Source organism: Anomaloglossus baeobatrachus, chromosome 10 (assembly GCF_048569485.1).
Source record: "Anomaloglossus baeobatrachus isolate aAnoBae1 chromosome 10, aAnoBae1.hap1, whole genome shotgun sequence".
In the NCBI taxonomy this organism is placed as follows: Eukaryota; Metazoa; Chordata; class Amphibia; order Anura; family Aromobatidae; genus Anomaloglossus; species Anomaloglossus baeobatrachus.
In genome coordinates this window covers 153,640,144-153,712,232 of record NC_134362.1, presented here as the reverse complement: position 1 = coordinate 153,712,232, position 72,089 = coordinate 153,640,144, and the positions used below count along the sequence as shown (strand labels likewise).

At 43.5% G+C, this 72,089-nt stretch overlaps 1 pseudogene; it reads left to right on the top strand.

The window, feature by feature from the left end:
* Nucleotides 1–20,506: 20,506 nt before the first annotated feature.
* On the top strand, nt 20,507–54,305 carry LOC142254382 (RNA-binding protein FXR1-like; annotated as a pseudogene).
* Nucleotides 54,306–72,089: the final 17,784 nt, after the last annotated feature.

The following is a 72,089-nucleotide window of genomic DNA, read 5'->3' as shown; positions in this document are numbered from 1 at the left end:
AGAGAGGCAAACCGCTCACCTGGTCAGGTTAGGTGACCCACAACCAGTATAAACGGCATATACAGCTGCAAGGACCATGCGTTAGAAGGGCTAAGGTGCAAAATTCAGGGGAAACAGGAATAAAAATGCTGTTAATCCTGCGCTGCTGTCGGTGTAATACAAAATTATATTGAAAGCAAAGTTGCAAATAAAAGGTGGCTTATGCAACGCGTTTCGAATTGAAGAGCAATAACAGAATCATGGTATATATATATATATATATATATATATATATATTTACAGTACAAACCAAAAGTTTGGACACATCCTCTCATTTGAAGATTTTTCTTTATTTTCATGACTCTGAAAATTGTAGATTCACATTAAAGGCATCAAAACTATGAATTAAAACATGTGGAATGAGATACTTAAAAAAGTGTGAAAGAACTGAAAATATGTCATATTCTAGGTTCTTCAAAGTAGCCACCTTTTGCTTTCATTACTACTTTGCACACTCTTGGCATTCTTTTGATGAGCTTCAAGAGGTAGTCACCGGAAATGGTTTTCCAACAGTCTTGAAGGAGTTCCCAGAGATGCTTAGCACTTGTTGGCCCTTTTACTTTCACTTTGCGGTCCAGCTCACCCTAAACCATCTCTATTGGGTTCAGGTCTGGTGACTGTGGAGGCCAGGTCATCTGGTGTAGCATCCTACCACTCTCCTTCTTAGTCAAATAGCCCTTACACAGCCTTGAGGTGCGTTTGGAGTCATTGTCCTGTTGAAAAATAAATCATGGTCCAACTAAACGCAAACCGGATGGAATATCACACTGCTGTAAGATGCTGTGGTAGCCATGCTGGTTCAGTATGCCTTCAATTTTGAATAATTCCCCAACAGTGTCATCAGCAAAGCACCCCGACACCATCACACCTCCTCCTCCATGCTTCTCGGTGGGAACCAGGCATGTAGAGTCCATCCGTTCACCTTTCCTACAAAGACACGGTGGTTGGATCCAAAGATCTCAAATTTGGACTCATCAGACCAAAGCACAGATTTCCACTGGTCTCATGTCCATTCCTTGTGTTCTTTAGCCCAAACAAGTCTCTTCTGCTTGTTGCCTGTCCTTAGCAGTGGTTTTCTAGCAGCTATTTTACCATGAAGGCCTGCTGCACAAAGTTTTCTCTTAACAATTCTTCTAGAGATGAGAAGGTGTGTCCAAACTTTTGGTCTGTACTGTATATATATATATATATATATATATATATATATATATATATATATATATATAAAACTAGTAAAACACAAGATAGGATACTTAGGATCACCTTCATTATCATATTTAAAGGTCTGTCCCAGCACTATAATTATTTAGACAGGAGGACATATAGGGAAACTCATGACCCATATAATCAATTAGAGTATAACAAAACTCCAAAAAATATCCACTTTTTGGTAAAATATCAAAAAAGTTTCCAGCAACACACATCATACACATTAGTTATATAGCAAGTGCTTACCCATTTTACAGATAACAAACGCGCCCCAAACGCGCATTTGTTATCTGTATCTTGCGGTCAAAATGGGTAAGCACTTGCTATATACCTAATGTGTATGATGTGTGTTGCTGGAAACTGTCACTCCATGCATATATATATACAGTATATCAGCATATGATTGGGGCTCTTGGTTGGTATCCCACTGCTTTATAAATTATTTTCATTAAAGCTGCATGCAGTGATCTCTCCAGCACCCACCTTAAGTACCTTCTGCACTTTGTGCAGTGTACCCCTGTCTTGACTTGCATTGAACAGATATCTTTATCTGGAACACCCTGCTCCCTAATTTATACTAATATTACTTCATATTGTCCTGTGTTTTTTGGTGTACGATTTTAATCTTTGTGTATAATAAAATTTTTTTGATATTTTACCAAAAAGTGGATATTTTTTGGAGTTTTGTTATACTCTAATTGATTATATGGGTCATGAGTTTCCCTATATGTCCTCCTGTCTAAATAAAAAAAATAAATAAAATATATATATATATATATTTCTAAATACAACAAATGCTTTAAAAAAAAATGCCAAACAGGCAAATGATGTTTCAGGAAAGGTTCAAAGGATTACTACCACCAGGGCCGGATTATAGGCGGGGCAGACGGGGCTTCAGCCCAGGGGCCCCCACCACAAGAGCCTCTGAGGGGGCCCCCACCACCATCTGTGTGTCCGCCATTTTATTAAAGTTGCAGTGGTTCAAGACTGCACTGTACCTTTAAGGTATTTCAATCCCGGCCATCACTATACTGCAGACACGCCCACTGCACGCTGTGTGGGCTGCGTCTGCCAGGATGACGTCACCGCGCTGCTGTTTCTTCCTGCCGTAGAGGAGCTTGTGGGAGGACCGGAGGTCTCAGTGGATCCCGGTAAGTATGAGGTCATTAATCATGGTGCCGGCCGGGCAGGAGGCTGCAGTGAGGAGGGAGCAGGACGCCGCTTATAACTCCAGACCGGTTCCATAGTGTCAGCGGCCACTCTGCTATCAGTGTGAGTTATTGCAGGAGTCTGAACTGCAGCAGATCAGGTCGGGCTGTCAGTGCCGGGTCATCAGCTGCAGCCTCATCCCTCCCCTGCAATAACACACACTGATCTCCAGCACAAACATCACTACACAGAATCCTGCACTGATCACATCTGAGCCTGCAGCACACATTACACTATGTGGCCCATATTACATATAGAATATGTTACATCCTGTCCTGTAGGCCCAGGTGTGATCAGTGCAGGGCATGGTATATCTGTGCACATGGTATACCGCATCCAGTGTACAGAGTAGTGTGATATACTGTGCACACACATCAGATGGTATATAATAATGTGTATATTGTATAGCATCTGGTGTCTGTGTCACAGTATATGGTGTACCAGTCATGTATTCTCCTGTACACTGTACAGGGGCGTACCTTTGGGGGGCATGCGGCATATTTGTCCCTGCACAGTAATCAGGGGGCACCATTGGAAAGTGTGAGGCAGCAGTATGGTGGGAGAATATTGTAAGTGGAGAGTATTGGTGGAGAAAAGTGTGAGGGGCATAGAATAGAGATTGGGTAGTGGGGGGGGGGTTAGCAGTATAGAGAAGGGGCAGCATGGTGGGCAGTGTGAGGGCACAGTATGGAGGGCACAGTATGCTGAGGAGGGGGAATGTGAGACTGAGGTGCAGTATAGTGACTGTATAGTGAAGGAGATAGGCGGTATAGAGAAGGGGCAGAATGGTGGGCAGTGTGAGGGCACAGTATGGAGGGCACAGTATGCTGAGGAGGGGGAATGTGAGACTGAGGTGCACTATAGTGACTGTATAGTGAAGGAGGTAGTATAGAGAAGGGGCAGCATGGTGGGCAGTGTGAGGGCACAGTATGGAGGGCACAGTATGCTGAGGAGGAGGAATGTGAGACTGAGGTGCACTATAGTGACTGTATAGTGAAGGAGGTAGTATAGAGAAGGGGCAGCATGGTGGCCAGTGTGAGGGCACAGTATGGAGGGCACAGTATGCTGAGGAGGGGGAATGTGAGACTGAGGTGCAGTATAGTGACTGTATAGTGAAGGAGATAGGCGGTATAGAGAAGGGGCAGAATGGTGGGCAGTGTGAGGGCACAGTATGGAGGCACAGTATGCTGAGGAGGGGAATGTGAGACTGAGGTGCACTATAGTGACTGTATAGTGAAGGAGGTAGTATAGAGAAGGGGCAGCATGGTGGGCAGTGTGAGGGCACAGTATGGAGGGCACAGTATGCTGAGGAGGAGGAATGTGAGACTGAGGTGCACTATAGTGATTTTGGTACTGAGGGTGAGGGGAGTATAGAGAGGGGATAGCATGGGGAACAGTGTGAGGGTACAGCTCAGGAGGGGGAGTGTGAGGAGGGGGCACGGTATAGACATTTGGAGGTATAGTGGGTACACAATGTAGAGGACTGTGTGAAGAGGGGGCCCAGAACTGAAAGAAGAGGCCATGTACCATAAGAATGACATTGTGTGGGTCATTTTGTGCAGGGAGCACAGTGAGGGGCAATTATTTATTCAGACGCACAGTGTAGGTCATATATTTATATTTAGGAGCATTATAATCATTCTGCTATTTATTTTAAGGGCATAATGTTGAGATGTGCTGCAGAAGACCCGGGAGGTCTGCAGAGAGGAGCTGTAGAAGACCCGGGAGGTCTGCAGAGGGGAGCTGTGGATGAGAATAGTCATCATGACGTCTGGACAAGATGGAGAAGAAAGAATAAGATGACTCCGATCAGGGAAGATGTCACCTACAAGGTCCCTGGATGTGACTGTATGTGTGTGATACTCAATGCTTCTCATCAGGACTGTGGTTCCTGTATGGTCCAAAGTCTGATAAATACTGATAATAATTCCCAGCATTTTCTTACAATTGTTAAGGACATACTGGGAGTTGTTAATTCATGTGATACAAATGTATATGGGGATGTGACATTACAATATATTGTTGTAGTAAATTTGGTACTGTAGTCATGTATTGGTGGCTCTGGTGATATATTTGTTTACTGATGAGGGTGCTAGTGATGTATTTTGGTATTGCTTTTGGTTCTGGTGCTGTACACCGTGTGCAGAATTATTAGGCAAGTTGTATTTTAGAGGATTTTTTTTTATTATTGATCAACAGCAATGTTCTCAATTAGCCCAAAAGACTCATAAATATCAAATCTTAATATTTTTGGCAGTTGGAGTGGGTTTTTTTTAGATTTGGCTATCTTAGGAGGATCTGTTTGTGCAGGTAACTATTACTGTGCAGAATTATTAGGCAACTTAATAAAAAGCAAATCTATTCCCATCTCACTTGTTTATTTTCACCAGGTAAACCAATATAACTGCACAAAATTTAGAAATAAACATTTCTGACATGCAAACACAAAACCCAAAAAATTAGTGACCAATATAGCCCCCTTTCTTTCTGATGACACTCAGCAGCGACCATCCATAGATTCTGTCATTGCTTGATCTGTTTACGATCAACATTGCGTGCAGCAGCCACCACAGCCTCCAGACACTGCTCCCAGAGGTGAACTGTTTTCCCTCCCTGTAGATCTCACATTTTATGAGGGACCACAGGTTCTCTATGGGGTTCAGATCAGGTAAACAAGGGAGCCATGTCATTATTTTTTCATCTTTTAGACCTTTACTGGCCGGCCACGCTGTGGAGTGGTTGGATGCATGTGATGGAGCATTGTCCTGCATGAAAATCATGTTCTTCTTGAACGATACCGACTTTTTCCTGTACCACTGCATGAAGAAGTTGTCTTCCAGAAACTGGCAGTAGGTCTGGGAGTTGAGCTTCACTCCATCCTCAACGCGAAAAGGTCCCACAAGTTGATCTTTGATGATCCCAGCCCATACCAGTGCCCACCTCCACCTTGCTGGCGTCTGAGTCGGAGCAGAGCTCTCTGCCCTTTACTGATCCAGCCTCTGGCCCATCCATCTGGCCCATCAAGAGTCACTCTCATTTCATCAGTCCATAAAACCTTTGAAAAATCAGTCTTAAGATATTTCTTGGCCCAGTCTTGACGTTTTATCTTCTGTGTCTTGGTCAAAGGTGGTGGTTTTTCAGCCTTCCTTACCTTGGCCATGTCCCTGAGTATGGCACACCTTGTGCTTTTTGATACTCCAGTAACGTTGCAGCTCTGAAATATGGACAAACTGGTGGCAAATGGCATCTTGGCAGCGTCACGCTTGATTTTTCTCAATTCATGGGCAGTTATTTTGCGCCTTTTTTGCCCAACACGCTTCTTGCGACCCTGTTGGCTATTTGCCATGAAACGCTTGATTGTTCGGTGATCACACTTCAAAAGTTTGGCAATTTCAAGCCTGCTGCATCCCTCTGCAAGACATCTCACAATATGGACTTTTCAGAGCCCGTCACATCTCTCTTCTGACCCATTCTGCCAAAGGAAAGGACGTTGCCTAATAATTAAGCACACCTTATATAGGGTGTTGATGTCATTACACCGCACCCCTCCTCATTACAGAGATGCACATCACCGGATTTACTTAATTGGTAGTTGGCTCTCAGCCTATACAGCTTGGAGTAGGACGACATGTATAACAAGTATCATGTGATCACAATACTCATTTGTCTAATAATTCTACACACAGTGTATTTATGTACATTTTACTGATTCTGATCCTGTACACACGTAGCAAGCCATAATTTGTAAAATTACATGACCGCAAGGGTTTCTACATTATGTTAGTAGCATTAAAGGGGTTGTCCAGGTTTGTGATGAAAGTTTCTATGTGACTGCAGACTTCTGAATCCTCAGTCTGCACACTGTCAGGACTCTCCGATGCCAGCAGTGAGAGCTTGAGGGCATGTAACTATTGAGTGAGGCTGCAGACGTCTAATTTGAATGTGGCCGGAAGTAAGCAAATCGCATACTTGCAGTCCCATGACTACTTGCTCATGGCTCGGGAAAATCATGACAATGTGCAGTCCGCAAGCTGTGAGAATTCAGAAGTCTGCAGTCATATAGGAGAACAACAAATTTTCCTTGTCGACCTGGACAACCCCTTTAATAATAAAAGTAAGCCCCGTAGCATGCCCAATCCAACAACCTGTAATATACTCAATGTAAGGATTCAGCTCTGCTTGCTAATTCTAGAAGTGGTCACATGACCACTTGCAGGTCATTTTAATACTTTGAGTCACAATTAGCTTCTCTTCCTGCTTCTCTTTATGGGCTGTAGTATTTCACTGAACATTGAGAAAATTCGGAAGAGCAGCTCATCGGCACGTGTGAAAATGGCGTATGAGCGGTCACATGACAACTACTCAAACCGCATAAGCCGTGTATAGAAGGGGGCGCCAAACTGACCTCCTACTCCATGGACAGGAAAACCTAGATCCACCTCTGATACTGTGTATGGCATACCGTGTACAGACATCAGCTGCTATGTACTACTCCGGAGATAATACAATAGAGAGCACATTGTTATTTTTAGCAACCATTGCTGCCAGTGAGAACTTTCCCTTTCTTTATTTTTACTATTCCTTCGCTGTCTTAACATTGGGATCAATAAAAAAATGTGAGTAACTTTCTGTTTATAAGTGTAAATGTGAATGTGGCAGAACAGGATAAGATCCATGCTCAGTGGATTTATTTCTAAATGCTTCAGTTCGTGCTCTACTGTTATGGCTAAAAATGTTAACGTTATGGGGCCCCCACCAGATTTTCTGCCCAGGGGCCCCCACCAACCTTAATCTGGCCCTGACTACCACTGTAGCCGTTGCTGCTGTATACATAGATATAGAACATGAAACATAAAACATCACCTTTATTAGAAATAAGGAAAATATCACAGAAGTGAAAAGAAAAAGAGAATTTAAAGGGAACCTGTCACCAGGTTTTTCCCTTATAAGCTGCGGCCATCACTAATGAGCTCTGTATCATGGCCGTCACTTGGAATTTCAGGGCCCCATACTGGCAAAATTTTGTGGCCCCCATGAGAGTCCGCTCAGGCTCCACCACAGCTCCACCTCCACCCCTCAAACCTTCCCACCACCATTCTTGGAAAAACGTGTGTGTGTATGGCCAAAAGTGTTAGTTCCTTTGAAGTTGTTCCAGAAAATGAAGTGTTAGAAAATTAATAATACACCCCTTACACCTACCCGCTCCATAATATACCATCTATACCTCCCCTCTCCATAATACACCCTCTACACCGCTACTCTTCCTAATATCTCTCCCACACTATCCTATGTATAATATCCCCCACACACACTGCCTCTCTGTATAATATACACACAATGCCCCTGTGTATAATATCCCCACACACACGCTGCTCCTCTTTATAATATCCCCCACATAAACATTGCTCCTCTGTGTAATATTCCCACAAACTGCTCCTCTGTATAATATTCCCACGCACACACTGCTCCTCGGTATGATATCCCCCACACACTGCCCCTGTCAGTGTTCCGGGGTTTCCAGGTTACTTCTGAATGATTTTGCCCTTGGTTAAAATGGAGTTTCTGTGCTGTGTGACCTACTTCTGGTTCATCTGTATAAAAGCCCGCCCATAAGATTAGTCTAGTTGCTTGAGTATACTGCTTCCTGTCTGCTCTTGCTCAGCTGCTCTCGTTACCTGGTTGCCTTTCTGGATCCTTGTGATTTACCCATGGCTTCCTTGTCAGGCTGGTCTAAGGTGAACTTCTGGCAGTATTGCATCTACCAGTGGCTGGACGTCCCAAGTGTATGTAAGCGATACTACTGGATAACTATACTGTATTGTGACTGTCTTTCCGTAACTTTACCTGTATCTACTCTTTCTGCTAAAGATATGTTTGGACTTATTGAACTTTTCCAGGACTAATTGATACCTTGTTCATGTGGACTAAAACCAGGGACTTATTACCCGGTCACACCGGTGTGAGGATTTGTGCCATGAACTTTGTTCATTTGGATCTACGTTACCTGGAGTGCTCATTTTCTGGACTATGTTCGTAAGGACTGTGCTCAGTGACATATACCGTGTTTGTGTTTTGTTTCTGTGTGTTATATACTGGGTACATATTGTTGGCTGTGTATTATATAAATTCTTTGCACCAAGAACACGCTTCTGCTCTTCATTGCCCTAAGCAATAAGAATCCTCAAGTTCATACAATAGTATTACAGCCCCTCTGTATAATATACCCACACACTGCCCCTCTGTATAATATCCCTCAAGTACGCTGCCCCTTTATATACTGCCCCCTACATAAGTTGCCCCCAATTTCCCTCTCCCACTCTCTGACCACAACCATCTATATTTTTCCATCACAAACTGTCTTCAAACCCGGGATGCCCCCACCTATCACCCATACAGAAATCTAAGAGCCATCAATACCCAGCTACTAATCAACAATTTGCAGTCATCCTTGGCTCCCATCTCCTCCCTCTCCTATGCAGACTCTGCAGTGTCACATTATAATAAGACATTGCAGAGGGCCCTGGATGAAGCTGCACCAGCTACATGCAGAAAAAAACACACAGGCAGCGGCAGCCCTGGCACACGCTTCAAACACGTTTCCTACAGCACTGTTCTAGGTGTGCTGAGCGTCTGTGGAGAAAATCCTTTTCAGCTGACGACTTCATCCACTATAAGTTCATGCTCAAAACTTATAACTCTGCTCTCCATCTGGCTAAACAAGTATACTTTACCACTCTCATCACTTCACTAGCCAACAATCCTAAACGACTCTTTGAGACCTTTTACTCCCTCCTGAGCCCTAAAGCACAGACCCTGGTCACCAACCTAAGCTCTGATGATCTGGCCACTTTCTTCTTACAAAAGATCAACGACATCCGCAAAGAAATCTTTGAAAAATCCCCTCAGAGCCTGGATCCGCTCCTCTTCCACACCTCAAGCTCACTATCAATATTCGAGCCTATCACAGAAGAAGAAGTGACGCGTCTCCTTGCCTCTTCCCGCACAACAACATGCACCAGTGACCCTCTTCCCTCACATCTCCTTCAGGCTCTATCCCCAGTTGTCACTACCTATCTAATCAAAATGTTTAACCTCTCTCTTTCATCAGGTATCTTTCGTTCATCATTTAAACATGTCATCATAACCCCTCTACTTAAAAAACCTTCCCTCAATCAGAACTGTGCCGCTAACTACAGACCAGTCTCTAACCTTCCCTTTATCTCTAAGCTCCTGGAACGCTTGATCCACTCTCGGCTAATCTGCTATTTATCTGAAAACTCACTTCTTGATCCCTCTCAATCTGGTTTCCGCTCCATACACTCCACCGAAACGGCCCTCACCAAAGTCTCAAATGATCTATTAACAGCAAAATCTAAAGGACACTATTCCTTATTTTTTCTCTTGGATCTCTCAGCTGCTTTTGACACTGTGGATCACCAACTTCTCCTCACCATGCTCCACTCTATTGGCCTCAAGGATACTGCTCTCGCCTGGTTCTCCTCCTATCTCTCCGACTGCTCCTTCACTGTTTCCTTTGCTGGCTCTTACTCCACTCCTCTCCCCGTCACCTTCGGGGTTCCTCAAGGCTCAGTCTTGGGCCCTCTCCTTTTCTCTCTATATACCGCCCCTATTGGACAAAATATCAGCAGATTCGGTTTCCAATACCATTTCTATGCTGATGACACCCAATTATATACATCATCTGCAATCATCACCCCTGCTTTATTACAAAATACCAGAGATTGTCTGTCTGCTGTCTCTCAAAGCATGTCCTCCCTCTATCTGAAACTGAATCTCTCCAAAACTGAGTTTCTTGTGTTTCCTCCCTCTACCAACCAACCTACACCAGACATCTCAATTTTCTTCGATGATTTAATCATTATTTCCAAGCAGCATGCTCACTGTCTTGGGGTCATATTTGACTCAGAACTCTCTTTTATTCCCCATATACAATCACTCACTCGCACATGTCACCTGCATCTCAAAAACATCTCCAGAATCCAACCATTTCTTACTTTCGAAACTGCAAAAACCCTTACTGTCGCTCTTATTCATTCCCGCCTGGATTACTGCAACTCTTTATTGATTGGTCTCCCTCGGACCAAACTCTCCCCTCTCCAATCCATCTTGAATGCAGCAGCCAGGGTCATATTCCTGTCCAGCCGCTTCCCCGATGCCTCCACCTTGTGCCAGTCATTACACTGGCTACCTATCAGCTACAGAATACAATACAAACTCTTATCCCTCACCTACAAAGCTCTTCACAGCTCTGCACCACCATATATCTCATCCCTCATCTCTATCTATCATCCTACCCGCCCCCTTCATTCCGCAAATGATCTTAGACTAACCTCTTCCATAATACGAACCTCACACCTCCGTCTCCAAGATTTTTCTCGTGCCGCGCCAGTTTTCTGCAATGCACTACCCCAAAGAATGCGACTAATATCCAGCCCCCAAGTTTTTAAGCGTAAAACACATTAAAAACACATCTCTTTAGATAACCTTATCATAATAACTTACTAACCTAACTCTCCCCCGTCCCATCTTCTAAATGCTACTCGTAACCTTCTTTTTCCTATTTCTGTCCTCACATCCTACATACAACCAATAGCACGTAAGGGCACCCAAAAGGTTACTGTCTAAAGACCAGATCATTCATCTTTATATGTAACCAATACACTAGCATAACAATGGCCGGCCAGATCTACAATTGTCCTTCACCTTTTGTGTCCCCCTTTTTCCCCATAGATTGTAAGCTTTCGAGCAGGGCCCTCATTCCTATTGTAGCTGTTAAATTTTGTACTATTTTGTTTTGTTTTTGTCTATACAACCCCCCACCGGATTGTAAAGTGCTGCAGAATATGTTGGCGCTATATAAATAAACTTTATTATTATTATTATATATATTCTCACACACAGTGAACCTCTGTATACTATCCCCCGCACACACACACACATTTTCCCTCTGTATAATATGCCCCTAGTATATATGTCCTTCTCCCAGTATATATCCCCTTCCTGGAATATATAGCCCCACCCTGGTATATATGTCCCCATCCTGGGCCCTTCCTGACATGTATGTGCAGCACCCTGGGATATGCTACCCCAGTAATCTGCAGGATCCTAAGGCTTTCTGGAACACCCTCTGCTGACAACCCACACCTCACACTCAGGTAGGGGCACATTACTTGAGACCTGGGCGCAGCACGTAGAGGGTTAACAGGTTAACAGTGGTCAGATGTGAGAACCAATCCCTTAGCTGTTAGCCTGGGAAAGGAGTGTGGCTAGTGGAAAGCAACAGGGGTAGCTAGGCAGAGTAGGCAGAGGAAAAACGACAGTTGAAGGAGTGTCAGTTGAAAGGAGCCAGTGAGTGAGAGGGGTGTGAGGATTGTGAGCAGACCCCGAAAGTCGACTAGGAGGTAATAGCTTGAGGGTAGACAGATTCCAGGTACTAAACACAACGGGGTACTGGACCCCAGAGTAGACAACAGCTCCAGGCGGTCTGCTGATCTAGTCGTGTGTGGTAACTTCCAGGGTACCACACCACCCATAGGCTCAGGGACACAGCCTCATATATAGGATCCGGGAGAGGGCACTGAGAAGTAGCCTACCCCACAAGGGACCGTGAGGCCTGTCATACTGGGCCCGGAAAAACAAAGGAGCGGAGTGCAGGTCACCAAAAGCTTCAGGCAAGGGGACCATCAGCTCTCCATGTGCACTGAGGGCTCAACAGGGTCTCAAGTCAGCACCGGGACAAAGGAAAGTTGACCAGCCATACCAAACTGCACTTGCACCATCCAGTGAGTAAATAGCAGTTAATCGGCAAGAACTGTGTTGTGTCTATTACTGGCGCACCACAAGGCGCAGCACACCTACATGAGACTTAATCCTCTACTGGTGGAGGGCGCAAACACACTTGCTGCTATACCATCTGTCCCTAAAACCACAGCAGCATCAGGAAATCTTATTACCGCAACCCGTCAGTGGCATCACGAGTGACATACAAAATAACCGTTACCGAGCGCCCCCCAGGTCACGGAACCGGGCACGGCCACCTGTGACAGTGATCCCCGTTATCCACCGCACGGAACTGAGTATCGCAAGGGTCTGGGGCGTGGCAGTGCTCTACATATGTCCTAATCCTGGTTTATTGTCCCCTTACTAGCATATATGTCATTCCCCTAGTATATATGTCCCCATCCTGAGACCCTCCTGGTATATATATATTCCCATGTTGGTGTATTTATACCCATCCTGGTATATATATATATATATATATATATATATATATATATATATATATATCCCATCCTGGTATGTACATGCCCCTTCTGGGCACATTCTGGTATATTTGTGCTCATCCTGGTATTTTGTCCCTATCTGGTATATATGTCCTCCTTCTTGTATATATGTTCCCTTCCAGGGCCCCTCCTGGTATGTGTGTGTGTGTGTGTGTGTGTGTGTGTGTGTGTGAGTGTCTGTATATATATATATATATATATATATATAAATATATAATATATATATATATATATATATACAATCACCCTCCTTGGCACATTCCGGTATAATGCCCTCATCCTGGATATATATGTCCTCCTTCTTGTATATATCCCCTTCCGGGGACTCTCCTTGTATGTTTGTCTGCCGCAAAAAAAACAAAACATTTTACTCACCCTTCCTGGCTCCCACGTCATGCGGAGTCCTCTCTGAGCAGCGATGCATTTCAGCTGAATGGGCCCCCCCACCATGCCTGGTGATTTTCAGTTCTTGGAGTGCCTACCTTTCCATGCCGGATGCCGCGTCCTCACTATCCTCGCATTGCCCACAGCACTGTGATGAGGTCGCAGAGTGATGACCTCATCATTACGGTGGGTAGCTGGATGATGCGCCGCCTCTCTGCTCTGCTCCACTTGCCTTGCTTCCAGCCACGTGGCTAATTTGAATGCAATGCCCTAGAAGGGCTTTGAATGCAAATCAGCCATGTGTGCAGTGGCTGAAGCGACACCGCTGGGCCCCTCTGCTGTGGCTGTGACTTGGGCTCGGTGAAGAAGGGGGCCCAGAAGAAGGGGGCTTAATAAAGCTAAGTAATTACCCCATGTTCCCCACTTTACCAGGCCCGGTACACCAGTCATGGTTGTAATGCTCTGATGGCGGCCATGTACAGTATTCCAGAATACTGAAAATAAGAGCCCAGGCCACTGTATAACTTAAAAAAGACCTTCATTTACTCACCTGCGGGGCGGTCCGGTCTGATGGGCAATGCTGCTCAAGCTCTGATGCCTCCTCCATCTTGAGCTGTTATGGTCCTCATACCCAGCTCAGTGTGGATGATGCATCTTATGTCATCCACACCGAAGCCGACATTGCACTCAAGCACACTTCTCTTTGCCCTGCTGGGGGCAGATCAAAGTACTATAGCGTGCATGTGCGGGTGATCTTTCATGTTTCCCTGCACCCGCGCATTACAGTTACCGGCCCTCAGCCAGGTAGATCAAACTGCACATGCAGGAGCGCAATGGAGGCCTCTGTGCGGATGACTTAGGATGCATCATCCACATGGAGCTATGAAGGTGGACAGCGATTGCACAAGATGGAGGAGGCACCGGACTCATGAGCAGCGATGGCCTTCAGACCAGAATGCCCTGCAGGTGAGTATTATAAAGGTGGTTTTCATGTTATACAGATCGGCCTGGACTCTTATATACAGTATTGTAGAATACTTTATATAAGGGCTCACTGGTAGTGAAAAACCTGGTGACAGGTTCCTTTTAAAAAAAGGAATTGCAGTGAAAAATAGGAAATTTGAATGAAAAATAAGTGACTAAAAATTGGGATTGAAGCTCGACTGGATCCTGCAAACATGTGTTGCCACAATGAGCATGGTGAGCGGTTTGGTGGCCTTTCCTAAAGAGGAAGTGAAGTTCACATTGAAACGCATTTATTAAAACAACTTTTATTTTCAACTTTACTTTTATATTGGATTTCTTTCTCCGCTAGCAGCCCAGGATTATACACATTTTTATTCCTGTTTCCCCTGGATTTTGCATGCCTAAAATACTGAAACTGCAACTCCAAAAAGTAAAAGCAGTGAAATTATAGAAATCACAATCTCAGTAGACAAGTTAATTATATGCAAATTATTTAAAAAAATGGATGCATGGACAAAAAAATGTTAAAATTTACTTATTTATTCAGTATTGAATATGAGCATCAATTGTAGAATTGCACACATTTATACACCTTTGAATTAATCAATAACGTTAAAGGAGTTGTCAACTACTAGGACAACCCCTTCTTATTCCATATGTTTTGCCCAGGTAAAATAAAAAAAGCCTATACTCACCTCCTGTGCCGGCACCGTTCCAGCCACGCCAGGGCTAACATTGTGACGTCACGTGAGCCCCATGTCCTATCACCTACTGGCTTCTCTCTCCCTGCCTTCAGACAAACGAGTTAACAGGAAGTGAGCACTGCTGCTCTTTACTTCTTCCATCTCACCTTTCCCTGTCCTCAACAGTCCGGCCTGTTTCACCACAACTCAATTCACGACCTCACGTTCCACTGCACTGTGTCCCATCTTCCCCTGCCAACCGGAAGCAATCAATATTGCCAGATGTGCTGAGTGTGTGTGTGCAATCTGATGCATGTCAGAGTGTCAGCCAGAAGCAGGGGAGGACAGTATGCCGCTGAAGATTGCAGGACCTGGGAGCCACCGAGACATCCTGGGTCTGGTAAGTATGATTCTCCCAGGCAGGGGGGATCTGCTTTTTGGGTTTACCACCAACGTTGTCATCCCAAGAATAAGCCTTACCCAAAAATAAGTTGCGGCACCCGCACGGGACCCCGAGGGATTGGAGTGACTCAGTCCATTCCCTGTGCACCCGTCGCCGAGCCAGTGGTTGTACATTCGTAGCCTGACCCGATTCTGTGGCCCCGTGGTGCGCAATAAAAAGGGTTAATTTAAAGGGGATAGTCCAACTATGCCATCTCCCCCAAGCTTTGGAGGCTCGGTGGAGCAAAAGAAAATAAAAATAATACAAATAGAAGAAAGGGAGTCCAGTCACTAAGTGCAGTTGAACAGGTTTACTTACAGCCTGGGAAAAGCTGCCTTGGGATGTGCCAGGACCAGGTGTGCCGGACTCCTGGAATCTGTACCAGTTTAACCTGGGGGCCACTTTCTCCACCTTGCACTCGTGTCAGTCTTTGGAAGTCCTCACCAGCTTGTAGCTTCTGGGGGGCCTCCTGGTGTCCCGTCCTAACGCTGGCGACGTGAGCTATTTAACTGGTACTCCCCGGCTCCCTCTTTGTCACTTAGCCTCAGACCCTTTGTGGTTAGCTGATGCACCGTGAAAGTCCACCTGCCTGGAGAAATAACAGGATACTTGAAGTGTGTCCTTTCCTGGGAGATCTGCACCCCTTGCATGCTGAACTTCAGTGAAGTGCTAGGCGTCTTGTCCCTGGGATTTCTCTTTTCCTAGGAGCTTATCCACTCACTTCCTCTGAATTCCTCCTCTTTAGTGGCCGGTTTCACCACCCAAGTTCTGGTCGGTTGCTGTCAGTTTCCTCTGTCCCTTAACAGCTTCTCCTACTCACACCACACACCGTGCAGCCTCCTCTCTCTCCTTCACTCTCTGACAGGAACTGCCTACTCCACACAGCTCCTTCCTCTTCCACAGCTACATGATGACTGCCTTCAAACAAACAACACGCACTTCAACCTCATCACAGTCTCCACCCACTTACACCTTCACCTCTCCCCAAGGTCCTAACTGCAAGGGGGGTTGGATTTATACCTTAGGAGACCAAGCCTGCTAATCCTGCATCTCTGTCAGTGCCCCCTGTAGGATGGTGCAGTGTGAGTGTTGTAGGCGTGACATGTTGAAAGTCTGCTGTCTTCTTGCACGCCTCTCACCTCAGATCACTTGCTCCTCCCACCATTGGTTTAGGTCTCTACCTCCCCCCAGTTGGCTGCCTGTCATCTACAGTGTACAGCCCTGTCACCTGGTGCTGAGGGAGTCTCCCATCCTGTGTTTGAGCTGTGCAAATGTCCTGGTGAGATGGTGTATGTGCGGACTGTTACAGATACACAGGATTCGGGCTGTTACAGAGTTGTTACCTTTTTGTGACACCTGGTTTACCGCAGGGGCGTCACAAAGCCCTAGCGCTTTTTTCGTGGCAAAAAAAATATATAATACAATGTCCTATTTTGGAAAAACACGGTATATCGCCCTTAAAATTGCAATAACACTTATTTTGTTATATACTGTACATGTTTATGTCCTTTGTGTGTTTTGGAACAGCACAAAAAAACAGAGAAAAAAGACAAATTGAACATAACATCACCCAAAAATGGTCAAAAAAAAATTGTTGACACCCTCAGCTTACAATTTGGTTGCACACCTATTGTACTGGATACAACAATCGTTTGTTTCCTATAACCATCAACAAGCTGCTTACACCTCTCAGCTCCAATTTTGGACCACTCTTATTTTGGTCCAGGTCCATCATATTTGAAGGGTGCCTTCTCTGAACAGCAATTTTAAGATCTCTCGACAGGTATTCAAGTCTGTACTCACTGCTGACCACTTCAGAAATCTCTAGTGCTTTGTTTCCATCTTTTTCTGGGGGCTTCCTGAAGTATGTTTAGAACCATTATTCTGCTGGAAGACCCATGACCTAGGACAAAAACCCAGCGTTCTGACATTGGACCCTACATTGTGACTCAAAATCCATTGTAACTCTTCAGATTTCATGATGCCTTGCACACAATCAAGGCACCCAGTGCTAGAGGCAGCAAAGCAACCACAAAATATCTTTGAATCTCCATCCATATCTGACTGTAGGTGCTGTGCTCTTTTCTATTTAGGTATCATTCTGTTTTTGATAAACAGTAGAGTGATGTGCTTTACCAAAGGCTCTATCTTCCTCTCATCTGTCAACAAGTCGCATTCCCAGAAGGATTTTGCTTACTCACATACATTTTGGCAAACTGCAGACTAGTTTTTTATGTATCTGTGTCAGCAGTGGGGTCCTCCTGGGTCTCCCGCCATTAAATTTCATTTCATTCATCTGTTGACTGATAGTTTGCACTGACAGTGATGCACCCTGATCCTGCAGAGCAGCTTAAATTTCTTTATAACTGTATTGGGGCTGCTTAACCACCAGGCGGACTATCCTGCATTGCAACCTTTCCTAAATTTTTTTCTGCCACCCACATTCAGAGATACAGTTAGGTCCAGAAATATTTGGACAGTGACACAATTTTCGCGAGTTGGGCTCTGCATGCCACCACATTGGATTTGAAATGAAACCTCTACAACAGAATTCAAGTGCAGATTGTAACGTTTAATTTGAAGGTTTGAACAAAAATATCTGATAGAAATTGTAGGAATTGTACACATTTCTTTACAAACACTCCACATTTTAGGAGGTCAAAAGTAATTGGACAAATAAACCAAACCCAAACAAAATATTTTTATTTTCAATATTTTGTTGCGAATCCTTTGGAGGCAATCACTGCCTTAAGTCTGGAACCCATGGACATCACCAAACGCTGGGTTTCCTCCTTCTTAATGCTTTGCCAGGCCTTTACAGCCGCAGCCTTCAGGTCTTGCTTGTTTGTGGGTCTTTCCGTCTTAAGTCTGGATTTGAGCAAGTGAAATGCATGCTCAGTTGGGTTAAGATCTGGTGATTGACTTGGCCATTGCAGAATGTTCCACTTTTTTGCACTCATGAACTCCTGGGTAGCTTTGGCTGTATGCTTGGGGTCATTGTCCATCTGTACTATGAAGCGCCGTCCGATCAACTTTGCGGCATTTGGCTGAATCTGGGCTGAAAGTATATCCCGGTACACTTCAGAATTCATCCGGCTACTCTTGTCTGCTGTTATGTCATCAATAAACACAAGTGACCCAGTGCCATTGAAAGCCATGCATGCCCATGCCATCACGTTGCCTCCACCATGTTTTACAGAGGATGTGTGCCTTGGATCATGTGCCGTTCCCTTTCTTCTCCAAACTTTTTTCTTCCCATCATTCTGGTACAGGTTGATCTTTGTCTCATCTGTCTATAGAATACTTTTCCAGAACTGAGCTGGCTTCATGAGGTGTTTTTCAGCAAATTTAACTCTGGCCTGTCTATTTTTGGAATTGATGAATGGTTTGCATCTAGATGTGAACCCTTTGTATTTACTTTCATGGAGTCTTCTCTTTACTGTTGACTTAGAGACAGATACACCTACTTCACTGAGAGTGTTCCGGACTTCAGTTGATGTTGTGAACGGGTTCTTCTTCACCAAAGAAAGTATGCGGCGATCATCCACCACTGTTGTCATCCGTGGACGCCCAGGCCTTTTTGAGTTCCCAAGCTCACCAGTCAATTCCTTTTTTTCTCAGAATGTACCCGACTGTTGATTTTGCTACTCCAAGCATGTCTGCTATCTCTCTGATGAATTTTTTCTTTTTTTTCAGCCTCAGGATGTTCTGCTTCACCTCAATTGAGAGTTTCTTAGACCGCATGTTGTCTGGTCACAGCAACAGCTTCCAAATGCAAAACCACACACCTGTAATCAACCCCAGACCTTTTAACTACTTCATTGATTACAGGTTAACGAGGGAGACGCCTTCAGAGTTAATTGCAGCCCTTAGAGTCCCTTGTCCAATTACTTTTGGTCCCTTGAAAAAGAGGAGGCTATGCATTACAGAGATATGATTCCTAAACCCTTTCTCCGATTTGGATGTGAAAACTCTCATATTGCAGCTGGGAGTGTGCCCTTTCAGCCCATATTATATATATAATTGTATTTCTGAACATGTTTTTGTAAACAGCTAAAATAACAAAACTTGTGTGACTGTCCAAATATTTCTGGACCTAACTGTATTAGCTACAGTGCCACGGGTTGTAAAGGTCTTGCTTATGTTGCACACTGTGGACAATGTAAAGTCAAGATCTCTAGGGATTTACTTTTAACCTTGAGATTGTTGATATTTTTCAACAATTTTGGTTCTTAACTCTTCAGAGAGTTTCTTCTCTTTCTGTTCACCTTGCTTAGTGTGGTACACACAGACACACAATTCAAAGATTGAGTCATCTTCTCCCCTTTTAATCTGGTTTCAGATGTGTTTTCATATTGCCTACACCTGTTACTTGCCACAGTAAAATGAAAAGAACTTGTCCAGCACTCCGGAGTGAAAAAATGTATCCAATAGGTTTAAGATTTCCACGTTTATTCAAGCCATCTGTGCCAATAAAAAATGATTTACATCATGGGTCAGACAATCTCTTATATAGAGGAGAAATGTTTTACAATGACAACGCGTTTCAGCTACTTGGTGTAGCCTTTGTCAAAGATGGCCGGAGGGATGGGTGGCTCTGGCCATCCACATACCCTGCCCATGGGTGTGTAGGAGTTTTCACTGCTGTCTTCTAAAATGGTGTCATGCTACAAGTGTCCAGTTTGCAGTATAGACCACCCAACTGACGAGAAGCAACGTCTGTGTTCCGTGGAAGTGGATGGGGAAACTGTAACTGAACTCGTAAACTCAAGGAGCTTGGGGACCCTGGTGAAGGCCACATCTGATGTCTGCCTGATTCCTGGAAGTAAGATCCATGTCAGCTGCACCCACAATAATGGTAAAGAATACCCAATGTCCAGCATGGTCATTAAGACAGCCAGGGACATTGGTTCTCATGATGTTGGTGTAGTCTCAGATTTACTGCACCAAATTATTATAGATTAGAAATCTAAATTATTTTGGACTTGTGGAGGCAGGGGGAAGTGTGCAGTTGCAAGTGTAAGAGCCGGAATGGCCCAAAGGAAGCCCCACCAAAGCGGGAGGTTAAAAAGGGTCTTTGTTGTGTGGTTATATGTGGTAAGGAGGAGATAGCACCTCCTAAGATTGACTGTCCTAAGTTAGTGGGGAGCAAAGAAAATGATGGAAATAACCAACATAGTGACATGATGGGCAAATAAATAAATGACAATATGACCGTTAGTAACGGAGGAGCTCCAGAAAAGGGGGCTGACACCTGGCTAAGTGGGAAGATGTTAACTCAGAACAGCAGGGCAAGTGACGATGACTCCAGTAAAGACACTGACTCTAATAAAGTGACATGCGAGTACAGTGAGGTACAGATGAGTGAGAAAGGTAAAACCTCCTCCTGACGCCGAAGACGTAATAAGCGCTAAGGGGTAGTGCAAGGTATACTCTCTGAGGGTAACAAAATAGAAGTGGTCCAGCACCACCGCATATCACTCTGCAGTAACGCACGTGTGCTCGTGGAGGGCTGTAAATTACTGTGTCCTGAGTAGGGGTGCTCGTCCAGAGAAAAAGTCCAAGTATAGATGAACTGGAGAGAAGAATGAAGGACCGCACTCCATCCACTGTGCAGGAATAGGATTTATTTAGCGGTGCAGGGTAAAAAGCCGGAGACGCACTGTGAGCTGGCTCCCAAGCAAACGACGACGGCTGTTTCGCCTAATCAGGCTTCCACGGGACCCGTGGAAGCCTGATTAGGCGAAACGGCCGTCATCCTTTGCTTGGGAGCCAGCTCACAGTGCGTCTGCGGCTTTTTACCCTGCACTGCTAAATAAATCCTATTCCTGCACAGTGGACGGAGTGCGGTCCTTCATTCTTCTCTCCAGTTCATCTATACTCTCTGAGGGTGCAGAGAAGGTTGAGTTCCTTGTTGAGGAAAGCACATTGCTAGTAGCAACTGCTAGTGTAGAGTCATCCAGTAATGTCCTGCAAAAGAAAAGGGAAGCTGAGCTGAAACTGACACATTGGAATGACAGAAATCAGCAGGGTGAAATCACAGAAAAAGAGCTGACCAAGGAAGTAGTGGTGGGGTCCACTATGATTTCCAAGTGTGAAGCTTATGGACTGTCAGTTGGGAGCACTATAGGAGGTGAAATCCTGGAAAGCGCTGTAAGAGATCACATCCTAGAGAGTGGTACAGGAGAAGGAATCCTGAAGGTTGATGGTGGAGGAAAAATCCACAACGGTCAGGGAGAGCAGACCGGTGAACCACCCAGTACTGGGGTGGTTAACAGTGAATACTGTGGCAAAGCTGTAAAAGGAACAGAATACCATGCTGAAGGGTGTGACACCCTGGCAGAAGCTGATGCTGAAAGGACCCAAGAGAAAGCTGAAGGTGACACTCCAGATCCCCAAGTGAAAGTTGAAGGCAATGCAGTGAAGACCCAAGAGACAGCTGGTGTGGCAGAAATGGAAAAAGCCTTTGAGGAGGGGAAATCTGAACCAGAGGTCTCATCAGGAGCTGAGAGCTTGACTGACCAAGATGGAAGACATGAAAATTGGCTCAGCTAAGAGTAGCAAACCCAAAAGCTCTGAGACTGGGACTGAATCTGAGGAGTGTGTAACTCGAGAGGTGGAGCCTTTGGTGAGGAAAAAAAGATGCATGCAAGAGACTAAAGAAATGGTCTAATGTCCTTGAAGGTAAAGGAACCTGTCAATTCTTTAAGTGCTTGGTAGGTGTGCCAGAATACTTATTGAAGCCTGTACCAATGAGACAGTGCATGAAAAATTCAAGAAGGCCATAAGAGCCTGTAAAGTATACTGCGTCCCAGAGGCTTATCAGTTGGTGGTGTGGTCTGTAACTGAAGCTACAAAGAAGCGAGTGGCTATGCTGAGTGACATGCACCTACAGTGTCTTCGTGTAAAATGGTTGATCAATGTACAGAAGGAAGAAGCCACCAGACACTTGGAGAAACAGTTAATTGGGCTTGCAGTAAGAGCACTGGGAAGTAACATTCAGCAAGCAAGGAAGATTCCAGGTGTTACAGCTGTTGAAGTTGAGGAAGACAGTTGAACATTTAAAATTTATGTAGAGACTACAGAGGCAGTGAAAGCAGGTCAGAATTTATTGGAGTTCCTGGAACACTTCATTCAGGTACCCAGAAAACTTGTCATAAAGTTGATTGGAAGAAATGGAAGAGCCATGCAGTAGATGGTTGATAAATCTGGTGCCACAAGGGTGAGACTTGATGTGTATAATGAAGCCAAGATATCCTGTGATGTCGGTATGGTTCCATTTATCATTGTGGGAACAAAGGACTGTGATGATAATATGCAAGTTCTCCTAGAATACCGCATGGGATATCTAGAAGACCTGAAGCAAATGATACTGGAAAGACAGAGGATTGCAGAACAACTTTGTCAAGTTAGGGCAAGGTGGCAGCCACTTTCATGCTGGGGCCCAGAGAAGAAGTGTGGTCCACCTGATGAAAATGTTGCCTCGGATGGCAGAGGAAGGTGGTCCTTTCGTGAAAGGAGCCAAGCTCATAGACGACCCAACTATCCTTTGGACTATAGCACAGACTCTGCAGGGTCCACACCCTCTAAGACGAAATCCGAGAGAAAGGATGCAGGGAGTGATGTGTCTAACGCCAAAGATGGTGACAGGAAAAGGCGTCAACAGAGAGGTGATCAAAAAAGCATGGAAAGAAGATGCCATAATAGATCTGCAAAAAGACAGTGCACAGTGTCTAGTTTTGGCAGGTCTTCTATTAGCTCAGTGCTGAGGTATCCGGACAGTAGCCTCTCTAGTGGACTGGATAGCTCAGGGTCAGACCGGACGGTAGTTTTGACGAACAGTAAGCCTCACTACCACACTAACCATTGGAGGCAGTCTGACGGAGAGGTGTCTTTAAGAGGCGGTTTGACTGAACAGGGTTTGGTGATGGTGACAGACTGTGTTAAAAGGGTTGGAGCCCAAGGCAGGTGGAGAAGAGTCTCTCGTCTGGAATTGTATAACGGTGCCAAGACTGACGGCTTTAGGCAGAGGGGGAGATATGTGACAAGGCGACGGGCCTTATTGTGAATGGTTGCTATGTACCACAGAAGTGGTGTGATTCTGGAACTCTGTGCTGGTACCTGTAGTGCCACAGGTTCTTATTAGGGTGTTCATAGGGCCCAGTATCATGGATGGCCAAAGTTATGGGTGGGTCTGGCCATCCACATACCCCACCTTCGCCCATGGGTGTGTTGGAGGTGTCACTGCTGTCTTCTAAAATGGAGTCTAATGTTTGGCACATGGCAGAGAGTCTATATGTCTGAGAAGCAGCCAGTGTGGAGAGGTTGCTCATCTTCCAACAGAGGTATTGAAGCCTCTCTGAAGGAAACATCCCCCAAGAGAGAGAGCGTTCGCTAAAGCTGACTGGGGGTCAGTGGGATAGTCTTGGAGAAAGTGGTATCCAAACCTGTGGGGTTTTACCATGAGTGTTAAGGACTGTCATCAGTGAGTGACGTGGACTACAAATGCAGTTTATGCTGTCTTAATAAATTGTTAAACTTTTAAAAGAACCGTGCTCCTGTGTGCTACCTTGGAGACCATCAAAGCAACTGAGTAACCCCCTAATGATGCAGCGTGTGAACTGTGTGCAACTTCACATAATATACGGTGTATATATATATATATATATATATATATATATATATATATATATATATACAACGGCAGAACAATGTCCATCAATAACATGATCAATCCAGGTTGCTGTTAAAAATTTCTTTCACTTTATTCGTAAATCCATTAAAAGGCAATGGTGCAAGAGGTTGAAAACAGCATTAACACAGGAAAGTAGTGCAGATAGGACTACGCGTTTCAGCGGTAAAACCCGCCTTCTTCACGGTCCAGAATCTAATCTGTTTTCCAAACATGGAACCTTATATACATCTCACTCCCATCAGGGTAATTATAGACATATGTGAGAGACTTAAAAACATGAACATGACAAGCAGATCAAACATATAAACTATCTGCATATTGATCAATATACAACATACATGAACATTAGAAGGAAAGGATTCAATATTTTGGAGATAATACAATCGGAATGACCCAATAACCTGACCATAAAATCTAAAAAATACAAAAACATGGAAATAGGATGTTTGCCAGCATTATATAGTATAAATATATCAATAATGCATAATAATATCCAAGCGGTTATTAAAACCCTGTGGCATACGAGTCCCCAGCTCAAATATCCACCTACTCTCTCTGGCAAGCACTTTTTTTATGAAAATCTCCCCCTCTCAATGGTTTTTTTACATGCTCTATGCCCATAAAAGAGAAACCGCGTAAATCCCCATTGTGATTTTTTGAAAAATGTCGGGATACTACTGATGCACCAACCATAGGCAAATTATTAGCGTCTGATAGGTGTTTGCGGATTCTAATTTTAAGGGGGTTCATTGTGCAACCCACATACCGCATGCGGCATATATTGCAATTAATTATATGCACTACATTCTCCGTATTACAATTTATAATGGAACAGACATTGAACTGTTTTTTATTGGAGATAGATGTAAATGTCTTAGATTTATTAGCAAAACTGCAGCACTTGCAAATGTTGGCACCGCATTTAAAAAATCCTATCGTTTTTAACCAGTTATTAGGGGAAATTTTATCAGGATCTTTAAACATGCTAATTGATAATAATGTAGCTACAGTCGGGGCTCTTCTTGCCACAAAGACAATATCATTATTTTCCACGATATTTTTCAGAATATCATTCTGGGACAACAAGGGAGGTATTTTCTGATGATTTTGACAATAGAATTAAACTGAGGACTATAGTTGGTGCTGAAAACCCCCCTAGATTTTTTGGAGTCAAATTGTCTATTTTTCTTAGTAGATTCCAACAATTTAACCCTATCCATGCCTGCCACTATTTCCTTGGCTCTCTCCAAAGACCAATTAGGTTACCCCCTTTTTTTAGATTATTACAAGTCATTTCAATTTCTTCCTCCAATTTATCACTAGATGTAGTATTCCTTTTTAGTCTTATAAGCTTCCCCACAGGATTATTCTGAATGACATGTTTGGGGTGATTAGAGGAAGCCATTAAAATACTATTGCATGCAATGGATTTTTTATAGGGAGATATTAAAACCTTATTATTGTCCAAATCTGCAGTCAATTTTAAATCCAGGAAGTTTATTGATACATCATCACTAGTGATGAGCGAGCATGCTTGTCACTACTCGGTACTCGCACGAGTATCACTGTACTCGGGCTGCTCGGCGGGGACCGAGTAATCTCGCGATACTCGTGCTTTACTCGTGGTCTTCATTTCTGCATGTTGGCGCTCTTTTGAGAGCCAGCCCTCATGCAGGGATTGGCTGGCAGACCACTGCAATGCCACAGCCCTGTTAGTTGTGGAATTGCAGTGATTGGCCGGCCTGCACAGCGTCACCGAGCCTTTATATAGGCCGGCGCGCTGTGCTCTGCTCACAGCTATTCTGACAGTGAGTGTAGGGAGAGTGTCGCTGATTCAGGGAAAGCTTTGCGGCCCTTTATAGCTTTTTCAGTTGCAGGGCTGCAAACAGTGTGACCAAAAGTCCTTCTCAGGACTATTCTAGTTGTATACAGGCAGGCAGGGTATAGCCAGGTCGGCGTACAGTAGCAGAGTCCTTCTCAGGACTATTGTTGCTATATACAGGCAGGGTATAGCCAGGTCTGAATACAGGCTAGTGACCAGAAGAGTCCTTGTCAGGACTATTGTAGCAGTATACAGGCAGGCAGGCAGGCAGGGTAGTGGTGACCGTACACCAGCCTTCATATCTGGGGCTGGTGTACACAGTGTAAAACAGTCCAGATAGTGTCTGACTTGTCTGTACTGTAATTGTCGCTCCCCAAAAAAACCTGTTAGGTTATTATTGCGTCCGTGCTTGGTTTTTAAAACCGCACGTGTGTGCCTGTTGGTGGCAGCGTACAGGTGCACTGGTGTGCGTTTACCAAACTATTATATAACGCACAAGTGTAGTGTATAATACACGTCAGTCAGCAGTGGCTGATAGTGTCAGAGTTCTTAATTTTTGCTCCTAAAACCTGTGTTAGGTTATTATTGCGTCCGTGCTTGGTTTTTAAAACCGCACGTGTGTGCCTGTTGGTGGCAGCGTACAGGTGCACTGGTGTGCGTTTTTACCAAACTATTATATAACGCACAAGTGTAGTGTATAATACACGTCAGTCAGCAGTGGCTGATAGTGTCAGAGTTCTTAATTTTTGCTCCTAAAACCTGTGTTAGGTTATTATTGCGTCCGTGCTTGGTTTTTAAAACCGCACGTGTGTGCCTGTTGGTGGCAGCGTACAGGTGCACTGGTGTGCGTTTTTACCAAACTATTATATAACGCACAAGTGTAGTGTATAATACACGTCAGTCAGCAGTGGCTGATAGTGTCAGAGTTCTTAATTTTTGCTCCTAAAACCTGTGTTAGGTTATTATTGCGTCCGTGCTTGGTTTTTAAAACCGCACGTGTGTGCCTGTTGGTGGCAGCGTACAGGTGCACTGGTGTGCGTTTACCAAACTATTATATAACGCACAAGTGTAGTGTATAATACACGTCAGTCAGCAGTGGCTGATAGTGTCAGAGTTCTTAATTTTTGCTCCTAAAACCTGTGTTAGGTTATTATTGCGTCCGTGCTTGGTTTTTAAAACCGCACGTGTGTGCCTGTTGGTGGCAGCGTACAGGTGCACTGGTGTGCGTTTACCAAACTATTATATAACGCACAAGTGTAGTGTATAATACACGTCAGTCAGCAGTGGCTGATAGTGTCAGAGTTCTTAATTTTTGCTCCTAAAACCTGTGTTAGGTTATTATTGCGTCCGTGCTTGGTTTTTAAAACCGCACGTGTGTGCCTGTTGGTGGCAGCGTACAGGTGCACTGGTGTGCGTTTACCAAACTATTATATAACGCACAAGTGTAGTGTATAATACACGTCAGTCAGCAGTGGCTGATAGTGTCAGAGTTCTTAATTTTTGCTCCTAAAACCTGTGTTAGGTTATTATTGCGTCCGTGCTTGGTTTTTAAAACCGCACGTGTGTGCCTGTTGGTGGCAGCGTACAGGTGCACTGGTGTGCGTTTACCAAACTATTATATAACGCACAAGTGTAGTGTATAATACACGTCAGTCAGCAGTGGCTGATAGTGTCAGAGTTCTTAATTTTTGCTCCTAAAACCTGTGTTAGGTTATTATTGCGTCCGTGCTTGGTTTTTAAAACCGCACGTGTGTGCCTGTTGGTGGCAGCGTACAGGTGCACTGGTGTGCGTTTTTACCAAACTATTATATAACGCACAAGTGTAGTGTATAATACACGTCAGTCAGCAGTGGCTGATAGTGTCAGAGTTCTTAATTTTTGCTCCTAAAACCTGTGTTAGGTTATTATTGCGTCCGTGCTTGGTTTTTAAAACCGCACGTGTGTGCCTGTTGGTGGCAGCGTACAGGTGCACTGGTGTGCGTTTACCAAACTATTATATAACGCACAAGTGTAGTGTATAATACACGTCAGTCAGCAGTGGCTGATAGTGTCAGAGTTCTTAATTTTTGCTCCTAAAACCTGTGTTAGGTTATTATTGCGTCCGTGCTTGGTTTTTAAAACCGCACGTGTGTGCCTGTTGGTGGCAGCGTACAGGTGCACTGGTGTGCGTTTACCAAACTATTATATAACGCACAAGTGTAGTGTATAATACACGTCAGTCAGCAGTGGCTGATAGTGTCAGAGTTCTTAATTTTTGCTCCTAAAACCTGTGTTAGGTTATTATTGCGTCCGTGCTTGGTTTTTAAAACCGCACGTGTGTGCCTGTTGGTGGCAGCGTACAGGTGCACTGGTGTGCGTTTACCAAACTATTATATAACGCACAAGTGTAGTGTATAATACACGTCAGTCAGCAGTGGCTGATAGTGTCAGAGTTCTTAATTTTTGCTCCTAAAACCTGTGTTAGGTTATTATTGCGTCCGTGCTTGGTTTTTAAAACCGCACGTGTGTGCCTGTTGGTGGCAGCGTACAGGTGCACTGGTGTGCGTTTACCAAACTATTATATAACGCACAAGTGTAGTGTATAATACACGTCAGTCAGCAGTGGCTGATAGTGTCAGAGTTCTTAATTTTTGCTCCTAAAACCTGTGTTAGGTTATTATTGCGTCCGTGCTTGGTTTTTAAAACCGCACGTGTGTGCCTGTTGGTGGCAGCGTACAGGTGCACTGGTGTGCGTTTTTACCAAACTATTATATAACGCACAAGTGTAGTGTATAATACACGTCAGTCAGCAGTGGCTGATAGTGTCAGAGTTCTTAATTTTTGCTCCTAAAACCTGTGTTAGGTTATTATTGCGTCCGTGCTTGGTTTTTAAAACCGCACGTGTGTGCCTGTTGGTGGCAGCGTACAGGTGCACTGGTGTGCGTTTACCAAACTATTATATAACGCACAAGTGTAGTGTATAATACACGTCAGTCAGCAGTGGCTGATAGTGTCAGAGTTCTTAATTTTTGCTCCTAAAACCTGTGTTAGGTTCTTAGTGCGTCCGTGCTTGCATTTAAAAACCGCACGTGTGTGCCTGTCGGTGGCAGCGTACAGGTGCACTTGTGTGCAATTTCCAGAAACTTTGATATAACGCACAAGTAGTGAATATACACGTCAGCAGTGCACAGCATTGCAAAATGCGCAAGGGCATTGGCAAGGAACAAGGAAGTGGACGTGATGGTGGTGCAGGCAGAGGCCGAGGTCGTGGGCAAGCTCTAATTTCGCCACAACAAAGGGCCACATCTAGTCGCTCGCACGTCCTGTCCCAAATTCTTGGGGCCCGCAGCAGTACACCGCTCTTGAACCAAGACCAGTGTCAACAGGTTGTTAGTTGGATAGCGGATAATGCTTCCAGTCAGATTGGCACCACCACAAACACTCTGTCTTCCACACGGTCAAGTGTCAGTAGCCGTGATACTGCACCGCACATTTCTGAACCTGATCCTCCTTCCTACCACCAGGCTGAGTACACGTCCTCCTCGGACATTAATGATCCCACACTTGGACACTCGGAAGAGCTGTTCACGTTTCCATTCACACATTCTGGCCTCTCGCCAGCTCATATTGAAGTGGGTCATGAGGAGATCGTCTGTACAGATGGCCAAATATTTGAGCAGCCACGTTCTCACGAAGTTGGCAACGTGTCTCAACAAGTGGTGGACGATGATGAGACACAATTGTCAGCAAGTCAGGAGGAGGAGCAGGGTGCGGAAGAGGAAGACGACGTGGTGGATGATCCAGTAACTGACCCAACCTGGCAGGAGGATATGCAGAGCGAGGACAGCAGTGCACAGGGGGAGGGAGGCGTAGCATCACAACAGGCAGTAAGAAGCAGGGTGGTGGCCCCAGGCAGAAGTCAGGCAACCGTTCCCCGGAACAACACGACGACACAAGGTGCCTGTACAAATGTTAGGTCTTCACGAGTCTGGCAGTTTTTTAAGTTGGATCCAGATGATTCAAAAAAGGCCATTTGCAACACCTGCCGTGCCAGCATCAGCAGGGGTACCAAAACTAGCAGCCTGACCACCACCAGCATGATCAGGCACATGTCAGCCAAGCACCCGACTTTGTGGGAAGTACAACAGAGTCGAGGAGCAGTGCTTGCTGATGTCACTGCTACGTCTTCGCTGGTTGTGCATGCGAGCCAATCCTCTGTCCATGCTGCCTGCGAACAAGCCTCCTCCACTCCTGCACCTGCAGTTGCCTACGCAGAAAGAACACCATCATCAAGCACGTCCTTGTCCCAGCGCAGCGTTCAGTTATCCATTCAGCAAACCTTTGAACGCAGGCGCAAATACACTGCCAACACCCCACATGCCACAGTTCTAAATGCTAACATTTCGCGACTGCTTGCGCTGGAAATGTTGCCTTTTAGGCTGGTGGAGACAGAAGCATTCCGTGACCTGATGGCGGCAGCTGTCCCACGTTACTCGGTCCCCAGCCGCCACTATTTCTCCCGGTGTGCCGTCCCCGCGTTGCATAACCACGTGTCACAAAACATCACACGTGCCCTGAACAACGCTGTTTCACCCAAGGTCCACCTAACCACAGACACGTGGACAAGTGCTTGTGGGCAAGGCCGCTACATCTCGTTGACGGCACACTGGGTTAATATTGTGGAAGCTGGGACCCAGTCTGAGCGAGGGACGGAACACGTCCTTCCCACACCAAGGTTTGCAGGCCCTACCTCAGTCAGTGTTTCACCCACACTCTACAGCTCCGGAATGTCATGCTCTTCAGCCTCCTCCTCCTCCTGCGCATCCTCATCCACTGTGCCCTCCACACCAGTCACAAGCTGGAAGCACTGCAGCACTGCCTCGGCGAAGCGGCAACAGGCTGTGCTGAAGCTAATCTGCATAGGTGACAAACCCCACAATGCAGAAGAGCTGTGGACAGCTCTGAAACAGCAGGCAGATCACTGGCTCACACCTCTGAACCTAAAGCCAGGAAAGGTCGTTTGTGACAATGGCCGGAACCTGGTGGCGGCTTTGAGGCGAGGCCAGCTGACACATGTTCCATGCGTGGCCCATGTGCTCAACCTCGTGGTTCAGCGGTTTATAAAGTCATACCCAGAGCTGTCTGATCTGCTGGTAAAAGTTCGCCGCCTGTCTGCACATTTTCGAAAGTCACCTACTGCTTCAGCCGGCCTTGCCGGCTTTCAGCGCAGTTTGCATCTTCCGGCTCACAGACTGGTGTGTGATGTCCCCACGCGTTGGAATTCAACTCTGCACATGTTGGTCAGGATATGTGAGCAGAAGAGGGCAGTTGTTGAGTACCTGCATCACCTAAGCCGTCGGGAAATGGGTCAAACTCCACACATAACACCTGAGGAGTGGAGATGGATGTCAGACCTATGTACCATCCTCCAAAACTTTGAGGACTCCACCAAGATGGTGAGTGGTGATGACGCCATTATTAGCGTCACCATACCGCTACTCTGCCCTCTAAAACGGTCCCTGCTGAAAAACAAACATGATGCATTGCAGGCGGAGCGCGATGAGTTGCAGCAAGAAACAGTAGTGGGTGTGGGTGATAACACACAGCCCAGCCTCGTCTCATCACAACGTGCAGTGGAGGACTATGACGAGGAGGAGGATGAAGACATGGAGCAACTCTCCGGCCAAATTGAGGATATGACATGCACACCAGTCATATCCTCGATTCAGCGTGGCTGGCCAGAGGACAGGGTAGATGAGGAGGAGGAGGAGGAGGAGGAGGAGGAGGAGGAGGAGGACAGCATGTTCAGTCATCTTGTTGGTCAGGCTACTGAAGTCCTGGCTGTTAAGAGTCTGGCGCACATGGCTGACTTTATGGTAAGCTGCCTGTCTCGTGACCCTCGCGTTAAGAACATCTTGGCCGACAATCATTACTGGTTGGTAACACTGTTAGACCCACGCTACAAGGAGAACTTTTTGTCTCTTATTCCCGTGGAGGAGAGGTCAACCAAAATGCAGCTGTTTCGGAAGGCCATACTCACGGAAGTAGGCAAAGCATTCCCCTCACAAAACGCTAGCGGCATAGGTCAGGAATCAGTGGACAACCGAGGCGTACAGCCGAGAGAGGCACAAGTCCAATCCGCCAGAGGTAGGGGAACAGTCTTTAAGATGTGGGACAGTTTTCTCAGCCCCTCACGTACCACAGCCCCTGAGGTGCGGGGTAGTGCCACAAGAAATCCTAAGTTTGCCCAGATGCTGAAGGAGTACCTTGCAGATCGAACAACTGTACTCCGACATTCCTCTGTGCCTTACAATTATTGGGTATCCAAGCTGGACACGTGGCATGAATTGGCTCTCTACGCCTTGGAAGTCCTGGCCTGCCCTGCTGCTAGCGTTTTGTCAGAGCGTGTTTTTAGTGCCGCAGGTGGAATCATTACAGATAAACGCACCCGCCTGTCAACTGAAAATGCTGACAGGCTGACTCTGATAAAGATGAACAAGGGTTGGATTGGGCCAGACTTCACCACACCACCAGCAAATGAGAGCGGAGTTTAAAGTTTGCCATGTACCTCCACTCACCCATGGGTACACTTCTCGACTTTGGATAATCGCTGGACTGCTCCTCCTTCTCCTCATGCGCCATCATGATGACCGTTACAATAGTTAGGTCTTTGTTTCAGGTATACCCCCAGTGGTAAATTTTTTCGCCCATTCTTTGCAGAATGGACATTACAACGACAGGAGACCCGCTCCTTTGCAATGGGAACAATGTTTTGAGGCCCTCATGCACGTCTCTACCCAGGGACAACGTGGAGCCTCCCAATTTTTGGCTGCCCTGCCTAAGGGCTATACTGAAATACACCCACTTCCTTACAATGGGCACTTCAGGTTTACAGGCCATCATGCACGTCTCTATCCAGGGACAATGTGGAGCCTCCCAATTTTTGGCTGCCCTGGCAAAGGGCTATACTGAAATAGACCCACTTCCTTACAATGGGCACTTCAGGTTTACAGGCCATCATGCACGTCTCTATCCAGGGACAATGTGGAGCCTCCCAATTTTTGGCTGCCCTGGCAAAGGGCTATACTGAAATAGACCCACTTCCTTACAATGGGCACTTCAGGTTTACAGGCCATCATGCACGTCTCTATCCAGGGACAATGTGGAGCCTCCCAATTTTTGGCTGCCCTGGCAAAGGGCTATACTGAAATAGACCCACTTCCTTACAATGGGCACTTCAGGTTTACAGGCCATCATGCACGTCTCTATCCAGGGACAATGTGGAGCCTCCCAATTTTTGGCTGCCCTGGCAAAGGGCTATACTAAAATAGACCCACTTCCTTACAATGGGCACTTCAGGTTTACAGGCCATCATGCACGTCTCTATCCAGGGACAATGTGGAGCCTCCCAATTTTTGGCTGCCCTGGCAAAGGGCTATACTGAAATAGACCCACTTCCTTACAATGGGCACTTCAGGTTTACAGGCCATCATGCACGTCTCTATCCAGGGACAATGTGGAGCCTCCCAATTTTTGGCTGCCCTGGCAAAGGGCTATACTGAAATAGACCCACTTCCTTACAATGGGCACTTCTGGTTTACAGGCCATCATGCACGTCTCTATCCAGGGACAATGTGGAGCCTCCCAATTTTTGGCTGCCCTGGCAAAGGGCTATACTGAAATAGACCCACTTCCTTACAATGGGCACTTCAGGTTTACAGGCCATCATGCACGTCTCTATCCAGGGACAATGTGGAGCCTCCCAATTTTTGGCTGCCCTGGCAAAGGGCTATACTAAAATAGACCCACTTCCTTACAATGGGCACTTCAGGTTTACAGGCCATCATGCACGTCTCTATCCAGGGACAATGTGGAGCCTCCCAATTTTTGGCTGCCCTGGCAAAGGGCTATACTGAAATAGACCCACTTCCTTACAATGGGCACTTCAGGTTTACAGGCCATCATGCACGTCTCTATCCAGGGACAATGTGGAGCCTCCCAATTTTTGGCTGCCCTGGCAAAGGGCTATACTGAAATAGACCCACTTCCTTACAATGGGCACTTCAGGTTTACAGGCCATCATGCACGTCTCTATCCAGGGACATTGGTGAACCTCACAATTTTGGACTGCCCTGGCAAAGGAAAATACTACAAAGACTCACTTCCTCAAAATGGGCACATTAGACTCAAGAGGCCTTCATGTACGTCTCTTCTCAGGGACATCGGAGTGCCACACAATGTTTTCACGTAAAATCTTTCATGTATTAATCTCAAAAAGTAACATACACCAGCTCTATCTCACTATTGGGTATGTGCCCTTAACATTTCTGCCATGAAAAATCATTTTGGGGTCATTTTGGAAGGTTTTCTGGTGAGTCCGTAAAAATGGCGTAAAACGCGGACAAAATTGTTCACAGCTGTGACTTTTGAGTGATAAATGCTTCAAGGGGTCTTCCCCATGCTGTTGCCATGTCATTTGAGCACTCTTCTGAGACTTTTGTGACATTTTTAGGGTTTCTCCATGCTGCCGGGAGGTCATTTCACAAAAATACTCGGGTCTCCCATAGGATAACATTGGGCTCGTTGCTCGGGCCGAGTACACGAGTATCTTGGGAGGCTCGGCCCGAGCTTCGAGCACCCGAGCTTTTTAGTACTCGCTCATCACTAATCATCACCACTAAAAATGAACCTGCTGGATCTGGAAAATAATAGCACCTACATTGAATTGCCATCTAATCCAACAAATTCATTCAATTCTGAATTATTACATTTATTACAGGTGGGAATTAGTACGGGTGCTACTTCAGACAGAATTAAAAAATTTCTATATTGTGAAACACCGATTATTCCAATATACCACTCACTCCCTAAAGTTCATAAAGAGGTATTTCCTCCCCCTCTCAGACCTATTGTGTCTTGGATCGGGTCTTTCAGTGAGAAACTAGGGGAGTGGGTGGATTTTTATCTTCAACCCTTAGTGCCATTAACACCAAGTCATCTCAAAGATTCCAAAAGTATGATACAGATTATGGAAAAATGGCAATCTTACTATGTGTGGCTATCTTGCGATGTGGTGGGGTTATATCCCTCTATCCCCCATCACGTCGCAATATGATGCATCACATATTTGTCCAGATATAGTAACTATGATGATTCCATTCAGAGGTTTATTGTTTCTTCAATTCAATTTCTTTTAAGCCACAACTATTTTTCGTTTGACGAGAGATACTTCCTCCAGACACAGGGCGTGAGTATGGGCACCAAGTTTTCACCTTCCCTAGCTAACCTGGCTATGTCTTTGTGGGAAGAAAACTATATTTTCAATATTGATAACCCATATAAAGATAATATTGTTTGGCTGGGTAGATTTAAGAAAAAAAGACAATTTGACTTCAAAAAATCTAAGGTGGTTTTCAGTACCAATTATAGTCCTCAGTTTAATTCTATTGTCAAAATCATCAGAAAATACCTCCCTTTGTTGTCCCCGAATGATATTCTGAAAAATATCGTGGAAAATAATGATATTGTCTTTGTGGCAAGAAGAGCCCCGACTGTAGCTACATTATTATCACTTAGCATGTTTAACACTAGAACTACTGAGGTTGTCATTTTGACTACTTTGCACCATGTATTTCTATATAGGTGTCACGAGTCCAGTAGTTCTAGTGTTACAGATCCTGATAAAATTTCCCCTAATAACTGGTTAAAAACGATAGGATTTTTTAAATGCGGTGCCAACGTTTGCAAGTGCTGCGGTTTTGCTAATAAATCTAAGATATTTACATCTATCTTCAATAAAAAACAGTTCAATGTCTGTTCTTTGATAAATTGTAATACAGAGAGTGTAGTGCATATAATTAATTGCAATATATGCCGCATGCGGTATGTGGGTTGCACAATGAACCCCCTTAAAACTAGAATCCGCAAACACCTATCAGATGCTAGTAATTTGCCTATGGTTGGTGCATCAGTAGTATCCTGACATTTTTCAAAAAAACACAATGGGGATTTACGCGGTTTCTCTTTTATGGGCATAGATCATGTAAAAAAACCATTGAGAGGGGGGGATTTTCATAAAAAAAGTGCTTGCAAGAGAGAGTAGGTGGATATTTGAGCTGGGGACTCGTATGCCACAGGGTTTTAATAACTGCTTGGATATTATTATGCATTATTGATATATTTATACTATATAATGCTGGCAAACATCCTATTTCCATGTTTTTGTATTTTTTAGATTTTATGGTCAGGTTATTGGGTCATTCCGGTTGTATTATCTCCAAAATATTGAATCCTTTCCTTCTAATTTTCATGTATGTTGTATATTGATCAATATGCAGATAGTTTATATGTTTGATCTGCTTGTCATGTTCATGTTTTTAAGTCTCTCACATGTGTCTATAATTACCCTGATGGGAGTGAGATGTATATAAGGTTCCATGTTTGGAAAGCAGATTAGATTCTGGACCGTGAAGAAGGCGGGTTTTAGCGCTGAAACGCGTAGTCCTATCTGCACTACTTTCTTGCGTTAATGTTGTTTTGAACTGCTTGGACCATTGCCTTTTAATGGATTTACGAATAAATTGAAAGAAATTTTTTACAGCAACCTGGATTGCTCACGTTATTGATGGACATTGTTCTGCTGTTTTTCACATTTGTATGGATGGACTCCTACATCCTGATCCGGGCACAACGGCGTTAACCAGATCAGCTGAGGTTCCAGGTGATTCACAGGAGTGAGCTGGTCTACACTGTTTGACATATATATATATATATATATATATATATATATATATATATATATATATATGTATATATATATATATATATACATACATACATATATACTGTTTATATATTAGCTGTACTACCCGGCTTCACCCGGGTTGATAACTGTTGTTAACAAAATAGGATGTATTAACATTCCCGGGATAGAATGTATAAATAGAATGTATTAACGCCCGGGATAGTAACTGTCTCTCTGTTTCTCTCCCATTCTCTGTCTGTCTCCCCCTCTGTATATATCTCTCTGTCTCTCTGTCTGTCTGTCTCTTTCCCTGTCTCTGTCTTTTACTCCATCTGTCTCAATCTCTTTCCCTGTCTGTCTATCTATCTCTGTCACTTTCCCTTTCTGTATCTTTCCCTGTCTGTCTCTTTCCCTGTCTGTCTCTTTCCCTCTTTCCCTCTGTCTCTTTCCCTGTGTCTGTCTCTTTGTCTGTCTCTTTACCTGTCTTTGTCTGTCTCTAACCCTGTCTGTCTCTTTCCCTTTCTTTCCCTGTCTGTCTGTTTCCCTGTGTCTGTCTCTGTCACTTTGCCTGTGTCTGTCTATTTCCCTGTCAGTCTGTCTCTTTGTCTGTCTCTTTGTGTCTGTCTCTTACCTTGTCTATGTCTGTTTCTTACTCTGTCTGGGTCTGCCTCTTTCCCTGTCTGTGTCTGTCTCTTTCACTGGCTGCATTGTGACACGCCAACATTCCATTTAAGGGTGTGGCTGTGCATTCTTCTGAAGTTCTGGCAGCACTGTGGCTCCCAGCTCCATTCACTTTAATGGAGACAGGTTTTTTGGTGAATGACTGTAAAGTGCGGGGTTAAACTTTCCCCTCAAAACATACCCTATGACGCTCTCTGGGTTCAGAAGTGTGAGTGTGCAAAATTTTGTGGCTGTAGCTGCGACGGTACAGATGCCAATCCCGGACATACACACACACATACACATACACACATTCAGCTTTATATATTAGATATAGTATATACTGTGTATACATACTAGAGCCCAAAATTGATCATACTCGCTTCCTTCAAACGAAACTGTCCCCAGGATGAAGTGAATGTTGCTGCTGCTGTCTTATTCTCTGCAAATATCAGTTACATCTGAAGGAAGTGAAAAGGAAACAGCTGATGATTGGCTGCAGGGCTCACATGGCATACATGCATCATGTGTGTCCTGGGAGACCAGATGCCAACGTCGCTGTCACAGTGCCACCACCTGAGGTCAGTATATGGTGTTAATTTACATGGGGAAATATTGCAATTAAGAAGAGGTTATCCAAGTAGTGGATAATCCCTTTAATTATTGTTTATAAAATAGCAGTAATTCATATGGCAATCCTATTGTCTAGTGATAATATTGGCGGCATTGTAAACATAGGTGTGCATTTCCAGGAAGGTTGTATATTTTTACTTTGTCTTTTGGTCAAGGGCTATTTTTTCCGAGTTTGGGATACTCTTGTTGGCCAGATTGAGTCTAATTAAAATTAGGGTCAAAGTAAATGTAACCAATATACCTTGCTTTGGTATACTGTATATTAGTGCTATACAAAAAGACATGCATATCAGAAAATATATATAAGTAAAAATGTAGGAATTCTGACAGTCGCCAGTTTGAAGAGGGAATACTTTTTGGTAAATGCTGCTTTTTAAGTTGACACAAAACAGTAGAAGCATATGGAGAAGCCATAGACATTCTTCCCTTGCAGCTGTAATGGCCCAATCACAAGATAATACCACTCAGAAATTAGTTTTACACATTCTTAGTCCTCTATCTTTTGCATGGATGACTGGTCAGCTTAGGAGGACAGGGACACAAAAGGAGGGCTGACAAGTAAAGTTTAATGACCTTAATAGCTGTTTAGATATCTAATCCATCACATTTAATGGACACCTCTATTTTCACCTCTATGAAAAGGTGTAAATAATAAAATTCTATTGCTTTAGTGTCACTCACTAAATATTTTAAGTATTTACAATTTCCAAAGAAAAGACAATGGGAGCATCTGTGTGAGATCCACATAAAGGTCTGCGAATCAATGCTGCGTTCGCACAGATGGCTGCTGCAGTTGGCCATAATAAACCATTTCAATGGATATAGGGGGAAGAATTAATAAGAGAAGACTAGTGTAACTTGCTTACATTTTTTTTCACATTATTTTGTATTTAAAGGGTGGTCCAGGAGTAAGAAATGTATTTTTGACATGAGTCAGGGGGAAAAAAAGGATCTTCCACAAACAACACTTAGACCAGTGCAATTTAATCGAGCTGCATGTATGACAATTATTTTAAGGACTAAATGTCCATGAGAAAAAAAAATCAACATGATCCAGACTTTTCTGAGTGTACAGGAAACGGAAGGTAAAGATGGTGACCCCTGACAGACAACTACTGCTGGTCCCTGCGGTTTCACATCGCTCTAGTCCTATGGCACCATCTTGTGCTGGCAACTTCTGACTGGCAGGATGTCATAAATTACTTCACAAGCTCTCAATGTAACTCTATGAGGGCCAGAACAAGGCCAGAATGAGGTTCTCAAAGAGTTGTATTGAGTTTTGATCTCTGACACACTCCATGAAACACTGGAGCTGCCGGTAGTAAAATATTCACTGGACACCGACCGGGCGGCCCCAATAGAAGGCGAAGCTGCCGGAAGATTAGATTAAGAGAAGGGGCAGGGAACTTAGATTTACTGCAACCCTCCACTGCTGAAATAAAAAAAATGCTGGAATGGTACTTTAACCTGTGTAAGCTGACAAACGGGTTTTTGGCAGGCCAATAATTGGAAATGAGCACTCTTATAAACACTCTTTCACCTACTAATTGGCCTGCGTAAAAAGTCTTGTAGTAACTCTATCTTGAGTGTTAACATACTGTAAAGTATTAGTTGTGAACCAGTTATCTATTTATTATATTCTCTGGATTTTTCATTGCATTTTTTACACTATTTGATTTTAACAGTGTTGGCGATTAATACAATGAAAAAGGTTATCCCCTTATGAAGACACTTTTTTCTTACTTAAATCTATATATTAGGGGCTAAAATTATTTTTTTATAATTTGGTTTCATTAAAAATATTTTTTTTACAGTTCACCTTCTATAGGCCCTATATAGCAATGCATATGCAATCAATATATATATATATATATATATATATATATATATATACAGTGCCTACAAGTAGTATTCAACCCCCTGCAGATTTAGCAGGTTTACACATTCGGAATTAACTTGGCATTGTGACATTTGGACTGTAGATCAGCCTGGAAGTGTGAAATGCACTGCAACAAAAAAGAATGTTATTTCTTTTTTTATTTTTTTTTTTTAAATTGTGAAAAGTTTATTCAGAGGGTCATTTATTATTCAACCCCTCAAACCACAAGAATTCTGTTTGGTTCCGCTAAAGTATTAAGAAGTATTTCAGGCACAAAGAACAATGAGCTTCACATGTTTGGATTAATTATCTCTTTTTCCAGCCTTTTCAGACTAATTAAGACCCTCCCCAAACTTGTGAACAGCACTCATACTTGGTCAACATGGGAAAGACAAAGGAGCATTCCAAGGCCATCAGAGACAAGATCGTGGAGGGTCACAAGGCTGGCAAAGGGTACAAAACCCTTTACAAGGAGTTGGGCCTACCTGTCTCCACTGTTGGGAGCATCATCTGGAAGTGGAAGGCTTATGGAACTACTGTTAGCCTTCCACGGCCTGGACAGCCTTTGAAGGTTTCCACCCGTGCCGAGGCCAGGCTTGTCCGAAGAGTCAAGGCTAACCAAAGGACAACAAGGAAGGAGCTCCGGGAAGATCTCATGGCAGTGGGGATATTGGTTTCAGTCAATACCATAAGTAACGTACTCCACCGCAATGGTCTCCGTTCCAGACGAGCCCGTAAGGTACCTTTACTTTCAAAGCGTCATGTCAAGGCTCGTCTACAGTTTGCTCATGATCACTTGGAGGACTCTGAGACAGACTGGTTCAAGGTTCTCTGGTCTGATGAGACCAAGATCGAGATCTTTGGTGCCAACCACACACGTGACGTTTGGAGACTGGATGGCACTGCATACGACCCCAAGAATACCATCCCTACAGACAAGCATGGTGGTGGCAGCATCATACTGTGGGGCTGTTTCTCAGCCAAGGGGCCTGGCCATCTGGTCCGCATCCATGGGAAAATGGATAGCACTGCCTACCTGGAGATTTTGGACAAGAACCTCCGCTCCTCCATTAAGGATCTTAAGATGGGTCATCATTTCATCTTCCAACAAGACAACGACCCAAAGCACACAGCCAAGAAAACCAAGGCCTGTTTCAAGAGGGAAAAAATCAAGGTGTTGCAGTGGCCTAGTCAGTCAGCCCTAGACCTTAACCCAATTGAAAACTTGTGGAAGGAGCTCAAGATTAAAGTCCACATGAGACACCCAAAGAACCTAGATAACTTGGAGAAGATCTGCATGGAGGAGTGGGCCAAGATAACTCCAGAGACTTGTGCCGGCCTGATCAGGTCTTATAAAAGATGATTATTAGCTGTAATTGCAAACAAGGGTTATTCCACAAAATATTAAACCTAGGGGTTGAATAATGATTGACCCACACTTTTATGTTGAAAATTTATTAAAATTTAACTGAGCAACATAACTTGTTGGTTTGTAAGATTTATGCATCTGTTAATAAATCCTGCTCTTGTTTGAAGTTTGCAGGCTCTAACTTATTTGCATCTTATCAAACCTGATAAATCTGCAGGGGGTTGAAGACTACTTGTAGGCACTGTATATATTTATATATATATATATATATACTAGTGGTAGCACCCGGCGTTGCCCGGGATAGTAACTGTCTCTCTGTTTCTCTTCCAGTTTCTGTCTGCCTCCCTCTCTGTCTGTGTTTCTCACTCTGTCTATATCTCTTTGTCTGTCTCTTTCCTTGTCTGTCTCTTTCCTTGTCTGTCTGTCTCTTTCCTTGTCTGTCTCTCTATCTCTTTCCCTGTCTGTCTCTTTCCCTGTCTGTCTGTTTCTTTGTCTGTCTGTTGCTTTGTCTGTCTGTCTCTTTCCCTGTCTGTCTGTTTCTTTGTCTGTCTCTCTATCTCTTTCCCTGTCTCTATCTCTTTCCCTGTCTGTCTCTTTCCCTGTCTGTCTCTTTCCTTGTCTGTCTCTTTCCCTGTCTGTCTCTTTCTCTGTCTGTCTCTTTCCCTGTCTGTCTCTGCCTGTCTTTTTCCCTGTCTGTCTGTCTCTTTCCCCGTCTGTCTCTTTCTCTATCTGTCTCTTTCCCTGTCTGTCTCTTTCCCTATCTGTCTGTTTCTTTGTCGGTCTCTCTGCCTGTCTCTTTCCCTGTCTTTCTGTCTCTTTTCCTGTCTCTTTCCATGTCTATTTGTCTGTCTGTTTCTGTCTGTCTGTGTCTGTCTCTTTCCCTAGCTGCATTGTGGCACACCAATTATTCCATTTAAGGGCATGGCTGCGCATTCTACTGAAATTCTGGCTGCACTGTGGCTCCCAGCTCCGTTGACTTTAATGGAGGCAGTTTTTTGGCAAATAACTGTGAAGTGTGGGGTTACAATTTCCCCTCAAAACATAGTCTATGACGTTCCCTGTGTCAAATATGGAGTGTCTGTGCAAAACATTGTGATTGTACATGCAACAGTGTGAATTCCTATAGTGGACATACACAAATACATACATACATACATATATACATGCACTCAGCTCTACATATTATATATTATATATATATATATATATAGATATAAAATGCATGCATATATATACCATATTTTTCCCTTTATAAGACGCACCTGATTATAAGACGCACCCCCAAATTTGGTGAAGGAAAATAGATTTTTTTTTTTAATGTTAAATGGGGTCCATCTTATAATGCCAGTGTCCATCTAACAAATCATATAGGGTATATGTCCCTCATAGCCCGCCCATCCTAAAATTAGTCCCCTTAATTTTGATATGGCCACCTTATATTGAATATAGCCCCCTTGTGCTGGCACACGTTCCCCTGTGCTGCCTATGGCCCCCTATGGATTGCCCACATCCCTCTGTGCTGCCTATGGCCCCCTATGGATTGCACACATTCCCCTGTGCTGCCTATGGCCCCCTATGGATTGCACACATTCCCCTGTGCTGCCTATGGCCCCCTATGGATTGCACACATTCCCCTGTGCTGCCTATGGCCCCCTATGGATTGCACACAATCCCCTGTGCTGCCTACGCCCCCCTATGGATTGCACACATTCCCCTGTGCTGCCTATGGCCCCCTATGGATTGGACACAATCCCCTGTGCTGCCTACGCCCCCTATGGATTGCACACATTCCCCTGTGCTGCCTATGGCCCCCTATGGATTGCATACATTCCCCTGTGCTGCCTATGGCCCACTATGGATTGCACACGTTCCCCTGTGTTAGATATCGCCCCATGCTCCTGCCCATAGTAAAATAAAACACTCTTTCCTTACCTCCTCCAGCACTGATCTCCCTCCTGTCTCCCTCCGTGCTTCTGTTCCTCCACTTCCTGGTTCTTGGTGCCGGTCATGTGATCGGCACAGCAGAGTGACTTCATATCTGCGTGCCTGATCACAGCGGAAGCAGGGACACCGGGGAGAAATGCTGGAGGAGGTAAGTAAAGCTTTTATATTTTAGGATGAGTAGCAGCATGGGGGGCATATCTAACACAGGGGGGGGCATGTGCCATCACAGTGGGACGCAGGCTCATATAATATGCCCCGCTGCCCCAGCCCGTCACTGTGGTGCGGTTTCAGCACCAAAGTGATGGACAGCGGCTGTGCATATTATATGAGCGGGAGCAGGAGATCTAACGCTGCGTTCACCTGCCCCCAGCAGCGCTCCAGAGTGGACCCTGCAGTGTGTATATATATTATATATATATATATATATAGACACACCCCCATATATTCGGCTTATAAGACGCACCCCCCACTTTCCCCCAAAGTTTGGGGGAACAAAAGTATATATATATATATATATATATATATATATATATATATATATATAGTATATAGCATTAACTGTTTGTATGTTGGGTTACTGAAAATTAATGATGGGCAAGTTTTGAAATACTCAGATTCACGATACTTTTAACGAGTACTGTCTAATACTTGCATATGCATTCCGAATAGTGTATGCAATGCAAGTCAATGGGGAATACTCAAAATATAACGAGTAACCCAAATGCCGCACTATTCGTGCGAGTAGCAAATAGTACGGCATTCAGGTTACTCGTTACATTGCGAGTATTCCCCATTGACTTGCATTGCACACACTATTCAGAATGCATACGCGAGTATTAGGCAGTACTCGTTACGAGTAGCACGAATCCGAGTATTTCAAAACTCGCTCATCATTACTGAAAATCCTTCCACGGTTTCATTTTACTGGTCAATGAGAGAACTTTTAATATAATAATAATAATAGTAATAATAATAATAATAATAATAATAATAATAATAATATTTATTCACTTATATAGTGCCATTAATTCCACAGCACTTTATACAAATTAACCATTTTATTTGTCCTTTTTTAAGCTCAGCTGATTTATTATTGCAAACTAGATCAAGATTGAATTTGTAAAGAGCCTATAAAAGTATAAAAAATAATAAAAAAAACCATAATAGTAAGAATTAAGTAAAGAAATTGTTCACAGAATTGGACAAAGCCTTTAAAAGGTATTTTCCATTTCCTTGTGAAGCATCTAAACCTGTCAATGATAAAAGATACCCAAAACTACTTTTACTTTTCCACCATCTGAAAGCAGCTAAGAAATTAAAATAGTAGGAGCAGAAAGTAAAGAAAAACAGATCCAATATTTATTTTGATCTCTTAGAAAGGAGCATTTTGATTTATAAGAAAAATGACAGGCTAAAAAGAGATTATGGTTCATTTTGTTTCTCTCTAATTCCATCTGTCCCGCAGATGGACAGACAGTAATTTACAGACATGTGTCTCCGTGTACAACAGTAATTAAGTCAAACTTTATTTTTCCATCCAAAATGTTCATTTCATGTTTCCAGATTTAATGGTCTTTGGCCGCCATTCAGTACGGAGAGAAGTATCAATCATCGCAAAATGGATTGTTAGCTCTGAAAAGAAACTTCAAGATGTATTCTTCAGTGCACGCCGTTGTGTTAACCTGCATTGTTCTATTGTAAGCTGTTTTCATGGAAGATTTTCAATTGCCATTTTGATGTACGCAATATTAATACACTTGGCTCACAAATGTTTATGGAAATCATCAGCCTCAGAGATACCATTACCATCATCAAGTTCGAAGCCTTAGCTTGGAAGACTATCTCTGGCAGGGGACAAATAGAACATAGTTCGTATGTTGCATAATAATTAGGGATGATCGAATACCGCAAATATTCGACAACGCCCATATTCGCCAAATAGGTTGCCGCTATTCGCCGATTTGCCAATATTCAATGGGCAGTGTAAGTCTATGGGAAACACGAATAGTTGCCAAATAGCAACTATTCAGGCTTCCCATAGACTTACATTGCGCATGGAATATTCACATAGCGGCGAACTATTCGTCAGATATTCGCGAAGCCAAATATTGCTGAATATTTGTGATATTCGATCATCCCTAAAAATAATCAAAAGCTAAAAATAAATTAATGACAAAATGAGAATAGTGTTAAAATGTATTATATAATATTTCATATTATTCATAATATAAAAATTGAAAACTAAACCGTATACCTTTTGAGGCAATTTTAATTTATTTTTCTTTTAGCGACTTTTTCTTATAGAAATGCTATAAGCTATGGAGATGGCTTATTTTTATCTAAAGACAATATTTTTTTTCTACCCAGAACTGTAAGAAACAAATTTATGTTTAAAATGTAATAAATATAAAAAATAAATAAAAAATGCAATGACAAATGTTTTGAATATATCTAAGTAAAAACAAATGCTGATATCTTTTTTTTGCGTGAAGGAGGCGTATAATAACACTTCCCATAAATTATATCAATCATTCATCCCCAGTGAGTGTCATCTATATCTTCCATAAAGTTGTATAGAAGCTTAGAATCCTTATAATCCTCACTGGGAGTGTCCGGATGAAGGACGAGGACTTCCTTCCTGTGTTTGACTACAATAGTGGTAAAACTCTCTCTGATCCACTCTGTTCAGGTAATAAGCAGGTATATTGTAATTACTTTAGATTTTTTTTTTTACCTCTAATTATTAGTTAAGAATGAACACTACCATGCTCGGGTGCTCAGTACTCGTAACTAGTGATGAGTGAGCATTACCGTGCTCGGGTGCTCACTTATCATAACTGGTGATGAGTGAGCACTACCATGCTCATGTGCTCGGTACTCGTAACTAGTGATGAGCGGGCACTACAATGCTCGGGTGCTCAGTAATTATAACAAGTGATGAGCTGGCACTACCATGCTCTTGTGCTCGATACTCGTAACCAGTGATGAGTGAGCCCTACCATGCTCAGGTGCTTGGTACACATTAAGACCAGTTGGATGCTCTGATGTGCGTAAGTCAAGTGACGCACCCCATTGCCTGTGGGGTACTCGGTCCCGGGCGTTGAATCATGGGCACGTATCACAGGTGGCCGGTGCATGGTTCCATGACCCTGCGGGTCACTAAAAAGGAAGGGGAAAATAAAATAAAAATAAAATGTTTTTCGTGATACCATTTGCGGTATGTAGCTATATTGGGAAAGCCGCCGCTGCAAAGTCTCTCACTGCTGGGGATGGTGGTATTGAGCAGCTTCAATGTTATGGCCTTTCACAAGTAGAGCTAAGCCCCAGGGGAGAATGATGGTGGTTGTAGTATGGTGAAAGTTGGTGATGCAGAGGTGCAGGAAGAATTCAGACAACACAGGGGCTGCGGTTTAACTTGTTCTTTACTAACTGGTTCTGTGAAGCTGTAACCCGGCTGCTGCTCGTTTCTACCAATCTGGGCCTCAGGTAATCCAGTGTTCCCTTGATCCCAGTGCCGGTGTGGTGACCTAGTGAGCTTTACTTCCATGCACCAGTCTGTAGTTGGTGGGTCCCCGTGGCCAGAAGCATTCTGGGGTCCCCTCCTGTTGCCACAGTCCTGGCCCGTATGGCAGGCAGCTTGAACCTCTCTTGGGATGGACCTCTGTTCCAGTTCTCAGGTTCCCTCTTTGCTGCTGTGCCCCAGACACTAACGTTGGTGAGGAACCTTGATGATTCCCTCACTGGGCAGATTTATGAGGTGAGCTTGAAGCGTCTTCCTGAACTAGGGCTCTGCACCCCGCCGGTGCCTGGTCCCGTGAGCACTCACACCGCTTTCTCCCTGGTGACTGTACTCCTTTAGCCCAACAACTCACTTCACATTGTCTGAACGTCGACTTCGGACTGACTTCTGACTGACTGTCCGACTGACTGAATGTCTGACAAGATGTCTGTCTATTATCAACTGCATTGACTAGACCCTTCTCCTCCCAGGTTTCTGTTCAGTGGATTGGATAAGTCCTGACCAATCATCAAATCTGTCTCTAGACTGTTACCCAGTCTGGGAAAAAGGCTATGGATGTGTGTGTTTGAATGGCATTTACCGGCACTGGTTTCCAGGAACAATGAGTTAGCACCACACCTGTTACTGGATGCAATACCCTGTGGCATCTGACGCCTCAGGGGCACCACACAAGCACCCAAGTTTAATGAAAATAAATGGGGGACTTGAGCAGTTTCTAGTAAATTTTCAAGAAAAATTCTTGAGTCCCCTATTGACTTCCATTATATTCGGTGCTCGAGTCGCGCCCATCCAAACGTCCAACTGCTCATAACGAGTACCGAGCACCCCAGCATGGTAGTGCTCGCTCATCACTAATTATATATTAAAAAATAACAACAAATGAAAAATCTGTAATATCATTCTATCCCGCTCCCCAAAAAAATGACTGATAACGTGTGTTTGACACGGGAATTCAAGTGTGTGTATCCATACATTTAATATCCCCTTCAAGACACAGACAATTTTTGTTTTTATGTTTTTGTTTTATGCTCCCCTTTTGCCCAGAGCTATATTTTTTTTATTTTTCTGTCCACATAATCATATGGCGGCTTATTTTTGATGGAACAAGATGTACTTTTGAATGACACCATTTGCACAGTAAAATGGGGAAAAATTCCAAATGTGGAGAAATTGGACAAAAATACACAATTTTGACATTTTTTGTAAATTGTTTTTACGGGTTACAATTTGTGGTAAAATTGACCGTGGAATATGATTGCAGCGATACCAAACATGGCTAGATTTTATTTTTATTTTGGTGGTGAAAAAAATCTGAAGTTTCCACAAATAATGGGGGGGGAGTTGGGTCATCATTTTCAAAGACCCGTAATCTTTTCATTTTTCAGTCAATGGCACTTTATGATTAGAGATGAGCCAGCCTCTAAAGGCTCGAGTTCGGTTCGTCGAACGGAGGCCACGTTCGAGTTCGGTTCGACAAACTATTCGACGAACCTCTTGAACCCCATTGAAAACAATGGGAGGCAAACACAAACACATAAAAACACATTATAAATGTACACATACAGTTAATAAACATTGCCATAAAACAGGTCCCCGCGATGCATCCTGCACTCTATCTCCCGCCGCTTTTCCTTCCGATAATCGCTGCGTCCTCCTGGTAACCAGCACTGATGATAGGACCTTCCGTGACATCAAAAAAGCATGTGACCAGTCACGTGTCTATTATGTCATTGGCTACAGATTGGTCACATGGCTAGGCATGCTAAGTCCTGTCATTGCACTCTCCAGTGCGCGGTGATCGTTCCAGCATCTTTGTATACCGGCAAAATGCTCTGGCACATGGTTGACTCCCCGTTCTGCTTCCCCGTTCTGATATTCACCGGCTGCCACAGCCGGTCAATAACGGAGATCACCGTTGCTATAGCAACCCGCCTTTCAGCGGTGACATCACCGCTTACAGCCGGCAGCCTCTTCTCACTGACTAAGTGAATAGACTGCTGAGCACAGGGAGCAGCAGTGTCCTTCCTCCCATGCAGCGCTGTCCGATGTAGCAGAGCTGCATGGGTTGAAGGAGAAAGAAGACAGAAGACCATGGATCATGGAGGGATGAGAGGGAGTAATACACATGGAGTCTCTAATGTGTCTGTGTATTTATTTCTATTAAAGTATTTTTTCTCTGTGTGGTGTCATTTTTTTAACCCTTTATTGGAGATTCTTAATGGCCGGGTCAAACTTGCTTGACATTAAGAATCTCTGACTTAATACTAGCTAGTAAAACAAAGCTAGTATTAACTCATTATTACCCAGCAAGCCACCCGACTTCAGGGCAGCTGGAGAGTTGGATACAGTGCCAGATGATGGCGCTTCTATGAAAGCGCCATTTTCTGGGGCGGCTGCTGACTGCAATTCGTAGCAGAGGGGACCAGAAAGCTCAGGCCAACCTGTGCTGCGGATTCAAATCCCCAGCTGCCTAGTTGTACCTGGCTGGACACAAAAATGGGGCGAAGCTCATGTCGATTTTTTTTTTTTAATTATTTCATGAAATTTATGAAATAATTAAAAAAAGGGCTTCCCTATTTTTTTTGTTTCCAGCCGGGTACAAATAGGCAGCTGGGGGTTGGAGCAGCCGTACCTGCCTGCTGTACCTGGCTAGCATACAAAAATATGGCAAAGCCCATGTCATTTTTTTGGTGGGCAAAAAACTCCTGCATACAGTCCTGGATGGAGTTTGCTGAGTCTTGTAGTTCTGCAGCTGCTGTCTGCTCTCCTGCATACACTAGTGAATGGAGCATGTTGAGCCATGTAGTTCTTCAGCTGCTGTCTGCTCTCCTGCATACAGACAGACAGCAGCGGCAGAACTACAAGGCTCTTCATACTCCATCCAGGACTTTATGCAGGAGATTTTTGCCCCCCAAAAAATTACGTGGGCTTTGCCATGTTTTTGAATGCTAGCCAGGTACAGCAGGCAGCTACGGGCTGTCCCCAACCCCCCAGCTGCCTATTTGTACCTGTCTGGGAACCAAAAATATAGGGAAGCCCTTTTTTTTTAATTATTTCATGAATTTCATGAAATAATTTTAAAAATAAATGACGTGGGCTTCGCCCAATTTTTGTGTCCAGCCAGGTACAACTAGGCAGCTGGGGATTGGAATCCGCAGCTCAGAGTGCCCAAGCTTTCTGGGCACTCCTGCTGCGAATTGCATGAATGACACAGCAGTTGATTGTATAAACGGCTTTTATACAATCAGATGATGCATCAGTGCAAAAAAAAAAACAAACAAACTACACACTTCTGTGCAGACTCCTGTCCGACAGCATCAGCTGATAGTTTAGCCGGCCGGTTGGTAAAAAGCCGGCCTCACCGCTTGACTTATAATGTCAGCTGATTCTGTCAGGTGACCGCATCAGCTGCTCATCGCCAGGTTTGAGAGAGAGCGAGAAAGAAGAGAGCGAGAAAGAAGAGAGAGAGAAAAGAGAGAGAGAGAAAAAGAGAGGGAAAAGAAAGAGGAAAGAGAGAGAAAAGAGAAGAGAGAGAGGGAGAGAGAGAGAGAGAGAGGAGGAGAGAGGAGAGAGAGGAGAGAGAGAAGAGAGAGAAGAGGAGAGAAGAGAGAGAGAAGAGAGAGAAGAGAGAGAGAAGAGAGAGAGAAAAGAGGAGTGGAGAGAGAAGAGAGAGAGAAGAGGAGAGAAGAGAGAAGAGAGGAGAGAGAGAGAGAATGACTGACTGAGACTGACTGACTGACTGAGACTAACTGACTGACTGACTGAGACTGACTGACTGAGACTGACTGGTTGACTGAGACTGACTAACTGACTGATTGAGACTGACTGACTGACTGAGACTAACTGACTGACTGAGACTGACTGACTGAGACTGACTGACTGAGACTGACTGACTGACTGAGACTGACTGAGACTGACCGAGTGACTGAGACTAACTGACTGACTGAGACTGACTGACTGAGACTGACTGACTGACTGAGACTGACTGACTGAGACTGACTGACTGACTAACTGAGCCTGACTGACTGAGACTGACTGACTGACTGAGACTGACTGACTGACTGAGACTGACTGACTGACTGACTGACTGAATGACTGAGACTGACTGACTGAGACTGACTGGCTGACTGAGACTGACTGACTGACTGATTAAGACTGACTGACTGACTGACTGAGACTGACTGACTGAGACTGACTGAGACTGACTGAGTGACTGAGACTAACTGACTGACTGACTGACTGAGACTGACTGGCGACTGACTGAGACTGACTGGCTAACTGAGACTGACTGACTGACTGACTGAGACTGACTGACTGACTGAGACTGACTGACTGAGACTGACTGACTGACTGAGACAGACTGACTAACTGAGCCTGACTGACTGACTGACTGAGACTGACTGAGAGAAAGAGATAGAGCAATGCAGCCTTATTCCGTGAACTGCTCCGATTTTAGAGGTGTGGCTCACAGCTGATGTCCGGCTCCTCCCCTCAGTGCATAATTAAATTAAATTAGAAAAATTCTTAAATAATTCTAATTTAAAATTAAAAATATATTAAATTTTTTACCAGGACGACCAGGGGGCTAGAACTCAGGAACTAACACTTCTGAGTTGAGCGCTCTATTCATTCAGCTACTGGCTCTAGTGAAAAACATGGGCAGATTTGGTAATCTTGACTTCTGCATTGCAGACTGAAGTCTCAGATTACAGCGCGATTCTCTTCATCTGCTACATGGAGAGGACACAGAATGCTCCCTGTCATCTTCATGTAGCAGAGCTAGCAGAGATGACAGTGTCGTGTGGATGACTTTGGACCAGGATTGTTGTTTTGGGATTAACAACATGGTGAAAGAGGATTTTGTTTGTCTTTTATTCCAAATAAAGGATTTATCTAATGGATGCGGCAATTCCAGGCGGTTGCTGGGTGATATTGTTAGGCTGGAGGGCTCCCCATACCGTGGCGCTCCCCATCCTGACAATACCAGCCTCCAGCCGTGTGGCTTTATTCTGGCTGGTATCAAATATGGGGGAACCGCATTTTTTTTTTTTATTGTTATTTATTTATTTATTTTACTGCATGATATAGACCCGCCCGCCGGCGGCTGTGATTGGTTGGAGTGAGGCAGCTGTCACTCATCGTGGTGGGCGTGTCCGACTGCAACCAATCATGGGCGCCGGTGGGCGGGGAAAGCACAGAATACCTGATTGAATAATGAAGCGGCCGCCATTTTCTAAAGAGGAAAAGACACCGTAGATTTTTGACAGCCGTGCAGCGAGACGCCCGTGATCGGTGAGTAGGAAAGAGAGAGGGATTGTGCTGGGGACGCAGGACGCATGCAGATAGCAACGTGTGCACATAGCCTTACTGTGAAAAGCCACGTTTTTGTTGATCGAACCGTTATCGAACCTAACTCGAACTGTCGAGCTTTTAGCAAAAAGCTCAAGTTCGAGCTCGAATACCCCCCAAAATCACTCGAACATGAAATTGGCGAACATCGAACATTGCTCAACTCTATTTATGATTGCTTTTTTTTTAGTGAGTGAGACAAAATTTTTATTAATATCATTTGGGAGAGGTATGATGTTTTGACCACTTCTTATAACATTTTTTGTGGTATTGCAGTGACCCCCAAAAAAATTATTTTTGGCGTTCTTTATTTTTTTATTTACAATGTTTACCATTTGGGTTAATTATTTTTATATTTTGATATATACTTTGAGCCATATTACTCTGTGGGAAAAATACTGGGGGCAATGATATAATGTGAGGGAACTAAAGAGGGCAGTGATTAAATGTGGGAGAAAAATTAGGGCCAATGATACCGTGTTAGAGGAATACTGGGATCAATGATACAATATGAGGGAAATACTGGGGTCCATAATACAGTGTGGGGGAAATACTGGTGGCCATGATATAGTGTAAGGGAAATACTGAGGGCCATGATACAGTGTAAGGGGACTAATGAGGGCAATAATACAATGTGAGGGAAATACTGGGGGCCTTGATATAGTTTGGGGGAAATACTGGGGCCATGATAGAGTGTAGGGGAAAAACTTGGGGCCATGATACAGTGTGAGGGGAATACTGGGGGCAGTGATACAGTATGAGGAAACATAGGGGGGCCATATTATATTGTGGAGAAAATACTGGCAGCCATCATACAGTGTGGGTGAAATACTGAGGGCCGTATTACAATGTAGGGGGGATAGTGAGGGCCATGATACATTATGGCTGAAATACAGGGGACAATGTTACAGTGTGGGAATAATGGAGACAATGGTAAAGCTTGATGAAAATACTGGGAGAAATGATACATTGTACTAGTATTAGTATGCAAAAAAACCTGCAAGTCATGTGGGTGGGTCAGTTCACAATTATTAGGAATTGAGAAAATACTGCCTACCCTGTGGCCCTGGTTCGAGCAGGTGTTCATGAATGGCTCTATCATGTCAATATGCTAAAAGCCTGTGAGGAAAGGGAGGTTAACACCTTTGCAGTTTGCTGTATCTCTTTAGATGACCCAGATATGGACCAGATCCTGAACTTATTGTTGAACTCCAAAATGGGAATGGCGATAAAAGATGTTCCTTTGAGGGAGCTGTTTGGTCCATTACAGAAACAGCAGTTAACAAACCTGCTCAAAAGATATGGACCCCTGTTCATGAGTTGGCTTGGTCAAATATCCTTTGTCCAACATCACGTCAACGCAGGGGCAGCGACTCCAATCAGGCAACCCACTTACTGGCTGATACCTAAGGGCCACTTTCCACTCTGCGACATCGCTAGCATTTGCTGGGGATGTCGAGCACGATAGCACCCGCCCCCGTCGTACGGCCGATATGTGGTGATCGCTGCCGTAGTGAACATCATCGCTACTGCAGCGTCACACACACATATCTGTTCAGCGACGTCGCTGTGACTGTCGAACAATTCCTCCCTCAAGGGGGAGGTACATTCGGCATCACCGCGACGTCACTAAGCGGCCGGCCAATAGAAGCGGAGGGGCGGAGATGAGCGGGACGTAACATCCCGCCTACCTCTTCCTTCCTCATTGCCGGCGACCGCAGGTAAGGAGATGTTCCTTGTTCCTGCGGTGTCACACGTAGAGATGTGTGCTGCCGCATGAACGGCGAACAACATCGTACCTGCAGCTGCAACGATAATTGGGAATAGGGGGGCATGTCCCCGATTAGCGATTTTGAACGTTTTTGCAATGATTCAAAATCGTTCATAGGTGTTACATGCAATGACATCACTAACGCGGCCAGATGTGCGTCACAAATTCCGTGACCCCAACGACATCGCTTTAGCGATGTCATAGCGTGTAAAGCGGCCCTAAGGATGACATGTTGAACATGGGAGTCATAGTTTCTTCCCATAGCCCATGGTCTGCCAGTGTAGTATTGCTGCCAAAGAAGAACAAGAGTACTCACTTCTATGTGGACAATCAGCAACTTAATGAGGTCCTAGTTTATGGATATATACCCCATATCTTGGGTGGATGACTACTGGACAGGAAAGGGTGTTCTATGGTTCATAATCTAATCTCGATACTGGCAGATCCCATTTACGAAAGAAGCTCTAAAGAAGCTTTCATTCATTACCCCTTTTGGGTTTTATTAAATTTATTAGTTCACCAGCATGCCATTTAGGATGAAGAAATCTACAGCTACTTTCCAAAGGATGGTGGCAGAGTTACTAGAAGAATATCAGGGGTATGCTCAGACTTACCTGGATGACATTGGCATCTTCAGCAATACCTGGGAAAAGGATATTTCTGGAGGACAAATTAATCTGCAAACAATGAGGAAACAGCAATAATTATCTTCCCCCAATTATGTGAGACACAATGCCTTGGAATGTGAGCTTTCAGAGAGGAGAGGAGAAGGAGTTAACACTGTGCATCAGCCAAATGAAGATGTAGAGTTGTTGATAAAAAATATCTTTTTTATTTCATAGGTCTACGCGTTTTGAGGTTGAAACCTCTTCCTCAGGACCAGAACATCAACAAAGCCAAAGCGTTTTTGTTGTTGATTTTCTGGTCCTGAGGAAGAGGTTTTAACCTCGAAACGCGTAGACCTATGAAATAAAAAAGATTTTTTATCAACAACTCTACATCTTCATTTGGCTGATGCGCAGTGTTAACCCCTTCTCCTCTCCTCTTTGAATATTCATCCATGTGGGGCTGTGGCAGAAGCCATTATCTTATGCTTGGCAGTGGTTGTGACTTTCACAACCACATTAGGGGAGTGCATATTTTTATATATTACTCCTGTTATCTGGTAATACCCTATCAGCATTTCTTTTTTCTAGTCTTACACTTGAAATGTGAGCTGAAAGATAAAAAGGGGCCTGCTTCTATCACTGGTTATTCTACAGGACTTCAGCCTAGAGACCATGGTTCCAATTGATGGATCACAAAATTGTTCCACTACCCAAAACTGAGTCCATTAATTCATTTTGGAGAACCCATGTTGGCCGCTATCAAATTTCAGTGAGTGTCTGCGAAAAGCGGGGTGTTGATGGCTGGTGTAATGGCCCTTGGATGTCACAAAGGTTGTAATACATGGTGAGTCAGGGGAAGGGTTAGACTCATCTCATGTCCTGGCTGGAAAGGTACTATATACTGTTGTCTGCTGGGAACCCAATACAGTTTTATCGGAGTGTGGTTAGCTCACTTTATGTTGTATGAGTAGTATTCTTCCTATGGGGAAGGAGTATGAGCTTTTAGTGGGATGAGCACTGGTGAGTGTGGTCTTCCTAAAGACAGCCAGGACTGCAGATGACAGCACCCCTGACCCTCGTGTCTCCACTCCTTCTTTTCCAGAATATCACTCAAAGTGCAATAATAAAGTGCAAAGTCATTTCCAAAAATGACTTGTGCAAAAGTATTTTTTCTGATTTCAGAACCATGCTGGTATCAGTGACATCTTTAGAATGAGCCATACTTTTACAAATACTTATAATCACAGACTGTATGATGAGGAACTGGATGTTATACACCTGAAGCAATGAGACTTTATGAAAAACTTTAATTCAATGATTAATAGTGGGTCCCAATACTTTTGTCCTTATAGTGTACATATATAAAGGATACTCTATATCTGCAAATATAAAATCAGTATTATAGTGTAAAATCCTTTTTTCTGTTTCTTTGTACCTTCATATTTTAATACAAGAAACTCTTTTTGAAATGTGCTGCGGAGTATATGATGTAATAGTCCAATTTACCTGGCACAGAAAGAGTTTAGCAGGAAGCCAATGTCTGCCAGCACAGGTGCAATGTTTTAGGATCTCCCATAATTAATTGGTACATGGACTCCAGGGTAGTGGCTCTGTTTATGATCAGCATGTGCTAAATTGGCAGAGATTTGCCACAATTAAACATTCTGACAAAGGTTTAAGATCGCTGGAGTTTATCATCTCTAGGAAAGAAACTGCACCTGTGTGTAATATCTCTCCCCAGCATGGACCCATGAGCAAGGATACCATGATACAGATGTTTGTCCTTGGGGGGCATTGCAGAAATGAAAAGGCTAAATGGAACACTATGTTTTATAGGGATTTTCCAGTTTTTAATTGGTAGAGATAATTCAATAAACATTGGCTTTGAACAATATCCTATTATAAGGTTTTTAAGATATGGAATAAAATTATGATATTACTATTGTACTCATGATTATGGATATGATATAAAGGAACGCATTTTCATTAGAATTCAAATGTTAAAAAGATAATGGTTTGAAACTTTAATAAGGGTAATGGTCTCCAGTCCTCATACCTTCAACAGCTAACAGATAATCCTATCGTCCCCATACATATGCATTTAAATTTTGTCTTTGTATACAGACTTGGACTAGCTGACTGGGGTGAAGGGGAATTCCCTGGTGGGCCCCTATGCAGCAATAAGGCACTTTCCCCACATAATGAGGAGTAGTTGGCCTAATACATTTGATTCATCATGTACAGTCAGAAGCAGCATATCATCATTTATTCAACAATCTACTTAGTTTAATATTATATAAAATAAAAGGTAAATTTGTGAAAGAAGGTAATGTAATATTTTCATGTAGCTGAACCCAAAGTAAATGCTGCCGGAGGATCCTTGGCAATACAGTCCTACACTGTTTGTACGCATGTGTTTTTAGTGGGGAGGGGAATTAGTTGCTTTAAGACTCTCGTGGTGATAACTTACCAGCTACAGAATAAAGAATTGGACATTAATCTGAGGTTTCTCCAATATTGATAACCGACTCTTTGTCCAAGCAAACCATCAAATTAGTTAAAAAAAATTAACTTGTGCATATTAAGTATGGTTTTAATCTGATGGGGCAGAGTTTTCTATTGGAGAGTATTTAATTTATATAGCATAATTAATTCCACTCTGCTTCACATACATCATCATTGTTGTCCATTCAATGTAAATTCGCTTTTAGGGTGTCTTTGCAAAAGAACAAACCACCAGAATTTTGCAATATGAAGTAAAAGCAGTGTCATACTGGCATTAAGATGCTGAATCAAGGCATACCTGTTGTAGAAATATCCAATACTTAGTTGCAGAAATATCTTTAATCAGAGTTGTACAAAAGCACTGCACTTTGTTTGATCGATGCAACGGGGGTGTGACTGTGGGTCGGGTCCTCGCTGTAACAATCTCCTCCAGCGTCCTCTATGACATGCCCCATGCCCCCTTTTCTATATTTGAATATCACGCCACCACCAACAGCAAAGTGTTGACACACTGCTGGCATAAAACTGCATTCTTTTTACCAAAAGATGTAGATTTGGTGTTGCAATTTCTACAGCATATTCCTGCACCCAATCTACACCTTCTGTCTTCATTAACATGGAGCCAGAGTCCGCACATGTGATAACTGCTATTTCAGGCACCATTTTATTGAAGACACTGCGGTGAAGGCTATGAACAGCAGGGGCGTGTGCGCATATGTAAAAAAAAATTATTTACGTGCTAATGCCTCTCATAATATTCACTGCAGTGTCTTCAATAAGATGACACCGAAGTTCATGGTTCGCGCTTGCACGGACTCTGGCACCTTTTTAATGAAGACAGAATTACTATGTCAATGTGCATTTACCGTTAACAACAGAAATAGTGGCGTGCCACGATATTCAAAGAAAAAAAAGGGGGCATGGAGGGATACAAAACGCAGGAAAAAAATGCACCAACAGTTAACATTCTGCTTCTTTTTTCTACACCCAAAACTTTAATGAAAAAAGAAGCAACGTGCGTAACTTCACAATTCTTATTGACTTTTTTGGCATAATTATATACATGCAGATTTGGGCAACAAACTTCACCAAAAATGCATAAAAAATGCAGCGTACGCACGAGGCCTAATGATTTGGTTTTTTTACATTTTGTATTTCTTATGCTTTTGGGTCTAGAAACGTCCCGGAGTATAATAAGGAACATTCAATAACTTTTCTGCAAATCAAATTTCTCGGGAAAAACTGCTCAAACCGGCAAATGATAATTTTGCCTGATCTAGTTATCTTCAATAAATAGTGTACTTTTTTTATTTGTATTTTTTTTAATCTCTTTTCTTTTCTTACATAGAAAAAGGAAAATCCACACAAATTTCCAACTCTAATAAATAATGTTATTTATTATTATTTTAACAAGCTTTTTCTTTTCTTATATATAAGTAATTTACAAGGGAATCCTGCACTCCCCCCTATTGAACCAGTTCCCCGTACATCAAACACAAGTTCTCCGTGGAGATCTGTCAGTAACGGCCCTAGCTGCCCCCACATATTATATATAGAGGAGGAAATGTTTTATTTCCTCTCCCAAAGCCTTTGAGATACTGTTAAACATAAAGGTGCTCACTTAATGGAACTGACCAGTCTGGTTTCTAAATTTCTTTCTTTTTGGCACCTAAGGGCAGAGAGCAGCTGTTAATGACACACTTACAGGAAGGGAGGTTAAAACTGTTGACACTAAAGTGACAGAGGAAGAATTTCACTGGCTTTACCCCGTTAACCATGAGAGATCAGTTATCTTTGAAACTCATTTGAAAAACATGTTATCACCACTTTTTATACAATTAATCTGTACACTCCTTATCTTTCATCATACTTTTATTTATGTAGGCACATGGCAAGATTGACCAGGCGTGATTGTAAAAATACTTACTCCAGGCAAATGTTCACTTAAGAATAGAGAACGGAGAAAAAACTAAAAATTAACCACATAATATAAAACAGAGGAAAAGCATCCACATTGCATAGTTTGTATACAGGTTGAAAAAAGACACATTCTAAAATTTCTAAAATTCTCTTTGTCGTTTGATTAAAAATTAAAGGCAGAAGCAATTCCCTGTCGGGTTGTGTAATTTTACATACTGTAATAGGGGACAAATTCTCTTTTGACCCCAGTTAATACTTTTACAGCATCAATTTAAGACAGGAAAAAAATTATGTTTTCCCAGTAAAGTTGTGCAAAAAAACATTTTAATTCAAATTCACCATCTATGGCTAAAATTTGCTAAGAAATTTAATTTGGGGTCACTAAGTTCACAGACATGCATCTCTTGGCAGCAAACTGCATTTTTTTTCCCAAAAGATATAGATTTGGTGCTATCTTCAAAGTAGTAGGAGAAAAAGGGTTAATCCCGCGCAATGCGCCAGAATAGGATGTGGAGATGTTGATAGATTAATAACTCTTAGCTTTTTTCTAGCTATACTAATAGATTTGGTGCTGAAATTTCTACAGCATATTCCTGCACCCAATCTACACCTCCTGGCAAAAAAGCGCTTCACTACCACATGCGGTATGATGCAGTAGTGATTTGGTTTTTTGCCAGGTTGTGTAGAGTGGGCTCAGGAATATGGTGTAAAAATGTAATCACCAAATTTGCATATCTTGGCTCAAAAATGTAAAAAATTATTTTGAAGTCATTTTGGTGTGGTTTTTGCTAAGGAGATGCAAATTTGGTGCTGAAATCTGGTGAAGACATCTAAGCACCAAATTTGCACCTCCTGACAGAAAACCGCACCAAATCTTCATCAAAACTAGTTGTTTGTTTGTTTTTTTTCATTTTTGAGCCAATAGTTGCAAATTTGGTGATTATAATTTTACAGCATATTCATGCATCTAATCTACACCTCCTTGCAAAAAGGCATGAAAGCTGCATGCGGTATGATGCAGTAGTGATGTGATTTTTTGCAAGGAAGTTTAGATTGGGTGCAGGAATATTGTGTAGAAATTTCAGCACCAAATCTGCATCTCTTGGGGAAAGAAATGTGGTTTTCTGCCAGGAGATGCATTTCTGTTAACTTAGTGATCCCCCCTGAGGTGAAGTCACTAAGTTTACTGAGGTCACCTGAAGTCAGTTTACCTATGGCCAAATGTGGAGAGCCATGGGAACCTCCAGCTGTGACCACAAATAACCTGAGTGTCATCACCACTCATCGCTGCAGCTCATTGCGGCTCATCTGCTTGAACCTCACAACGAGCATTCATATTATATGGCTGCTCTCTGTCACTTCAGATGTAGCAGAGCTGGAATCATTGTAGCACTTTGTGTGGATTATGCTGGATCTGGGTATTTTGGGAGTTATTAAAGGGTTGAAAGAGGGTGGGGTTTTGTTGTATTTTAATTCAAATAAAGGATTTTTGGGTGTTAGTGTTTATACCTTTTCACTTACAGATTACTAATGGGGGTCTCATAGACCCTCCTCATTACTAATCTAGGGTTAAGTGGCATCTGTGAGTTGTTAGTAACCCTAATTACCCCGAATGCCACTGCACCAGGACAATAGAGAAGAGTCGGGTAAAGTGCCGGGATTGTCGTATCTAATCAATGTGACAATCCTGGGTGGCTGCAGACTGCTATTTTTAGGCTGGGGGGCCCAATAACCATGGGTTTCCCCAGCCTAAGTATACCAGCTCCCAGCTATCAGCTTTATCATGGCTGGTATCAAAATTGGGGTGGACCACATGCTGTTTTATAAAATTATTTATTTCAATAACTAAATTTAAAATGAAGCGACATGCGGTTCCACATATTTTGATACACAGCCATGAGATACACACAGCTGGGGGCTGCAGCCTGTAGCCGTATGCTTTATCTATGCTGGGCATCATAATAGGGAAGGACCCTAAGCCAATTTTTCCATTATTTATTTAGTGTCACATTACAACAGAGCCGCAGACAGAGTCTGGGATTTAAAGCAATTAGACATGCTGTACCACAAACTGGGGGTGCGTCTGACTGCAACCAATCACGGAAGCCAGGACTGCTGAGGAGTGGGGGAGCAGTGAATATGAATGAGTGATAATGAGAGGCTTCAGGAGTAGAATGAATGGCCCAGAAGCAGTTACAGCCAAGCCGAAGACTCGTTAAGCATATCGCGCTTACTTTAATCCCCAATCCATCCCCGATAAACTAATATGGGGATTGGCATCCGGCCAGATATCAAGGATCAATTCCAGGCCAGAAACTTTTTTTTTTTTAACCGTTTGCACCAGCCAATCCAGTTATCTGTGAGTCTGCCCATCACTAGTGTTACCCCTTGCTGTCTTTTTGTTGCTGTCTTTCTTCTCTTTTTTTTTCTCCTTAGTCTCTTAATGTTTGTTCCTGTGAGTTTGCAGTGTGTTTAAGTTTTCATTTCTCCCTGTCTGTATATGTGTTTCCAACACACTCCTGCCCCTTCTTTCCCTGGGGGAGGGACAGTTGAGTTCTGGTCAGGAGAATAGTAAGGCATGAGACTTCAGCATCTCCACCATCAGGGGTAATCAGCAGATTAAGGATAGTTTTGATTGGTTTAGCGTGAGGGATAGGATCCCTCTCTATCTTGCAGTCACATCATGACAGGGGCATGTTCTCTCCGAAAGTAAAATATGGGCTGGCCCATTTTTCCTTAAAAAAAAACAAAGAAAAGGGTAGGCCATAAGTATGTATACATCCTGGGTGGGCAATAAGTATGGATACACTTTGATAAAAAAGAGTAAAATTAAATTCAAAATGACAGCTTTGCAGATGGCTGCCATGGGCGTCACCTGGCCTCAAATGTTTTTATCAGGATGTATACATACTTTTGGCCCACCCAGGGTATATCCATACTTATGGCCCACCCTGTACATTTGCTTTAAATCAACACGTATAGATGTGAGTTTTTTTCCACCTCCTTCATGCAGATTAATTCTCTAATATATTCTACTACTTAGGCTATAGAGGAATTGGAAGCGGCAACATATTCTTTGTTATGTTTATTTTTTAAAGGTTACCCTTTATTATAAAATGTTGAGATGAACAATCATTTTTGGAAGCACACAATCACTTAGTTTAAAAATGTATGTAAATATTTGCAGTATAAAAGTAAAGAACACTCTCTCTGAGATCAACTATACAGTATTTCCATGTAAAAAAAAACCCTCAGAATTAGTCTGCGTTTTGTTTTTTTAACAAAGTCATTGCTACAAATGTTTCTGTGATTTAAAAAAAGAAAAAAGTTCCGGATGAAATCCATCTTTGATTCTTTCATTTCATTAATAACACAGAAGTACAGGCTTGAATATATATAATAATTCTAATTACAGGTATGTCAAAACATATGTGTGGTTGCATGCCCCAGTTCAATAACCACTTCAAAGTGTATTCATATAGTCAGATGGTCAGACAGGAATGCAAAAGTCAAAATGTAACAATAAGTAGATTGAAATAAGGAAAAGTAAATAGCTATTTGCTAAAAGGACATATTTCAAAAGGGTCCATTATCTTTTTTCCATCAAGGACTACATGCTTATTGCGGTTTTAATACTATAGTTATACAAAACATTAAGAGATTTGGCTATGGAGCATAATACATTAACCCCTTTCCGACAGGGTCATTTTTCATTTTTGCGCTTTTGAGATTTCCTCTCTATTCCAAGAGTCACATGTTTTTTTTTCCTTCAACATAGGCATGTAAAGGATTATTTTTTGTGGAATGAGTTAAACTACATCATCCATTATATTACGTGAAAAAGGGTAATCCCACAATTATTTTTTGTTTTTATTTATTTACAATATTTGCTGTATAGAAAATATGACCTGGCAATAGGATTCTCCATATCAGTGCGATTACGCAGATAACATATTGTTTTTGTTTTAAGTAGTGAAAAAAAAAATTAAAAATTATAAAAAAAAATCTATTGCTTTTGTTGCCCTTTTCCGAAAGCTGTAACATTTTAAATTTTTGGGATTTGCGGCTGTGTGTGGGCTTGTTTTTTTGCATCCCGATATCACTTTAGGGTTATTGTGATCATCTGTTGAGTGCTGTTACGGCAACCAAAAAACTGCGACTTCTGGCATTTTAGGTTTTATTTGCCGTTACGTCGATTACCAACTGGATTTACGTATTTTATGATTTGATAGATTGGACTTTTATGAACACAGGGATATCAAATGTGTATTTTTTTATTTCTTAATTTTAATAATGGGAAAGACAGAATAAGGCTATGTTCACATGAGGCATCTTTTTTGTCAGTGCATCTTGAGTGCATCTTAAAATGCACCAAAAAATGCACCGTGACAATAACATATCAAAAATGAGTGTTTTGCGCGTTTTTAACGCGTTTTACCCAATGTGTTTTTAAGTCAAATCTATTGACTGGAAGGGCTCAAAAACGCTGGAAAAATGCAAAAAAGAATTGACATATTGCATCTTGCCTGCATATTGAAAAACGCAGTCAAGATGCAGCCAACCAAAGGTGCCCTGTGTGGACAGCAAAATCCAAATCTCATAGACTTTGCTGGGAGAAGGAAATGCATGCATTCAGGTGCATCTTTGTGACATGGAAAACGCACCAAAAATGCAGCAAAAGATGCAGTGTGTGAATATAGCCTAACAGCTATCATCTGCCAGTAAAGATGTGGGCTCATCTTGATAGCTGGAATGAAAGTCACGGATCCGGTATATGACGTTCCAGTATGTCAGTAAGGCGTTAACCAAGCCATTAAAATTGGTCTATGTACTGTAATTAAACATACTTTTGTCCCCAAGACTCACCACTTTTTTAAACAAAATGTGTTAGGGATCATGTATATCAGTATTTTCCACATACAAGAAAAACAAACCGATTTTTTTTTCAGACTTTGATCAGCTTTTTGTCTCAAAGTAATCCATGTTTCTTGTACATGGAAACAAAGCAAATAAATTGTTCTCCACCTTCTCCTTTCAGGCAGTACTTGAAAATCAGTCATTTTTCCATTGACCCACAGACTTGAATTGCCAATATTAATCGTATGAGCGCACATACTCTAAAGGGGGCTTTTCACGCTGCGACATCGCTAATGCGGAGTCATTGGGGTCACGGAATTGGTGACGCACATCCGGCCGCTTTAGTGATGCCGTTGCGTGTGACACCGATAAGCGATTTTGCATCGTTGCAAAAATGTGCAAAATCGCTAATCGGCGACATGGGGGTCCATTCTTAAAAATCGTTACTGCAGCAGTAACGAAGTTGTTCCTCGTTCCTGCGGCAGCACACATCGCTGCGTGTGACACCGCAGGAACGAGGAAGCTCCCCTTACCTGCCTCCCGGCTGCTATGCGGAAGGAAGGAGGTGGGCGGGATGTTACTTCCCGCTCATCTCTGCCCCTCCGCTGCTATTGGGCGGCGGTTCAGTGACGCTTCAGTGACGTCGCTGTGACGCCGCACGGACCGCCCCTTAGAAAGGAGGCGGTTCGCCGGTCACAGCAACGTCACCGGACAGGTAAGTATGTGTGACGGCTCTGGGCGATGTTGTGCGGCACGGGCAGCGATTTGCCCGTGTCGCGCAACAGATGGGGGCGGGTACCCACACTAGCGATATCGGGACCGATATCGCAGTGTGTAAAGTAGCCTTTAGGATATGCTCACACCTAATCATTTGAGGAGTTCAAATACTATGATTTTCTCAAGGAGAAGCCACTTCAGGAAACTGGGCTTTGGGTGGAAGGCAGAAGGAATATTCTTTTCCTGAAGTATTTCTTTACTGTTTTCAAGCTTTTTGGAAGGGTTATTTCCTAAAGTGTTGTCCTTCAGGATCCCTTCCACCAAAACAATATGCATTTTTTTTTCACTAAATATTTTTCAGAAAAAAAATCTCAACAAACTCCCCATAAGAACAGCAAATTAATTTCCCAGAGAATTGAATTAGAAAAGTTTTCCAAGAGTTTTTGAAACAGTTTTTGAGGAGAATTGAAAAAGGATCTTCTCCCCTACCAAAAAATGTTCATAATCTCCATTTGTACATAGCCTTAAGGTCCAGTCACACTAAGCAACTTACCAGCGATCCCAACAACGATAGGGATCGCTGGTAAGTTGCTAGGAGGTTGCTGGTGAGATGTCACACTGCGACGCTCCAGCGATCCCACCAGCAACCTGACCTGGCAGGGATCGCTGGAGCGTCGCTACACAAGTTGCTGGTGAGCTCACCAGCAACCAGTGACAAGCCCCCAGCGCCGCGTGGAAGATGCTGCGCTTGGTAACTAAGGTAAATATTGGGTAACCAACCCGATATTTACCTTGGTTACCACCGCACGGAGCTACACGTGCAGAGAGCAGGGAGCAGCGCACACTGAGTGCTGGCTCCTTGCTCTCCTAGTTACAGCACACATCGGGTTAATTACCCAATGTGTGCTGCAGCTAAATGTGCACAGAGCAGGGAGCAGCGCACATTGCTTAGCGCTGGCTCCTTGCTCTCCTAGTTACAGCACACATCGGGTTAATTAACCCGATGTGTGCTGCAGCTACATGTGCACAGAGCAGGAGCCGGCACTGGCAGTGAGAGTGGAGGAGACTGGTATCGAAGGTAAATATCGGGTAACCAAGGACAGGGCTTCTTGGTTAGCCGATGTTTACATTGGTTACCAGCCTCCGCAGAAGCCGGCTCCCGCTGCCTGCACATTTAGTTGTTGCTGTCTCGCTGTCACACACAGCGATCTGTGTTTCACAGCAGGACAGCAACAACTAAAAAATGGCCCAGGACATTCAGCAACAACGACTCCAGTTCAAAACATTAACCATGACATACAAAGCCATGCACAACCTGTCTCCTCCCTACATCTGTGACCTAGTCTCCCAGTACCTACCTGCACGCAACCTTAGATCCTCACAAGATCTCCTTCTCTGCTCCTCTCTTATTTCCTCTTCCCACAATCGTGTACAAGATTTCTCCCGTGCATCCCCCATACTCTGGAACGCTCTACCTCAGCACATCAGACTCTCCACTACCGTGGAAAGCTTCAAGAGGAACCTCAAGACCCACCTCTTCCAACAAGCCTACAACCTACAATAGCCCTCAGCCCAGTAGACCACTGCGCAACCAGCTCTGTCCTCACCTATTGTACCATCACCCATTCCCTGTAGACTGTGAGCCCTCGCGGGCAGGGTCCTCTCTCCTCCTATACCAGTCTGTCTTGTACTGTTAATGATTGTTGTACGTATACCCTCTTTCACTTGTAAAGCGCCATGGAATAAATGGCGCTATAATAATAAATAATAATAAAATAATAATAATAATAACCAACGACCTCACAGCAGGGGCCAGGTTGTTGCTGGATGTCACACACAGCAACATCGCTAGCAACGTCACAAAAGTTGTTCGTTAGCAGCGATGTTGCTAGCGATGTTGCTTAGTGTGACGGGGCCTTTACTCAAAAGTTACACAGGAATCCCCTCAAAATGGCAAGTGATGAAAGGTGCATATGACAAGACCTTTCTATCAGATGCTTCCAGTTGAAAAACATTGTAATGCGTAAATATTGGAGGCTTAAAGGCAGATTTGGTCACATTTTCCTTCATAAACGGCCATCTTGAGAGCAGGAGTCTGCGTGGAAGGCTGTACTAACAAGCTTGAGGTATTTAAAAAATAAGGAGAACTTATACAATGTAATATAATATATAATGCACAATCAAGAAGAAAGGGAACAGCAAAAGAAAAGGACAACTGGTACACTAGAAGAGGTAAGAGAAAGTCAATCTTCCAAAAGGTAATAGTTTTTCATGTTATGGCCACCACTGTCTTGTAAAGTCAGTCTTGTTATTATAAGTGTGCTATGTCAGCTATTCTGATTAGTATGAAAAGGGGTTAAAAGTTTTTTTAAGTGATCATTTTTCTTCTTTAATCTTTTCAAGATGATTCTTCAGTACTTGGCCTCCTTCAACTACTGTTCATTTGATAATATTTACATGAAAAGGGCTCCACAGAAGAAAATGAGCCATTTCCTTAACTAATTTCTTAATGGCCAATTGCCATGTATACATGTAGACACAACATTTCCCATTATAAAAGTAATGATTTATATACATTATAGGGACTTCTGATGTTTGACTATATATTTTGCTAGAGAAAGAATATTTCTGTAGTATGTTCTTGAGTAATTAAGTATTGAATATTTAAATAATATATTTTATCAGAATTTAAAAAAAAAAAAATTATGCTGGTAAAAATATGGTGAAGGCGAGGGTTTAAAGGGAACCTTTCACCAGATTTGGCGTTTATAAGCTGCGGGTTCCACCAGTGGGATCTTATATACAGCATTCTAACATGTTGTATATAAATGCCCAGGCTGCTGTGTAGACCATAAAAATCACTTTATAATACTCACCTAAAGGGCAGTGCGGTGCAGACCGATCAGATGGGTGTCTCCATTCTCTGGGTCTGGCACCTCCTCTTTTGGCTATTTTTGTCCCCTTCTTCTGAAGCCTGGGTGCATGATGCGTCCTGCATCATGCACACAAGCCTGCATTGAAGTCCTGCAAAGGCGCACTTTGACCTGCTCTTAGCAGAGCAGATCAAAGTGTTGTAGTGTGCCTGCACGGAACCTCAATGTCGGCTCATGTGTATGACATAGGACGCGTTATGCACCCAGGTTTCAGAAGAAGGAGGACAAAGATGGCCAAAGATTCCCTTTAAATTGGGTCCAACAAAGTTTCTGATGGGCACAGGCCTCAAGTCAGGGTGAACACATGGACCAGATGGCAAAGTGGACTATGCTTGCTGGAAGATAAGTGGAACAGCGATGACTTTGACAATGTATAATGCTGAACTGCAGGAAATGAGCAAAGCAAGATACCGGAAGCCACAGAGCCAGGGGTACATATGATCGAAAGAGCTGTAAAATGTAAAGTAAACAAGAAACTGCTATAACATAATGTTAACAAGTCCAGGTAATAGCTCATCACACTTGCAGCTAAATTAAGGGATAGAAAACAATTACAGACCATGTTAGATAACAGTTTATTATTATTATTATTTTTTTATGTAAGTGGGTGTAAGTCTTGGCCGCCCCAAACCTGCAAATCTACTGTTTGTAGAGGATGTATATATTAATGTGATAAAGTTAGAATTATATACACAGAAACATAAGGTAGTGTATAATGAAGATTCTAGAATGTTTTGTCAGGTAATATCACCCCTTACTGGTCGGTAATAGTATGACAGGTACTTTGTAGGATGATTAATAGTTAATGTGGGTGGAGACAGAGCAGAGACTACTGGAAGAAGCCATCTTAGATAGTTAGTCAGTGTGAGGAAAGAGTAAAGAGAGGATGTAGGAACTGGTCTGCCAGGCCAGGAGTGCCCACTTCTGGTGGGCTGGACCCAGAAAATCCTGGGTGTGAAGACTTCTGGAGGTACAAAGCCAAAAGGCCCCTTTACACGCTATGATATATCTAACAATATGTTGTCAGGGTCACGTCGTTAGTGACGCACATCCGGCATCGTTTGACATATCGTAGCGTGGGACAGCTACGAGTGACTGTGAACAAGCAAAAATACCAACCTTATCGTTGCTCGTTGACACGTCGCTCATTTTCAAAAAATCGATTGTCCTTCTGCTCGCCTGTTGTTCATTGTTCCCGAGGCAGCACACATCGCTCCATGTGACACCCTGGGAATGATGAACTGCAGCTTACCTGTGGCCGCCGGCAATGCGGAAGGAAGGAGGTGGGCGGGATGTTACGTCCCGCTCATCTCCGCCCGTCCGCTTCTATTGGGCGGCCGCTGTGTGACGTCGCTGTGACGTCAAACGTCCCTCCCCCTTCAGGAAGAGGATGTTCGCCGCCCACAGCGAGGTCTTTCGGGAGGTAAGTACGTGTGACGGGGGTTACTGACTTTGTGCGACACAGGCAACAAATTGCCCGTAATGCACAAATGATGGGGGTGGGTGCGATCGCACATGCGAATGCACGATAAATCGACACGTGTAAGGGGGCCTTTAAGCTCAGGGTTGCTGCTAAGACAGCACCTGATAGTCCCCTTTTCTACAGGAGAAGTAGACCAGGAGTCACCAGGTGGGAGAAACAGAGGGTCCGAAGCAAGAAAGAGAGACATTGTGCTAGGAAGTCCTCAAGCAGCAAGCAGGAGGTGTCCAGGTGTAAAGCAGGAACAATATGAATGTACACCGTAACATTACTGAAACATGTTTTACCTCACATACTGTGAAGATATATGTTGAAATGGTAATGCTGAGTAAAGTTCTAGTTGAAGAGAAGTGTCTTGTGTTCACTGAATTCTATGTGACCTGTACTGAAACTGAGGAATTGGAACCAGCTGCTATTAGCAGCTAAGGAATCATGTGGAAGATTGAGACAGTTGAGGCCTCTGGCCCACAAGTGAGTACTGTGCACCACACTTTCCAGAAAATCTACCCTTTCACTGTGGAGGGGGTCGGGGTGTGGACTGACACTGCAGGCATGCACAGCAGCCGGGATTCATTCCCACCCATGACTACAACTGCCATGTGCCACCCTTACATACAGACAATGGGTTAGTCAGCAGATCTGAGGAACACTAGTTGCAGATTGTAGAAATCCATGAGTTTGCAGAGATGATTGCAGATGAACTTTGAAACCTGAAATGGAGCCCTGCAAATATAAACCACCATAGATAAAAGGAGTGAATCTGAGCCTTGTAGTTCAGACAAACAGTGGCATGCAAACGTTTTGGCATACCTGGTCAAAATTACTGTTACTTTGAACAGTTAAGCAAGTTAAAGATGAAATGATCTTGTAATGCCCTTTTCGGCATCCCCTACACTGTTCTGCTCCCCTCTGCCAGTGGGGACGCCAGCATTCTCACTTTCCCGGTCGCCTAGTGGTGGCATCTCCATCCTTGGTCCCTGCTGCTGCTTCCTGGGGCCTGCATATGTCGCACAGGCTTCCTAGGAGTGCTCTTAGTGCGTTTGCGTCATTGCACTGGAAGTGCCTATGGCTGAGAGGCATCAGGTATTTAAGGCAGCTTCCCCTTGAGGGAGGTGCTTGGGCAATGTGGTCTTTACCTTACTAGTGATCAGGTCTCTAGTGGTGCTCCTGTTTAGTGCTGTGTTCCACATTGTTAATGCTGTTCTGTGTTCCAGTACCTGACAAATTCACTGCTGCTACATTGTACCCTGTCAGCCAAGTCTGCTGTACCGGCTCTTCCTGCATGGTACCTTATTGGTCAAGTCTGCTATACTAACAGCTGCTGTATCATACCATATTGGTCAAGTCTATTATACTGGCTGCTGATGTATTGTATCCTATGAGTCATGTCTGCTGTACCGGATGCTGCTGCAGTGTTCCATTTCATCTGAGCCTGCTGCATAAGCCATCCTGGCTGCACCTGCCATATTAGTGAGAGTTCGTGTGTCAATACCTCTGGCGCCAGCTGCTGAGCTACCGAGATCCCATGGCACTGCCCCTGGTGACTAACTACCAGCACAAGCCTATCCCCACCACCTGTAGCTTAGTGAAGTCTCGGTAGCCACTCAGTGCCTTGGTCCAGTAAGTCCACTCCTTACTAACTCCCACGAGCATTACAGTTTACCCACGCCATGAATCCCGCTGGTTCCAGTGTTGTCCTGCTTAACAGCCTGCAGCAAGAGATGGTTTGACAGCTGGAATAACAGGACCAGATCCTGACTAATCTACAGTCACTGAATACCCGCTGTCAAGCCTTATCTTTGACTGCTGTGGTATCAGCTACAGTTTTTACACTGACAGCAATTCAAGCTCCACTCCCTGGTCCTCACCTGAAGTCCCCTTCTGTTTGATGGTAATCCTCAACTATGCAGGGGCTTCATAAATCAGTGCTCTCTGCACTTTGAACTTTTGCTGCCTCTCTTGAGCTCGGACAGGGCCAAAGTGGCCTTCATGATGTCGCACCTGACTGACGAGGCCCTCTTCTTGATCAAACGACTGTGAAAATGATTCAATAATCCTTAACCCGCTGACCTTTCTGGAAACATTTCACAAGGTGTTCGACAAGCCAGTTCGAGTCTCTTCAAGGGCATCATCGCTCTTAAAACTCCGCCAAGGCAGTCCCACCATAGGTCAATACGCTGTCCGTTTCCACACCTTGTCCTCTGAACTAGGTTGGAATAACAAAGCACAGATGGCTATATTCTGGGAAGGATTGCCTGGAAGGATAAAGGATGGCCTGGCTGGTGGAGATGTTCCAACTTCTCTGTATGACCTAGTATCGCTGGCTATCTGTATCGACCTTCAGTCTCAAGAATGATCCAGAAAGGTGAACATGGAGAAGAGGTCATTGCACCTGGATCCTTCATTCCAGAGGCCCATCTACTTGTAGCCCCTGTGACCCCTTCTGAGCCCATGGAGGTAGATCACGAGCATCTGGCGAAGCTTTACTGTGAGGTCCGCTGCATCGGGGAGTGAAGCTTCTATGGTAGAAGTCCTAGGTACCTGATCCGCTTGTGTCGTAATAAGATAGGAAATTGCTCTGCCTAGGGTAAGTAGGAGAGGCTACCCTAGGATAGAGCGAATCCTCTTCACCCCAATACATGACCCTGAACATAACCACTCGAATAAGTTTTGCTCATTTCTAATGTAGGTGACATATCAACCTTAATGAATAAAGAAATATGAATTATTCCCATTAGAGATAAGTGAATCTGAGGTTTGATGGTCGGAGTTCGGAAACTGACTTCCAAAAAAACAAAGTTCGGGTTCAAAATTCGAGGGAGCTATGAGTGCAAATCACTCAAGCAAGTAGCACTGTGCTTGGGTATGATTGATGCTGAACCCAGTGCGAGCCGCATGCAGTGTTTGAATGGCTCGGACTTGGGGTAAAATCAACATGATCAGATGTATTGTGCACACACAAAAAAAAAAAAAAGAATTGAAAAACTACACCCACCCTTCCCTGGAAGTGTTCTGCTTATGGCAGGCTGCATGTGTTTGGAGACACAAAATGCCCAAATACAGACTTCCATTGAGGTTCGAATCAAGTTGGGGTCACAAACCAAAGTTTTTTAAAGTCCGACTGTGCCTGCCGAGCCAAACTTCCAAAGGTTCACTCATCTCTAATTAGAATAATTAATTAATTATTTGTTATTATATTAATAATTTATCCTAAAGTAAATACAATAATGCACAGATACAATAAAATATAGCAATTATTTACACCATCTAATATAAGGAAACTGTATTCAGAACATGAATTTCTAAGATTAAGTATTTGACCTCATTAGTTAATCCAGAAACTTTCTGCAGGAGATTAATTTAAAAGATTATTAGAACAGTTTGCCATTGTTTGTCCTTATTTTCAAGCGTGTAATATTTGTTAATATTGTGATTTATTTTAGCCACACAGGAGGATGTTTTGCATTG